This window comes from Ruditapes philippinarum, unplaced genomic scaffold, assembly GCF_026571515.1.
Source record: "Ruditapes philippinarum isolate M1 unplaced genomic scaffold, ASM2657151v2 ctg5400_1_1_1_1, whole genome shotgun sequence".
NCBI classification, from domain to species: domain Eukaryota; kingdom Metazoa; phylum Mollusca; class Bivalvia; order Venerida; family Veneridae; genus Ruditapes; species Ruditapes philippinarum.
Window position 1 is genome coordinate 24 of NW_026865355.1, and position 60,098 is coordinate 60,121.

Below are 60,098 nucleotides of genomic sequence, written 5' to 3' on the forward strand. Positions count from 1 at the left end.
ATAAGTTTGTCCAAAATCATTGAACACGACCAAATTCAAACTTAAACTGCTTATTCCTAAGATGTATCTATATTATTTTCAAAGTGAAAGGGACATAACTCTGCCAAAAAATCATCAAAACCATGACCAAATTCCAACTTGACCTGCCCATTCCTTTGACATATCCATATGTCAAATTTGAGTTGAATATGTAACACTGTTGGGTAGATAATGAACAGAAACTGTAAATTTCATATTATTTTCAAAGTAAAAGGGGCATTACTCTGCCAAAAATCATTGAACCATGACCAAATTCAGACTTGGCCTGGGCATTCCTTTGATGTATCCATATGTCCAGTTTGAGTTGAATGTGTTGTACTGTTGGGGAGATAATAAACAGAAACTGAAAATTTCATATTATTTTCAAAGTGAAAGGGGCATAACTCTGCCAAAAATCATTGAACCAAGACCAAATTTGAACTTGACCTGCGCATTCCTTTGATGTATCCATATGTCCAGTTTGAGTTGAATGTGTTGTACCGTTGGGGAGATAATGAATGGAAACTGAAAATTTCATATTATTTTCAAAGTGAAAGGGGCATAACTCTGCCAAAAATCATCGAACCATGACCAAATTCGAACTTGACCTGTATTTTCTCAAGACATATCCATATGTCAAATTTAAGTTGAATGTGTTGTACCTTTGGGGAGATAATGAACGGAAACTGAAAATTTCATATTATTTTCAAAGTAAAAGGGGCATAACTCTGCCAAAAATCATCGAACCATGACCAAATTTGAACTTGACCTGTATTTTCTCATGACATATCCATATGTCAAGTTTGAGTTGAATGTGTTAAATCGTTGGGGAGATAATGACCGGAAACTGAAAATTTCATATTATTTTAAAGTAAAAGGGGCATAACTCTGCCAAAAATCATCGAACCATGACCAAATTCGAACTTGACCTGTATTTTCTCATGACATATCCATATGTCAAATTTGAGTTGAATGTGTGCAACCGTTACTAAGATAATGAACGGAAACTGATGATGACGGAATGACAGAATGACGGAATGACGGAAGGACGGAATGACGGAAGGACGGAATGACGGAAGGACGGAAGGACGGAACAGGGTAACACTATATGCCCCGGCCATTACATGGCGGGGGCATAATAATTAATTTCGTTTCTGATGTATGATATATACTCTTGGATAAACAAGAGCTGTCAGAAGGACAGCGCGCTCGACTTTTTTAGTGCTTGCCTATAAAACAAAACTTTGACAGTTAAGGGCACACAAGACTTTAACTAGGAATTTCTAAGTACAAATCAAGAAACATTATCTTCTCTTGCTTACAGATAGGTCTCATGATGGCACATAAGAACTCCAACTTCCAAAGTAATATCTCAAATGGTTAAGTCAACAAGTGGACAAGAATGAAAATCTTAACTGAGTTTCTAAGTCAAAAAGGGCCATAATTCAAATAAAATCCTTAACAGAATTACCTTCTCCTGCCCATGTTTTGGGACCATGATGGTAAACAAGTATTCCAACTTTCAAATTAATATCTCAAACAGTTCAGTCAAAAAGTGGACTGGTACTAAAAACTTAACCAAGATTCTAAGTCGATAAAAGGCCTTAATTTTTAAAACAAATCCTTGACAGAGTTACCTTCTCTTGCGTACAGATGGGGGTAATGATGTGAAATAGCATTAAAAGTTTCAAAGCAATATCTCAAAGGGTTAAGGCAATAAGTGGATTTTACCCATATTCAATGTATTTTCTAAGTCAAAAAGGGGCATAATTCTGTCAAAAACCTTGACAGAGTTATGTCCTCTTGTCTGTTGATGAAGGTCGTGATGGTAAACAAGTATGGTCAGTTTCAAAGCAATACCTCCAATGGTTTTGAAATAAAGTGAGGTGGTACAAAAAACTTAACCAAGCTCAATACACTTTCTAAGTCAAAAAAGGGCCATAATTCTGTCAAAAACCTTGACAGAGTTATGTACTCTTGTCTGTAGATGGAGGTTATGATGGTGAACAAGTATGGTAAGTTTCAAAGCCATACTTGTAATACTTCTGAAATAAAGTGGGGTGGTACGAAAAACTTAACCAAGGTGTGACGCCAACGCTAACGCCGACGCCGACGCCGGGGCGAGTAGGATAGCTCCCCTTTTCATAGAAAAGTCGAGCTAAAAAAACCCTAGTGTCTATTTCATTTGCCAACAATTTATAATTATACTTACTGGAGGATGTAGTCTGACTACCAAAGAGTCCTTCTGACCCACTTGTTGATGTCTGACCAAACAGTGATCCACCTGGTTGTCCAAATAAGCCTTAAATATTCAATTATATATTTTACATGTTTATAGGGTATAAAGATATAAAGTTGTTGTCAATTATTAGCAGAATGAATGTTTGTTTAATATATAAGAATCATACCAAAGCAGCTGACATTAATGAATAAGAAATCAAGCAAATTTACTTTAATACATTGCTAAGACAATTAGGGTTAGGACAGTTACAATCACTTTCATCATTTAAGGTTTAAGATTGATCTTTTTTTTAAGAGATAGGCGTGTAATTATAAATACTAACCAGTTCCAGAAGCTGGAGGCTGACCAAAGAGGCCTCCACTTCCAGACGTTGTTGTTGTTGTCTGCCCAAACAAGCCAGACGATGAAGAAGATGTTCCTGCCGTTTGCCCAAACAAACCAGATGCTGTTGAAGGTGTACCAGATGTCTGACCAAACAAACCAGTAGATGTTGTTGTAGTAGTTGCTTGACCAAATGTACTACTACTGCTTGCAGGAGCAGTGGACACACCAAATGGACTTGTTCCAGAAGTTGTTGATGTCTGACCGAACAGACCGGTTCCCGAAGATGTTGCTGTCTGACCAAACGGACTGGTTCCCATGATAGTTGTTGCAGTTTGACCAAATGGACTGGTTCCAGAAGTTGTTGCTGTCTGACCAAACAGATTGGTTCCCGTGGTAGTTGTTGCAGTTTGACCAAATAGACCGGTTCCCAAAGATGTTGCTGGCTGACCAAATAGACTGGGCCCAGTGGTGGTCGCAGTTTGCCCGAACAGACTAGTACCTGAAGATGAATTCTGACCTTCAGAGCTATTTGACGTCTGTCCGAATGGTGCTACAATTGCTGTTGTAGCAGTTGTACCTGAAGATGTTTGCCCATTTTCTCCTCGGTCACTAGATGTTGTTGATGTTACAGCTGATGACTGGTCATCTGACGTGGCAGTTACAGGTGTGCTTGTCTGTCCAACAAGACTTGTCGAACCTGCAGATGCAGTAACTGATTTTCCAAATAAACCTGAGCCAGAAGTCCCAGCTTGGCCAAATAAATTTTGCATAGGTTTACTTACTGATGTGGGCTGACCAAAACTACCAGTAGATGAAACTTGCGGAGTGTTTTCCTCCGATTCCTCAGTTGCCTCAACAGGCGATGTCACAACAGAATCTGACGGATGACCAATCACAGATGATCCCGAACTAGGTATTTTTCCAAAGATTCCTTCACTGGCTGCTTTAGTTGTAGAAGATTGTCCAAATGAAAGAGCAGGAGCTGGTGTTGTTTTGACTTGACCGAATATGCCCGAACTGGTACTGGCAGTAGTTGGCTGACCAAACTGCACAACCGGCTTCGTTGATGTGACAACAGTTTCTATAGAAAGTGTAAAAAGTAGCTTATAGCTTCCATTAACAAGTGATTTTTTACAGTCCATAATGCCCCGCAATTGCTTATATCTTTATTTCTTAAAAGCACTTTATGTTTGGTGCCTGCTTTAGTTTTTGAAATTATGAACAGAATAGGTGTATCACACTATAAATTGACTTAAAAAAAAAGAGAGACATATTGGTTTAAATATATTTAAAATTGATTGCAAAACAAGATCTTGCAACTTATATTAATCACTTTCGAGTCTGCTTCCTGGAACCAACCAGTACTGATGTCATATGAATAAACATGGTTGTGACCTAATTAGGGCTCAAACCCATGATCCCTAGGTTGACAGGCAGACACCTTTACCACTAAGCCATTGCTTCCCTTTGACATATTTGTAGACTGTATAAAACAAATAAATGGCATAAGAACACTAATTTAAACACAGTCATACCTGATTTTGTCTCGGCTTGGATTGTCGGTGGTTTAGTTTTACCAAACAAACCAGTTATCTGACCACTACCTGGTTTACCTGACAATAATAGTCACATTTTATTATAGTACACTACAAAAACTTCAAATTAAAACTATCATCTGAGCAGAAAACTTTTTAAAATATTTTTTTTACAAGTACATTACAAACTAATTAAATTTGACACATTTTCTATCTATTTGACACATTTTCTATCTGTGTAATATAAATATTAAAGAACCACCAAAAATACTCATTTTGTTCTTGTAAACAGTATATTGTATGCTGTATTGTTTTATTTTTCTTATTTAATTTTTTTTCAAATTTAAATTCTGAATTGTCACTGCATAAACTTGTGGGCCAGTTGCAAAGTAAAGTTTACTTTGGTTTGAAAGTACTAATGCAAGGGTTATAAGGAATATCTAAGGAGTATTTTGTTTAATGGTGAAAGTAATTTGTTCACAAAAGTGTAACAAACTATAAAATGTCAAATTTATGTTCTGTAGTACTTGAAACAACAAAATATTGCAAAAAAAACTTTGGATATCAACAATATGTCAAGATTAGAGAAGAAAAATATTAGCTTAAACATCTCATATTTTATATGTCCCTGCAAAATATTCTTCACTATAAACACTCACTTTCAGAGGAGCTTTTTGGCAAGGTCTGCTCTGTTTTATTTGCAGCAGACTCAGTCTCTGTTTTACTACCAAAACTTGGTGTCCCCGCAGTTGAAAAATTGAAACCAGTCTGTGGTTTACTGCTCTCTGACTGTCCACCAAATGTAGATGTTGAAGAACCACCTATAGTGTGTGAAAAGTTTTTTGTTATATTAAATACGAAGATAATTTACATCATATGTTTTTGTTTTAACAGTATAAATCCGATACATGTAACTTAAGAGTTTTGCAAACGAAATGTTAAAAAATACCTAAATGATGTTAAATGTGCATTTTCAAACTAATTCAAAGATTTTAAAACAAGCTTGACAAACATTAAAGGAATCAGGTTGAAACTGAAATAAGCTATTAAATATAAAGGTTGCTCAATTATAAATAATTTATAGACCAGCCTTCAAAATCACAACCATTTTTTCCAAATGCCAACATGACTTGCTGCTTAAATATAAAGATTAATATTTCATTTTGATTTTTCTAGCAGATTTAAACAAACTATCACTATTTTAGGTTTGAATCAAACCTACCTGCATTAAAGGTAAATCCAGCAGCTGGTGTGGTCTCCTCTGTTTCAAACAACTTCCTTCCAACAGGTGTGCTAGTTGCTGAAGCACCGGGGAATTTAAAACTGTCCTGGGCATTCTTGCCAGGGGCTTTAACTGTGACAGGTGTTGATGTAATGGCATCTCCTGGTATTAACGGATATATTTTCAACTTTAATTCATATCCAGGTATTTAAAAATTTTCTTTCCAAAGTATCAGAGCTCCTTGAAAATTGAATATAACACACTTGCCTTAGCTTATTCCTTGTTAAGTATATAGATTAATCATTCTGAACAGGAAAAAATAACACTGATTAAGTTAAAAGTAGACAAATTTACATTTAATAATCAAAATTAAGTATAATAAAGAGACTTTATTTAAAGAGGCAACATAGATAGGCAAGCCCAGTCTTCCCTATGAGCCTCTATCAAAATGTACATATATACCAAAAATTATAAAGTAAATGTTTAATGCCACATAGTTGAACAGTAAACTCTACTTATAACAATATGCCGCTGTCGCCACAGACCTGACTCTTTGTTTTTAAATGGTTGCCTCGTTGATATAACAATATAAATTTGGCGGGCACCTATATAAACTTATAAAAGGATTAACTGTATTTCCTTCACCAGACACAACTAAACGCATTTTGCCATAACCCCACAAAATTACTAACTACCTGGCACACTTGTTGATGTAAAATTGTACTGCGTGCCGAACCCTTGTTCGTTACTCTCGCTAGAATCTTCGTCATACTCATCGTCTTCCTCCGTATCCTCGATGTCATTCTCCGATCCACTCGGTGTTATATCTTCAAATTTTATCCCATTGATTTCCTTCACTTTTGTCACTATTCAATACAAAATAACATATTTAATCTACAATCAATTTCTGTAGATAATTTCCTATTTAAAACAAATCAAGCAATTTGTTTGGACAAATTAACTAAAAATAATATACAAATAATGTGTAAGAAACACTCAAATATCTGCCTCCATAATAATTAATATAATGACTAAAAGCATGGCTTTACTATGGGAAAATCTATTTTTAACCTCAGTGAACTTGACACTGACCCAATTGATCTTAAAATACTCAATTCAAAATCAGATGCTCATAGAAAGTAACACTACACAGAACATATAAGTAATCAGTCAATAAAACATGCTGTTATAAGAACTATGAAGAAGTGTGAGAGAACAAATAAAAGAAAATAAAACACCAAATAAAATAGGTCCTACACCAATATTAACATCATTGTTATGCCAAATTCAACAGTGTGGCACCAATGTGGAAATGGTTTCGTATATTGGAAGTAATAATACAAAGGCGTTGTGTAGGTTCGATCTGTATTGACTCTCGATTCAATGTGTACCAAATCTCAATAGTAATATATCAACAATAACAACATACGTCAGAAATGACGTTGACGTCAAATAGCGCGGTAACACTTAACATAGATAATAGCGTTAATATATGTAGTTATCTTGCGGACAGTATCATTATCTACGTCTTATATACATACTAACAAAACCTTTATGCTGCTAAAACTATACAATCTTTTTGCCTATTATAATGTTATAATATGACCTGGCTACCCACCTTGTGTGCTTTGAAATGGGGCAGCCTGTACTGTCCTTGGAATGCCAGTAGGTTCTTGTCCCCCAGCAGGTTTAGAAGTCATACCAAAACCTTGACCAAAACCTTGACTGGCAGGCACTGTAAAATGTTGTATCAAATACTTAAATATCTGTCATATATCATTGGCAAGTTTTATGAATTTCTATTTTCTTAACCCATAAATTTTAATGAATGAACTGTTCCAATTTCAAATTGGAAAAAAGTCAGTTGTACATTTTAGGGATGTTGAACAACCATTTAGCCTTATTTGCATTGATTTCTCATTTTCATCATTGAAGAAATAATCAAACAATAAATAAGTTTTTTTCAAATTTTTAAAAAGAGGAAATGATATGAGTAATAACGGGTATACTTAGATGCCACATAGCAAAATGAAAATAAAATGAGAAACAATTTCAGAGCAAAAGAGCATTTTGTAATCTAAATAACAAATCAACCAGCATTGCCTAAACTAGAAGCTATCACATCAAGCATTCTGATATGATAAGTTAATAACAGCACCTAAATTTGCTTTAATTATACTTCATATTGTCAACTGAATACTTTGTAGTCGCAAAGAAAGAATTACCTGTTGGCTTAGTCTGTGACTTTTGCTGCAGTACCTGGCCACCTTTCTCTGTACTCTTTTCAATAATCTGACTAAAGAACTGCGACCTTTGACCATCTTTCTCTGACTTATCTTTCACTTGATCCTGCTTGTTTTTCTCATTTAAGTTTCTCACAGTCTGGGCAGGTGCCATGGAATTATCATTCTTTTTTCCTTTATTCGGTGGGGCTGATGTCCGCCTGGTCATGCCGACAAAGTCTCCTAAAATTAACATACATGTCATGTTCATTACCTCAATAATAATTATTTACCTGTGTCATCTTTTCATAAATTTTCTAAGAAGATGGGAAACAGGCAGATAATTTCAAATCTCAAGTATAAGACTAATATTATTACATAGCTGAATTTATTCAGCACTAACAGTTACACAATAAACAAGATAGCTTTGATTATGATAAAACAAGAAGCCCATTATGGCCCTTTATGTACACACAGACACCTGAGTAAAAATTGACAAAGTTTCAAAGGACAACATAATGATATCAAACCATAGTCTTGATTTTAAAAACGATAATTTTATCACATTTGTCCCAGCAGTAAAGAAAATGACGATGTTTAGTAGAAAAGAAACGGACAAATTCTCCTCAAACCCTAAAACATTGACTTTGATAAAAACAGATAAAACTGACCTGCACTTGAGGAGCCATGGAGAATTGCAGGTTGTTGTTTAGGTTGTCTGGTACTAAATCTTCCAAGCTGATTGTCTGGTATCTTTAACACTGACAAGTTTTCTGAATAGGAAAAACACAAAATGTCACCAATTTCATATTTTTTCTTTGATTTCAGTATCAGTTTGTAGCTTGCTTGGTAACTTACTCAGTCTTGAATGTTTGACTTATAGATATATGCAATGTCGTGTCACTGGGAGCCATATGTGATTTGGTCCTAAAAGCAAATCAACTTCACAAATATATTGTGTTATCAAATTAAGATTAAAGAGGAGCAGTGGCATAGTGGTTAAGGTACCTGCCTATCATCTCAGGTATTGTGGGTCTGAGCAATATTTCCTGGTTAGTTCCAGGATGCAAACTCAAGGCAGATTCAAATAAATCATAATCTTTCTTCACAACTAAGCTTAAATGAATGTTCAAATCAAGATTGAATCAAAGTGGATATCTTCTAATGATGTTAATTAAACATATACCAAAGATGTAATACTTTTGCTAATATAACAACAATTTTATTCAGATTGTCTTCAAATCTAAGAACTGCCAAGTCTGTTTTGTTTGATTTCTTTGTCATTTTTTTGCCTTTTCCAGACTGTAACACCAAGGTCACAACTGGCATTTTCGTGTTTCTGATCAGCGCCCCATGTAGAGAAAATACCATATGGCACAAATCAGCCACCATAGTTTTGTGTGTAAATCATTTTTTTTTTCAAATCAAGAATTAAATTCATCTGAAAACCTAATTTGAGAGATATTCAGAATATTGAAAGTAGTGCATCTTTTCCAAACGTACCAGGTTTAGTTGAGCGTACCACTGATACATTACGTCTGCACAAATGATCTCTCAGTCTCTCTAACCTGTCTCTGTTCACCTTTTTCTCTCCTTCATTAGAATACTCTTTCTCAGACTTAACCGGATTCCCAGAAAGAAGAGAGTCTGCCAAGTTAGACAACTCTGCTGTTGTGCTAAAAATAGAAAATACTAAGTTTTTATTATAAAACATTAGAATTGTAGATAAAACAATATTTAAAATGCATCAGTGTTAACAGTTTTTAATAAAATTAGGATCTTGTAAGAATTTGTGAAATATCAGGGTCTTTACAACTCTATATAGCTGACACATTAGACAGGTATAAAATTTAATTTATACATTAAAAATAAAATGATGAATATAAATGGTACTCACTTATCCTTATGATTAAAAGAAAAGTAATTCACCCATATGATTAAAAGATTAAGAACACTTACTCTCCTCTTTTGAAGGTAGAAGAACTATTGCTCCAGGCTGAAGTTTTATTGTACAATTTAAGTTGTTTTAATCGTTCCTCTAGATCTCTCAGTTTGTTCTTCTGTGCTGTAATCAGATTACTGTTACTCTTCACTACTCTGTATACAGCATCATTTGTGGGATTTTGTACCCTGTAAATAAATATAACACATATGTTGACATTAATCTTAGCAAGAAGTGGTCCAATGGTATGAGTTATGACAGGGAGAGAAAATTCCTAAATTTCAACTTTAAATCCTATCATGCAGCCTGTAAATTTCCTTGACTGAGCAATTTGACTGCAATTGCTATACATTTGTGAATATGGGTATAAATAGACCCCATGATGTATAAACCTAAAAGTGCTGTAAATGAGCAAATAATTAAAAAAGAATGATGATAAGTGGATACTAGTAGCCATATCACCTGGCCCCGTGTTCACAAAGATTTAAAGGATCAAGATCAGGATCAAAATTAATTTAAAAACTCAAATATTCTCCATTATTTATCCTCATAGATTAAAAATTAATATTAACATGATAAAACTGGACTTGAAATAGCATGTTTATGAAATTATAGAATAAATTTATTGTTACTTTTGCAAGATATGGGCATTTTACAGTTGATCCAATTATTGATCTTGATCTTAAAATTGATCCTCATTTTGATCTGATTATTTTTGTATTTATTTTGTTATTCATTGATCTATCCCAAAATAGGTTTGTTTCTTTGCAAATCAGCATTTGTTTACATTTTGAATATGTACCATTTAATTCTAGCAAAATATGATCAATATGAGTTATATAAAACAATGGTGATCTCCTATTTTAATCTTATATAAGGGTATTAAGTTACAAGCAAATATCTTAGTGGTTGCGAGATATTATGTTGTACAAGAAATTGCATGTAAAACTTTGACCTGCGTTACACTGATGCAGAAGCCCAGGTGGGGTAAGATACCCCACTTTCCTTTGAATAGTCAAGCTAAAAAGGTGTTGGAGATAAATTCATCTGTAATTACCAGTTAGTAACCTACAGTATTTGGCTATTATCCATGTTATTACACATAGCAAATTATAATACCTATTTGTTCTGTTTTTCTTCCTGTTCTGATAATCTTCCCATTGTGTGTCTAGTATCAAGTCAACATCTCTCAAACCCTGGTCCAACACCTGAAACATTACAGAAATAACAAATAAATTAAGGCATCAACACTGGTGCATGTATAGATAATTGCACTTGTAGGTAATTTAACACCATACACATGGATAACACATATTCAGCCATGTGCACAAAGTTATTAAGTTTTTTGCACCACACTGTATGAACAATGATAATTTCTGTGAATTATTCTTTTACACATCATTATTTCAAACACAATCACCTGATATTGAAGCTGTAACTGTTGTAATTTCTCCGTGCTGCCGGGATCCAGTGCTCTTGTCTTCAGTAGGTGTAGATATTTCTGATCAGTGTTCATACGCTGCCTGGTTCTACATTCTTCCCCCATAGAAAACATGTCAATTACCAGCTTCTTCTGCTCCTGCACCTCTTTATTCTGTTCCTGAAGTAAATAGGTATAATATTTTCTTTTTATTCTGTTCCTGAAGTAAATAGGTATAATATATTCTTTTTATTCTGCTCCTGAAGTAAATAGGTATAATATTTTCTTTTTATTCAGTTCCTGAAGTAAATAGGTATAATATATTCTTTTTATTCTGCTCCTGAAGTAATTAGGTATCATATATTCTTTTTATTCAGTTCCTGAAGTAAATAGGTATAATATATTCTTTTTATTCAGTTCCTGAAGTAAATAGGTATAATATATTCTTTTTATTCTGCTCCTGAAGTAATTAGGTATAATATATTCTTTTTATTCAGTTCCTGAAGTAATTAGGTATAATATATTCTTTTTATTCAGTTCCTGAAGTAAATAGGTATAATATATTCTTTTTATTCAGTTCCTGAAGTAATTAGGTATAATATATTCTTTTAATTCAGTTCCTGAAGTAATTAGGTATAATATATTCTTTTAATTCAGTTCCTGAAGTAAATAGGTATAATATATTCTTTTTATTCTGCTCCTGAAGTAATTAGGTATAAACAGGTATAATATATTCTTTTTATTCAGTTCCTGAAGTAATTAGGTATAATATATTCTTTTAATTCAGTTCCTGAAGTAATTAGGTATAATATATTCTTTTAATTCAGTTCCTGAAGTAAATAGGTATAATACGAGGGGTGATCCAAAAATTCGTGGACAATGTGTTTATCTCCATAACGTGACGTCCTACTGAGGTGAACTCTTTGGATATTATTAATCAATGCTTATTAATAAATTGACCAAATTTTAAAACAACAATTGCATTTTTTATCTATATATGACAACATCAAAACATTAAGTATCAAAATCGCAGCGCAGCTTACTTTTTCTCTGTGATGTAAACTTTTTCATCTCATTTAAACACATGTAAAACCTGTGCAAACAAAGAAAATTGCGGGAAACGTTATAATAATGTTGTTTTGATGTGTATGACGCCATTCTGTCAGTATCAGAAGACATTTTGAAGTTGCGGTTATTTTACGCTCGTGCTTTAAAGAACAGGTGCTAAAAACAGCTTTATCAAAAATGGACATCACCGATCCAGCAAAACTTCGGACAGTTATACAGTTCTGTGTAAATCTTAAAAAGACGCCTGGCGAGACAAAAACAATGATCGAAAGTGTGACAAATAAACTGTCAGTGTGTCGTTCTCTAGTTTATAAGTGGCATCGCCGATTTACAGATGGAAGGGAAAGTGTTAGGGATGATTCCCGGACTAGTCGACCTGTCGAGGTAAGAGACAAAGATACTGTTGAAAGTGTACGTGCGAAGATTAATGAAGACAGAATCTATTTAAAATTTAATTCTTCACCAAGACAATGCACCTGCTCACCGTGCCCGGGACACACAGCTGACCATTCAAATCTAGCTTGGAACAGAGGTACTCAGTCATCCACCATATTCGCCTGATCTTTCTCCGTGTGACTTCGCCTTGTTTCCCAGGTTAAAGAAAGAGTTGAGAGGGAAACGTTTTGACAATTTGGATGAGTTGAGAGGAGCCACCCAATGCATACTGTCATCATTCAGCCAGGAATGGTATGCGAGTACATTTAGAGACTGGGTCCGCCGCCATGAAAAATGTGTGTGGGTTAAAGGGGAATACTTTGAAAAGTTATAAAGCAGAACGGTAACGTAGATAACTTCCTATGAAAGCATAACGTCGTTTGTGACGTCGTAAGCTGCGCCGCGTTTTTTCATGTCTATGTATATAAAGTGGTGCAGAATCGTTAATTCTTGTAAAATCGTTACAATATTTTGAGAATTAGCCAACATATGCTCACTTAATAAGATACTAGAATTTCATGTGATTTGCTTTATTCCTTTTTGTTTTATGCATGGTGTCCACGAATTTTTGGATCACCCCTCGTATATTCTTTTTATTCAGTTCCTGAAGTAAATAGGTATAATATATTCTTTTTATTCAGTTCCTGAAGTAAATAGGTATAATATATTCTTTTAATTCAGTTCCTGAAGTAAATAGGTATAATATATTCTTTTTATTCTGCTCCTGAAGTAATTAGGTATAATATATTCTTTTTATTCAGTTCCTGAAGTAAATAGGTATAATATATTCTTTTAATTCAGTTCCTGAAGTAAATAGGTATAATATATTCTTTTAATTCAGTTCCTGAAGTAAATAGGTATAATATTTTCTTATCAACAATCATATCATGTTTTAGAGGGAAAAATGAAGTGACATTATTCAGTTTATGAATTCCAAATTTTTCAATATGATAAAGCACATATTGCAGGCCTTCAATGCAATTCTCCATCCGTTTGATAAAATTATGGAGGGAATCATGAATCTTTACGTTTCCTACTAAGTTGTAGACCATTAAAATCTAAAATATGTACATTCATTAACACTCTGATTCTGATATATATAAATCATGCATACAGCAAATTATAAAGCTTTTGATCAATATATTACTTTGTTTCTTGTATACATGTACAATGTTTATTAAAGGAGCTCCTCAGAGGTACAAAAGATAAAATTTTAAATTCTGTGGCACTTCAAACAGGAAATTAACCAAAAAATGTTTTTAAAGAAATATTATCAGAATGAAACTGAAAATCTTTTTTTTTTTTGTGATTATAAGCCTGACTTATTTAAACAGTTTTCCAGCCCAGACACACCAAAACACCTCTGAAGAGTCCCTTTAATCATATAAAATATTTGTGTTTACTTTTCATCAATGAAATACAACCAGAATACCTGGCCACTATACAAGCCATTGATATATTACATACCTGTACAGTGGTTTTAATATCTATACAGAAGTTTTCCATTTCTTGTGTCTGCTGTTTCAACACCTTCATATCATCCTTAGTACCAACAACAAAGTGTGTCCGTTTAGCTTTATATCTGAAGTCTGCTAGCTCTTTCCCAAAATGTTCAATCTGAACAATAAAACATAACACAAATATACTCTATATATAGTGTAATCTCTGCAGAGTGGCCTTCTGTACCAGGTTAGTCTTCACAGAAATGTTAACCTCTCATGAGCACAGCCTCTTGGCAACAACTAAATTATTTGTCTCCTAAAGGGTGTTACTCTGTAGTATTAATTTTACCCAAACTAAGACTTCAAAATATACTTAATCTCTTGAGAGTAACATATTTAAGTAACAACAATAATCAATGTCACCCTAATGGTCTTGCTCTGAAAGGTTGTACTGTATAAGATTTAATGGCAATAATGGATTAAGATAAGTCCAAGCTTTAACTTATCAATCTCTACCCATAACCTATTAAATATACTTGTCCATCTTTTCAACTAGACAAAACCATTTATTATTTTTAGGGAATTTTTCAAATAAGTTTTGAATGAATAGCAAACAGTGTAGACCATGATCAGATGGCACAGATATACAAGCTGATCATGGTATGCACTGGTACAGTTTAATGACAGGCTAATGGTTCAGCTTCATTATAATACATGCAAAAAGATAATTTACATCACTGTTCAATCTGTTCCATAAATAAATATATGCAACTTTAGTTAGTTAAGGTTATACAAATTTATATAAGTTCCATTGTGTTGGAAGCTATAAGTTTATTGAAACACTCTCGAATCTGTTCCTGGAACCAACCAGTATTAAGCAATGAATGTAAAGTTTCTTGTTCAAGGAAACAATGGGTTGGCTCTGACAGGGTTTGAACCCATGCAGTAAACAATCCTTACATTACTAGTCTGACCCGTAAACCACTCGGTCGCACCGCCACCGTCAACTTTAGTTAACTAGCAGACATGTTAACAATTAGGGCAGCAAATCCTTATTGATTTGATTTATGCAGGGAAACAAGTAGTCTTGTTTCATACAAGCAATTTATCAAATTCATTTTAAAACATAATTTTAATTTTCTTTTTCATAACTTATCTAGGATTCAATAATGGTGTATTTTAACAAGTAATCTCTGTATTCCATTTATTTATGATCTTTTAAAAAAAAAAAGGATGTCATACAAAAAAGAAGCCAGATTAAAACTTGTTATACCTCATCTAAAATACTCTTTGAAAACTGTTTATCAACTTCATCAGTTGCCTCCCCTTGATCTTGCTGCTCATCTTGGGTGTTGCTGACATACTGAGGTGCATCACTAGGATACTGTGGGGGAGTTTCCTTGGGAGGCGGAGCATATTTTGGAGACTGAGGTACCGCCCCTGAGGCTGGATAAGCTGGAGGGGGAGGGGCTTCTGTTGGTGACTTTGGAGGAAAAAGTCCAGCTATAATGAAGAGAATAAAATTAAATGTTTGATCAGCCATTCTTGTAGTAAACTAATTTTTTGGACAATACATGGCAGTAGTTGTACTTCCAATACACTTTCAAACCTAAGTCCAGGTAATATCAAGTTTTTCTTTCATATATTAATATAAGCAATCTTTTATTTGAATTGCTAAAAGAAATGAAACAACCATAAAATCATTATTTCTTTACCTGTTTGGCCAAGACCAGATGATTGGCTGTCAGATTTTGGTAAAGGTCGCCCTGACGTGGCAGACGGCATTCCAATAAAAGCTGAACTTTGACCTGTAAAACTTGGAGCTGGTTTACTGGCAGCTACTGCTGCTGTAGTTGATGAACCAAATCCTGATGCTGGAACATAACACATATGAGCCGCGTCACGACAAAACCAACATAATGGGTTTGCGACAAGCATGGATCAAGACCAGCCTGCGCATCTGCGCAGTCTGATCAGGATCCATGCTGTTCGCTATCAGTTTCTTTACTTGTTATAGGGTCTGTAAGCGAACAGCATGGATCCTGATCAGACTGCGCGGACGCGCAGGCTGGTCTGGATCCATGCTGGTCGCAAACCCACTATGTTGGTTTTGTCATGATGTGGCTCATTTATATATATCGTTAGAATGAAAATATCCTCGCAGAAACAAGTTTTCTCCCATGATTATTTCTTTTAATTTTTTTACTCTTCAAATATTGATAATAACTAAAGCCAGCAAACTGACCCTAAAGCAAAGGTTCGGTCATTATTACAAAGTGTAACATAAGTACATAATCATTAATATTTTCACCACAAAAATTGATTAAAGTTTATTTATATAAGTGTATCAAGTACAACACTAAGCTATTTAAAGAGCAGGAAACTTTTTTCACTGTACCTTTAAAACAAACTCTTCAAATAGTCAAGCTGAAAACTGCTTAATATGACTGAAATACATTGATATTTTGACATCATTTGAAATGTTATGTAAATGTATTTAAACATCACTCACCACCCAATGTCGATTCTGTTGGTGGTTTTCCAAATAGTGATAAACTTGCAGCATTTGCTGTTGTCTGAGGTGTCGTCTTTTGTGCAGACACACCAAATGTGGGCGTAGGTGCCTGACCACTTTGACCTTGAGCAGACACACCAAATGTCGGCGTAGGTGCCTGACCACCTTGACCCTGAGCAGACACACCAAATGTCGGCGTAGGTGCCTGACCACCTTGACCTTGACCAGACACACCAAATGTCGGTGTAGGTGCCTGACCACCTTGACCTTGACCAGACACACCAAATGTCGGCGTAGGTGCCTGACCACCTTGACCTTGACCAGACACACCAAATGTCGGCGTAGGTGCCTGACCACCTTGACCAAACAGAGAGGTTGGTGCCTTACTTGCTGGAGCAGTAGGTTTGAAGCTGAAGCCCGAGTTCTGGGTAGCTGGGTCAGTGACCTTTGCTGCAAAGGCAAACCCTGTCCCACCAGTGCCCGCTGTGCTAGTTGTTGTATTAAATCCTACAGCATCTGATATTGGACAAAAAGACAAATGTGAAAAAAAAATCAAACATTTTTTTGTGCTCAATTATATTATATTTCTATACAAGAATCCCTACACTGCCTCTGAACTTGTAACATTGCTAATGACTATCACAGAGAAATTTTATCTTGCCAGAGGATATTTGCACCAGCTACCGCCTGGATTACAAATCCTATGCTGTCCTCTATGCTGTCCACATTGAGCTAAGAGGATCAGCATCTCTTCTTATAATAGCAATTACTCTTTATAATATAATATAATATAAAAGTTATAAAAAACTGTACCTGTAACGGTCAACAGTCCGAGCAAAAACAATATGTTCTCCTGATTTATCAATTCTCAGGCTTATAAATGAACCAAAACCTTTTTAAACCAAGTCAGAAAAGGGCACACACAAGAAAAGTGATTTCTGAATTTTTTTTTGAAATTCGGTAAGTGAAAAAGTACTTTTGGTAAAAGAGAAAATTAACAAATTTTTGAGAAACTATTTTAAACAACACCCATAAAGCAGTCCTGACAATGGCTCTATCTTTTTTCATAAATGAGAACTAAAATCATCTTTGGTTCAAAATTACCTGTTGCGACTGTTGCTGATGTCTTGGCTGGGAACCCTGACGATGCAGGTGTGCTGGTTGCAAAACTAAAACTTCCGCCTAGAGTGGTTGAAGCTCCAAATGTTGAAGTACTTGAGAAGCCAGCATTAGCTCCCGACTTGTTTGTGGAACTAGTCAGAGAAAACGTACCAAATCCTGCATTTGATTGTGTCTTTGCTTCCGATTGGTCAGTTTTAGCTGCTGGTACCCCAGTTCCTGATGCCAATGAAAAGGCAGCTGGAGTACCAGTCTGGGAAGAGGAACCAGTCAGGTTGAGACCAGCACCAAATTTTGGAATAGCTCCTACATTTGTTGAGGCTGGTGCCCCAAAACCTCCACCAAAAGAGAATGGAGAAGATGTTCCAGAAGAGGAACCAGCCAAGCTAGACGCAGCAGCAAAACTAGTTTCAGCTGGTTTTAAAGCTGGCTGGGTTGTTCCAGTCCCAAAAAGATTTTTGACTGCTCCTTGTGAAGATGTGCTGGAGGGAAATGCTGAAACTGACAAAAAGAAATAAAATAAATAAAATAAAATAAAATAAAGCCAAACAGACTTTACAAATTTTTCTCAGAATCAAAATATGACCTTTTTTCAAAGAATCCAAATATTTTTAATAATGTCCTGAAAGGTTAAATAACAGTTAATGATTTAACAATACTTTTAAATCTAAAAAAGCAGGTTTTGACTTAAAAGGGAAAAAAGCTACATTTGGATGTCTGTAATCAGTAAAATTTGTGTTTGTGTCTTCAGATTTATCATAACAAATATCCTAAATTAAAATAAAGTTTTTATAAAGTTAAAGCCATGATGGCCCTGAAATTGCTCACCTGTACATAGGCCCCCAGGGCGGGGCTAATTTTAACCCAGGGGCTTTTATTTAAACAAACTTGGTAGGCACCCATTTTAAAATGTTTCATGATAAATATCTAAGCTCTAGCTCTAAGAAGACTTTTTAAGTTTTAACAATACACATATAGGGAAAAACAATGACCCCCCTTCCTCTGGACGGGACCAATTTTGTCCCAAGGGCTTTTATTTGAACAAACTTGGTAGACACTCACTAGAAAATAGTTCATGCTTTATATCTAAACTCTAGCTCTTTGGGTTTTTTAAAAGAAGACTTTTTAAGGTTTTACTATATATATATATAAGGAAAATCAATGATCCCCATGGCTGGGCCAATTTTAACCCCAGGGCCCTTATTTGAACAAAAATGGTAGACACCCATTAGAAGATGTTTCATGCTTAATATCTTAGCTCTAGCTATTAGGGTTTTTTAAAAGAAGATTTTTTAAGTTTTTACTATATACAAAAAAGGAAAATCAATGAACCCCGGGGCAGGGCCAATTTTGACCCCAGGGCATTTATTTGAACAAACTTGGTAGACACTGACTAGATGATGTTTCATGCCAAATATTTTAGCTTTAGCTCTTTCGGTTTTCTAAAAGAAGATATTTTAATTTTTTCTTTCTTTTGGTTGCCATGGCAACCAGAGTTTTGCTTGGAATTAAATTCTTTGAACAATTTTAAAGTTGCCTACCAAAGGAACATTCCTATGAAGTTTGGATGAAATTGGCTTAGCAGTTTATGAGGAGATGTCGTTTAAAGTAAAAGTTTACGAACGGATGCCTGACGTACAAAAAAAGCAATCACAAAAGCTCACCATGTCACTTTGTGACAGGTGAGCTAAAAATGTGAGCGGAACATGCCTGAAATTATCAGTATGTTTACTACTATTAGAAACTGAACATTTTTTAAAAGCAATTTTTTCGTTAAATTATTCATTTTTTATTAAAATAAGTAACAATTTTTGTTTGTTTGTTTTGTTGAATATCAGTAGCTGAACAGTTTGTTAAAGAAATTTTTTCTTATACAATTCATGCATGTTATTTAAATTTTTTGCCGTTTTGTTGAATATTAAGTTGCACTGACACTGTAAAGGTTGCACTGTGACATTCAAGCTTTATTGGCCAAGGTAAATTCAGGCACAAGCTGGCACCCAGAGTATACCACATTTTTGTTAAAACTGTCTTCAAATATGTAACTGTCAACACAATTATCACCTACAATGTGACTGTACAGTTTTTGAATTTTTATTGTATATTTCACCATTTAAACTGTAGTATACAATAAATTATATAACAATAAAGAACAGTTTTGACTTCATAAACATCATAACTTTATTTATATCATTTGGGTAAGCTTTAATAACGGTCAAATGGCAAAACTGGTAAGAAAGTTCTCTGTTTATTATTTTTGTCACAAGTGGGTACATGAATAGAATCCTGCATAAGTTAGTTTCATATCTTCTTCATGTGAAAGACATCATAATCTATGATGCAGTCAGGGAAAAGTGACTTGAAGTCTGCGACCTTAACCACTCAGCTGGCCTTAATCATTTAGCCACGGAAGTGTGCACAACGACTTTCACTAGATAAAATGGATAGAAAATGGCTGACATACCTGTAGGTTGCCTTGTTCCTGTAGACTGAAGTGGCTGGGCTGGTACACATATAGCAGGGGCAGACGGGTGCATATACATCATATGGTAGGGTATCAGAAGTCCCTCAGTGGATAGTAACAACAACAGAGGCGAGGGTGGGTGGGTCTTCTCATCTCCTGAAAATTCAAAACCCAGAATTGAATATTTTGTCGATTAACAATACAAATGCATTTACCTCTGTACTTTTATCATATGAAATCTTCCTTAGCATAACTTTTTTTCTTGAATCATATACATAAAATCACATTTTTTACTTAAAGAGTAAATCCATTTAGTTTACAACAAATCAACTCAAACAAGGAATTCCTAAACAACTACAATTGCCACAAGAAAGACAAATACCCCTGGCATATTTGTTACACAAGTTTATATAGATCTATTCATTAAAAATTTTTTTTTTTTTTTTGGTTGGGTTTTAAGTCAAACAAATTCTACCAAGGTCTTATGGCATTGTTCCAACTTCATTGGTAGTCTACAACCCAAAACAACTGAATGCATGCTGAAAAGCATGTTAAGGTGTTTTATGTTGTTGGTTTCGGTCGATTTGTTTGGTTGGATATTTAGTCTCATCAATACTCTGAAGGACATGTACCAATTTTAAAGCTATACTGGTGAGGAAGACCTGAAGTACCCATTCAGTTTAATATTTCAGGCACAAGTGGGCACATGAGAAGAACCAACCATCTTTCACTAAACTTGCTGGGTTGATACCCTAAATAAACAAATCCAGTCCCTGACAGGATTTGAACTCATAACATTAAATGCTTGTCCAAAGATACTCAAGATAATGGTGAAAGAGAATTACCTAAAGGTATAGGACGTTCTGATGAAAAATCTACAGAGAGTCCCATAGGATATGTATCAGCATAACTATCAGTGAGTGGACACTCTGCCCTGGCTGAATCATCCAGATTCCATCTCTCCCATGTACTCTGAAATATGCAATATATAACAATTCAATGACTCAAAACTTACCAAAATTAAAAAGAAACACAAGGTAATTCTATCAGACTTTAAGACACCGAAATGTTTATATGTTCAGATATTATTCTTTTCCTTTAATGTCTAAATTCAATATTTGTCAAGGGTAAAATTTAAGCATATTTAACACATAACCCGAAGCACAGGAGTGTAATAAAGCCATTTAATAACAAGAGCGACCAGTGATCACGTGTCGCCTCATGATGGCCAATTTCATGTTGTGACAAGTTTTGTGACAGACGGACAGACAGACGGACAGTGCACAACTAGACTTGGTACTGATTATCCCTGAAAAGTTTGGATAAAATTGCACCAGTAGTTTATGAGGAGTAGTCCGGACAAGCTTTTGTGTATCTGGCAACACAAAGAAAAATACACCTTTTTCTCAAAGGGCCATAACTCGGCCAAAAATCATTCAACCAGAAAACTGGTGCAATATGCTCAAGGACTTGAGCTACAGATCAATCCTGTAAAGTTTCATTGAAATTGCATTAGTGCTATAACAGAAGTAGTCCAGACAAACTTTAAAAATAAAAATTATTAAAGGGCCATAACTCTGACAAAAATCATTGAACCGGAAAATGCTGACAATATGCACAACAAGACTTGGTACTGATCATTCCTGTAAAGTTTGGATGAAATTGCACCAGGAGTTTATGAAGAGTTTTCCGGACAAGCTTTTGTGTATCTGGCAACACACAGAAAAAAACACATTTTTATCAAAGGGCCATACATAACTCGGCCAAAAATCATTCAACCAGAAAATTCGTGCAATATGCGCAAGGACTTGAGCTACAGATCAATCCTGTAAAGTTTCATTGAAATTGCATAAGTGGTATAAGAGAAGTAGTCCGGACAAACTTTAAAAATAACAAGAGCGATCAGTAATCACATGTGTTGCCTTATGATGGCCAATTTCATGTTGGGACAAAGTTTGTGACAAACGGACAGACAGACGGACAGTGCACAACTGGACTTGGTACTGATCATTCCTGTAAAGTTTGGATAAAATTGCACCAGTAGTTTATGAGGAGTAGTCCAGACAAGCTTTTGCGTATCTGGCAACACACAGAAAAAAACACCTTTTTATCAAAGGGCCATAACTCGGCCAAAAATCATTCAACCGGAAAACACTTGCATTATGCGCAAGGACTTAAGCTACAGATCAATCCTGTAAAGTTTCATTGAAATTGCATTAGTGGTATAAGAAAAGTGGTCCGTACAAACTTTAAAAATAAAAATTATAAAAGGGCCATAACTCTGACAAAAATCATTGAACCGGAAAATGCTGATAATATGCACAACTAGACTTGGTACTGATCATTCCTGTAAAGTTTGGATGAAATTGCACCAGTAGTTTATGAGAAGTAGTCGGGACAAGCTTTTGTGTATCTGGCAACACACAGAAAAAAACACCTTTTTATCAAAGGGCCATAACTCGGCCAAAAATCATTCAACTGGAAAACCCTTGCAATATGCGCAAGGACTTGAGCTACAGATCAATCCTGTAAAGTTTCATTGAAATTGCATTAGTGGTATAAGAGAAGTAGTCCGGACAAACTTTAAAATTAAAAATTATTAAAGGGCCATTTCTCTGACAAAAATCATTGAACCGGAAAATGCTGACAATATGCACAACTAGACTTGGTACTGATCATTCCTGTAAAGTTTGGATGAAATTGCACCAGTAGTTTATGAGGAGTAGTCCGGACAAATTTTGTGACGGACGGACGGACAGACAGACGGACGGACAGACGACGGAGAAGTGATCCCTATATGTCGCCACTACTCCGTAGAGGCGACACAAAAATTATTAAAGGGCCATAACTCTGACAAAATTCATTGAACCGGAAAAAGCTGACAATATGCACAACTAAACTTGGTACTGATCGTTCCTGTAAAGTTTGGATGAAATTGCACTAGCAGTTAATGAGGAGTAGTCCGGACAAGTTTTGTGATGGACGGACAGACAGAAGACGGAGAAGTGATCCCTATATGTTGCCACTACTCCGTAGTGGTGACACAAAAATGATAATACTAGACGATATTACACTAGTGTTATAACACTTTGATGTGACGTCATTTGCTCTATAAACTCTATAAACATAGCGTTAAAGTGTGCTAAATAAAACAATAAAGTGCATTGAATAAAATAATATTATGCTTGCCAGAGGCTCACATAATATGATTTTATTCAACTTGTTCAATAAATTTAGTATTAAACCTACACTCATTCAATATCCTCTATTTCTACTAGAATTTTCAGTGAAGCAGCCATATTTGTTTTGTTACATTTTGAACTTGGCCAACAATTGAGAACATGTGCCACTAAAGATCTATTTTATTTGTAGCTTTGCAAATGGAAAAACAAGGCACTGTGGCATTAGCCATTTAAGAAAATGTTACCTTATTATCCAAATGTTTTCCGACAATGCCAACCTCAGCTGCATTACTCGATGCAGTCAGTACCATATCCCTGTAATACACAATAATATATTTTATTCATAATACATGTATCACTATGAACCTATAGCTACACACCTCTAAACGCTCGAAAAAAATTTAATGATAAATACACAAACACATAGAATCGTGTAAATATTCATCATGTCAGACACAGTTATGCAAGTTTTACAATGCATGTATTGTTCGTGGATATGAAGGTTAATTTTTCATACATTATTACATATTTTATGAAACATACATCATTCCTTTAAGATATGAACAAATATTTACAATCTAACTTACAGTTTTGCATACTTTAAGTAAAATGTGACAGTATTTAGTGTTTTTTATCACACAATTATTGTTTGATATATTAAGTGCCCTACAAAAGATTAATTCACGATTATTTTCATACATCATTTTAACATTATTTATATTATAAAAATTTACAGATGAATGCAGAAAATTATCATAATTGTTGTTTTATTCTATCAACAACTCACCATTTCTGTACAAAACTAAACAGATACTTTCTCTCTCTATCCTCCCCAGTGCCAAAACATAGGTCCTCAAAATTTACATAAGTTGCTGGTCCATCTTTCTGTAATAATATATATTAAATATAATCAGTTCTGTAATAATGTGTTGTAACAATAATGCAGTATCCCCTTACACTACTTAATTTTAATAATGGGCTTGTCTTGCTTTAGAAATAGAAACAGTCCATTACTATTTTAAGGGATTTTAATGTAGGAAGCACTAAATTTGAGACTTTAACAATAACATACAAGATCGGACTGAATCAGATTTTCAAGCCAGTCTGGTTCTAAAGTAGTGGTATAGGCATGTCACTATGGCAAACAAGCATTTTTCTAAGCTTTTCTGTTACAGAGTGTTACAAGATTTAAGAAAAATTCCTCCTTGATGTTCCAAGTGTGAAAAGCTCATTGTAGGGAAAATAATTCAAAGGTTTAATCGATGATTAAACTGTTGCTGCTTAAAAATTTTGAGTCAAAAAAATATAAAATTGTCAGTGTTTGACTTCAAATTAAATAGATTTAATTGAAAATTAACGCTTGCTTTTTTTAATAATCTTTAAATTCAAGCTTATTTCCAAACTTAAATGTCATTTCAGTGTCATTTCGAACCTATACCTTTTATTTCAATACCAATTTAAGCAATAACTCAGTTCATGATCATTATCTATAACAAAACATTGCTTGAACAATTGGCAGCAAACTGGATTTCACACTTAATGACATTTAATATATTTTCTTGGTACAGATGAAAAAAAGTTTACCGCTCCATTTATCATGACTGTTGTAGGTTGATCCTCGTTCTGGGCTCCCAGCGCGACGTATGCTACCAGAAATGTATATGTAGACAGCCACACAATGTCAATAGCTAAAATAAAACAGATATACATATAAAATTATATAGCTGACAAAAAAAAATTGTTAGATTTTTTAAAAATACCTGTAATTTTATAACTAACAATGTAATCCTAAACTGAATTTATTAATAAAATCAAAGCTATGCTTACAAATTAATCAAAGACCCAATGTGTATATTTATTTGTGAATATTATATATAGATTGATTTCTTTATATACTTGCAAATATTTTAAATACACTTGAAATGCAAGAAAGCACAATGAGCCGCGCCATGACAAAACCAACATAGTGCGCTTGCGACCAGCATGGATCCAGACCAGCCTGCGCATCCGCGCAGTCTCATCAGGATCCATGCTGTTAACTTACAAATCCTATAACAAGAAGAGAAACTGACAGCGAACAGCATGGATCCTGATCAGACCGCGCAGATGCCCATGCTGGTCTGGATCCATGCTGGTCGCAAACCCATTTTGTTGGTTTTGTCATGGCGCGGCTCATATTATATTACAAAAGTTTACAACTGAAAAGTAACTCCTGTTGTCATTATCTATGCAATTAATATTGTAGCTAATTTTTTTTTCTGGAAAACTTGATTTATCAGCCAGGAATAGAAATAAACAAAGAATATAACAAAACTTTCAGCATACTGTATAGGAGACATTACAGCAGATATAGGAAAATCTGACTGACTGTAGTAAACAATATCAAAAACAAGAAAGTTCTCATATACAACAAACCTTCAGAAGCTGCTGATGTGAGTATATTAGGAGAATCCCATTTTCTTTTCTCATTTAAATCTGGGTCATACTGTACTAACTGACCGTCTTCTCGTCCAACAACTAACTGCTTTCCTTTTGGACTCCAACAAACTAAAAGTTTAAATTTATATTAATTTTACCATATGTTATGAGAACATACACCAGTCAGTGCCTGTTACTAATCAATCCTTGATATTTCACCATTCAATTCATTAGGGACCACAATGAAAATAAGGGTTTACCCTTAATTGTTAAAGGTTTACCCTTTAACTGTAAGGGGTTTACCCTTAATTTTTTATGCTTTTGTTGGGTGCTGTTTATTTTTCCTGTGCTAGTTTTGTATGTTAAGTCTCACTGCCTGGATCAAATTTAAACCCAGTATGTACTTTTATGCAAAATGAAATCTTGCCGAATCTTAAATTTCAATTATAACACACAGCAAATTTTTACAACATTGCTGCAAATTTACAGAAATAAAATTATTATACAGAAACTAAAAAGCTGCCTTTTGTATCATACAAACATTTCTAAAACATTTAAATAAATTTAACACATTTATTCGAGTAACAAGTGATCTCATTTATTTTTGCCTAATTCACAAGTCTTCCTGTGCAATAACAAATCACTAGCAACTTTGTATCGACAGGATTCCAGGCTAGATCATTAACACGCTGATTTCCTTCGCCAACTATCATATGTGATGCTTGCACGGTTCCCGACACCTGTAATACACAACTAGCTTTAGTAATATACTTAATTTTAGGTTTCTTTTATGCCAAAAAAACCAATGAAGAATGGTGCCCTGTATTTGGCTAGAATTAAACCTCATTAAAATATCTTACAGCAAAACTTTCTAAATATGTTTACAGTGTGTGATATTTTTTTTCATTTTATTTTTTACGTTTTTAGTTGGGTAGCGTTGATTTTCACTCCGAATCAGTAAGCCACACTGAACTTACCACAGCACAGTTTATAGCGACTGCATCATTCCTTGGCAGGCTGTCAAACAGTTTACCAGTACTAATTGCATTCTTTTTCGCAAGGAACAGATAACTTCTGTACATACCAGAGTAGTGGTACGGTGCAAATAACCATAAAAAGATTTCATGATCAATCACAATGAAAGTGACTTTCACCCTACGGGAATCAAACCTAATTGACCGATTCACAATCCAACACTCTACCTATTGAGCTAACCAGACAGCTACTTTTTGAGTTGGGTTTGACACCTACACTATTTAAAGTTCATATAGTGACTTTCAAGTAATACGGATGGAAAAATATCTCACAGTATGAAATGGTTATGAGTATTTTCATGTACAGTATAAAAAAACAAAATAAGAAATCAGTATTACAGAATACCGATACTGTACATCAGTTCTGTTAAATAGCCTAAAGCTTTGAAACCAAAATGGATCCGAATAAACATGATAACTTCTACAGGTGCTTCTTTCATCGACAACAATAATACAAACATATGTATAACAAATTAAAATGTGAGCAAACCTGTCCACCAAAGCTGGTTACATCATAGAGGTAAACAACAACATGTTCTGGTCGGGTAATGGCCACTGCCAGGGTACTTTCATCAGCATTAAGCTGTATATGGGTCACTTCGTAGCCTATATTCACGTCGGCTAACAAGGGGAAGTCTGTAATAATGTGCTTCAACCGGTCAGATGCGTGCTTCTCATCTTGGACATAAAACTCTGATGTCTTCAAAACTTTAAACCCTGCGAAATATTAAAAAATATTATTACCAATAAATTAAAACAATTGTTTCAATAGCATTGAATACAAGATCTCAAGCATGACAACTTTTTTTAGTAGGCTGCAAGTCTAAAAACATAAAATTTAAAAAATTTACTTAGATCTACATCATCAGCTGGAGCACTTAAAATTAATATTTAGTATTTAAAATGCTTCTTATTTTCTTCTTAACACAAAGTAACTGGGATCTCAAATTTTGCTTGCAAGCTATTGGCAACAACCTGCATCAAATGGTATGAAAATCTTGAAAAAAAATTCAAGTCTCATTCATATTAAAAAAAACAACTTAGATTCTCTTTTATTCAAACATAGTTCATGTAATCTTAATTATCATCAATGAAATATTGAATACCAGTATTATTCTTACAACTGAACATTTTAGCTTTCTTTGTAAAGCCGCATTATATAGTGTGCGTAAAGAAGAAGTTCAAGAACACTGGACATTCCTTTTCAATCAATGTCAACTCTATTTTTTACCATTTTGTACTCCAACAAATGTAAGCCCATATTTTGAAGATGCTGCAAGTAGGTCAGATCTTCTAGGAGGAAGTGATTGAGGAGTATCTGTAACACGGACTTTGCACAACTGTTGGAATTTAAAATCCTGAAAAACAAGCCATGATATATACATAAGTTATTGTACAAGTATGTGTAAACAGAATTTTCTACTTACTTTAACATACCAAGCAGTTACACAGACATCTGGCCAAAATGGAATAAGGAGCCAACTATTTGTTATTTTCTTTTGTTAAATAGGGGCCCTTGGTCCCATACTCTACCTTGTCAAATTGAACTTAATTGTTCTCGTTTACAGTAAGATGGCCCCCTATGGTCTATTCTTATTCGGTAGTGCCTCTTAACATTTTACCTAGTTGGAAATAATTCTCACAAAAGTGTCAGTTACCAAATATTTTTCTTTCTGTTTATGTTATACATTATGCTCAATAAACAAACAAAGTTTAAAGGAATTCTTCATTATTTTACTAGAAATATGATTTTTAATGTCATAAGCCCGATCGGGCATTTTCACAGGCCTGTAAAATGTTATTGCAAACAAAAACATGTTAAAAATTCTCCCCCCCCCAAATTTTCGATGACAGGGGGTACATGTACCCCTACATTTGAAATTGAGTGGGCATACTGCTGAATAGATACAGAAAAAAATTACCAGTCGCGAAATTACATGTCATTAAAATTTTTTCCCTTTGTTTTCCGTTCAGGGGGGTTGGTTTCCCAAGTTTAATCATACAAAATTTAATTTCATACAAAAAAATATAAAAAAAGTTTTTTTGTATAATTAAAACTTTCCCCGTTTAGTAACTACCTTTTTCGTTTTTTTTTTTTCTGAAATGCTAGACTAAATGAAAAAATTTGAAATAGGTTTCAACACACCATATGATTTCAGGGAAATTTGCAGGCCAGTCCCCAAATTTTAAATTTATTTAAAATTTTTTAGTATAAATAACACCAAATAATTAAATTTTTACAGACATAATCAATGACAAAAAAAAAGGGGGAGCCAAAAGTCTAAAACATTATCGGGGCCCTTCCCTGGGTAGTCAAAAAAGTTTTTACTATTTAAAAAAGTTGGAATTAAAAAAATTTTATAAATTTTCTTTTTAAGTTTTTTTCGGGAAAATTTTTTCATGAACTAATTTTAATAAATGTTTTATATGTAAATATTGAATTAATCAAATGAACATTTAACAGATATATATATATAAAATAGAAATATAGATAAGCATTATAATAAAATTATGATACTAAGAGTGATTAGATTAAGTTATTTAAATATTTTAAATGTATAAAGTATAAGTTTTCAAAAGTCAATAGTGTTCCATTTAAAGTTATTTATAGCTTTTGAATTACGTGTTCTAAGTATCAAATTTTGAGAAAAAGGAATAAATAATAGAATGAAATAACAAAATTATTGTATTTGTTACCAAAATTGAAAACAAAAATAAAAATAATACTATTAATAAATAAATAAATACAAAAATATTCACCGCACAAAACTCTGCTTAATCTTAAAGTACTGTTTCAGCAGTAAAATATTTGATTTTATTCAATTAAATCTCTTGCTTGATTTAATAAAAGTCTGTACTTCTTTAAAAAGAATTTCATTTTCGGATTCAGATCGCCCTTCTATTCCAAACAAACGTTTCCGTACACTAAGAGGATGAAAAGATCTTGTATTTAAAAACAATGTTCTTCTTTGTTCATTGTATAAATTGCATTTAAAAAATAGTGTTCTGAATTTTCAATAAGTGCTCCACATATACAAGATGGACTTGAAACAATGTGATTATCATATAAATCCGAATTAAGGTTACTGCAATTATTTCTTAAACGAGTATGATGTACAGTAGAGAAGCGTTCACCTTTAATGAAAAATGAAGGGACCGATGGGGATTTAAATATTTTTTTAATATTTGCTTTAAAGGAATGGCGGGATTCTGATTCACGTATATTAATTGGAAGATGAGAGCATTTAAGCTATGATTTGTGTAATTATGTAACGACCTTTGGTTATAATTCCTGCATTAATTTTGTTTAGTTCAAAGGGTTATTATTAAATACCCCAAGGTACCACATATAAATGAAATAAATTTGAAAACGACAATTTCACATGACATGTCTCACAACTTGCAAATGAATAGTTCATGAACAATCGGCAGAAGTGCTTTTTCAGTAAAGTAGTATTCTCAAAATTGAGGTTTCCGAGAATTGATTATTATAATTTACACAAACTTGAACAATCATCTGGAATTTTTTATTGATCATTTTTATAAATTAATGTTTCATGTTACCAAACTATATAAGTACAAGTATATTTTTATTATACTTGTCCCGTCAGTGTTTGGTTTTTGCAAAAATGCTAGAACGCGACATGTAAAGATGATTCCAATATTTTGCAAAAGCAATTAATTAAAAAAATCCTATTTAAAATATACATTAAGTGGGTATCACTGCATTAAAATAGTATAACACTCAACCACAGAATATGTATGTTTAATATTTTTGAAAATCAAATATGTCAAATATTTGACATGGTAAAACTGAATTCTTTGTACATGTGTTTAGAAGAAAAATCAAAGCACTGAAAGTACTGAAGTATACATTGCTTGATAATATAATCCATTTTTGTCATCAAAGCCATGTTGATTTTAACCTACTGACCTCGAAAACAATAGGGGTCATCTTCTGACCAAGATCAATGTCCCTAACAAGTGATTCACATGCACCAAGGCTTTTTTCTTCAAAAGTTATTTATGAGTCAAGGAAGATGTAATGTTCCATCTGTGTATTGCTAGGGCAAGCTGATAGATGAGCAATAAAGAAATCAACACCCGTTAAATGGACTGCAGTATAGAATATTGAAACAGTCATATTGAGTTTCCAGTGATGCTATCTGATAAAATACATGATCTGGCTTGAACTCTATACATAGTCAATTAATTGAATCATCCTACAAGACTTAATTACCAAATTATAGTACACCAATGTACTGTACTTTGATGCATTAATAAATATATTCCGGTTAGTTGTATTAATCTCTACACATTAATTTTCAAATGCATTACTTTATCGTTAATTAATAAAAATGAAATCTATAATCACAACAATTCAAATGTACTGTAATATTTTCATTATTCAATAATTGTTACATAATTATAGTCTTCATGAACAACCTTTCCAAGAAATCCGTTTATATTGGACAGCAAGTTAACAAGGGTTTTTCCATAATTAGGTTGTGTTACCAACTTCTTAACTTTAGATGAACCATTGAGCTATAACATTTTTTTCTATTTTTTGGCTACTGTGACATACTTCTGATTTTCAACCAAGGTGATCCATGTTCAAACTCGAGCAAAACCTGTCACACACATTCTTACGATGTTGTGTGACAATTGGGACAAAAGTGTGACCAGTAGAGTGTTAACAAACTAAATGACCAGCAGAATGTTAACAACTGTAATGTCAGCGTCGGATACACATGGTTGATTAACATTTAACATGACATAACTGATAAATGTAAATGGTTCGGCCGTGGGTATCCGACGATGCTAAATGTGGATATACCAGAGTTGACATAAGATGGATGGCCGACATTCAACAATCTAAAACCTCACCCTGAGCCAACCTATAAGTTTCACCACTGACTTTTTCATACTGTACTTATTACAAAAAATAACTGACATTTTACAAAGGTAATAAATTCTATGTCATAGTTATTCATTTAAACGGTTGAAAAATGTATTTAGCAGCATTTTTTTAAAAATATATTTAGTATTTTATTGCAAGTAAAATGTGTTGTTTGTTTATTTTTTTTTCTATGTTTTTGACGCTAGGCAGTATCATAGCCGATAAACAGTTTCATACAATGTTTATTACAAAAATATTACTGATATTTTACATTGCTTACACATATAATGTTATAATCATTCATTTAGACGGTTGAAAATTTTATTTAATAGTTCTTATTTTTGAAATGTCCATTTCATCGCAAGTAAAATGTGTTGTTGTTTATTTTATTATTATTATTTTGGGCTTTTCCATGTTTTTGACGCTAGACCGTTACGTAGCCGAAAAACACTTTCATGCTGTATTTATAAAAATAACATCACTGACATTTTACATTGGTAACAAAAGAAAGTAATAGTTATTCATTTAAAAGGTTGAAAACAAATAGCGGCTCTTGTTTTAACTACGACTATTTTAATGCCCGTAAAAATGTGTTTTCCGGCTTTTCCATGTTTTTTTGACGCTAGACTGTTACTTTGCCGAAAAACACTTTTATATCGCATTTATACAGAATAGAATCATTCTCCTATTTACACTGGTTGCAAAAAGAAAGTAAATTTTAATCATTTAAAGGATAGAAAAAAGTAGATAAAACTTATTTTGTTGGAATTATACCAATTGTATATATCATCGATTTAAAACTGATATTATTGAACCCATTTCATCAAATAACCGACAAAAACCAATTTCATCAAATAACCATCAAAAATTGTTTATATTACTGAATTAATATTTCTTTGTATTTTAAGTGTTTTTCGGTATTTTTTTGTGTTTTTCGGCAATTAATAATATAAGCAGATTAAAATAACATAATGTATTTATTTCTTAATGCTTACACTGATTTACAGTTTCAAATGATTATTTCTTCTCGTCGAATCTTGCCACATATGCCTATATTTAGCTCCATACTCTGGCTTAATCGTCAATATCCCAAGTTCGACGAATTGTTATGGGTCGAACGGCCGAATCTTTATTTTTACCCGTACTGAATCAGACAATCTTCGCTGAATTTCGAAACATATTTCTTTTCAAAAATCTAAGGCATACAAAAGTGAAAGGAAAATCATGTGTAAAAAAGGTATTCAAAAGAATAGCTTACGAAATTTCTATTTTTCGAAGCTGGTCCCAGTTCGAAGTCACGTTAATTGCCAGTTTAAAAAAACAAAAACAAAAAAACATTTTCCGGTATACGCTGGTAAATTTTGTTACGGAGCTCCATACTCATTTTGTAAAACATTTTAGGGCAATTTTATTGCATAAATGTAAATCAGGAATTTTATTTGATTTAATATCTATCTGAGATGTTTCGTCCCATTTATATAATACACCGATATACACTTTCAGAACTAGCAGACGACAGGCTATTCTTATCATTGCGTATCTCACTGTATAAATCGCATGTAAAATGGTCTGACGTATGGTAGGTTTAACAGTTAATTTAAATACTTTGGAGTCAAAAGATGTATTGAAGTTTATACTGTGATGAAGCTAAGATTCAAAGCTTTCTATTGGTGTAATACATTTTAAAATCGGACATTTAATCACAACAAACTAGCGGTTTAAAAAAAGCTTATTTTGTATTGTTTTAGCATAAGCGGTATCGATTTTACTCTGACGACTTGATGTATTCATTCATGCTAGCAAGCGCATGCGTATATGCGAAGTTTAACGCGTAGGTATAAACTACGATTTTATCAATGAACTGTTATTTTTTGTTTTCTTTAAAGGAATGTAGAGTCTATTACTTCATGAAAATAAACGATTTGGAACTTTCAAAGCATTTAAACAACTTTGCAAACACTATTTTAATGATGTGTAGTCGGAATACTGCAGAATGAAGAACTAGTTTCTGTTGTTCGGTAAAACATAAACCTGTAACGATTTCTGAGATATAGCTTATAACTCTGTATACATTGCAAGCAATGTATACAAAAATCATAAATCGATAATCGTCATTCTTAAAACACTTTCAAACTAATGAGAACTGGGTGCATTAATGCGTCAATTGATTGAATTAAAACGAACAACTTACAGCACAGTAACATTTTGCAGACATATCTTTCAAGAAATGATGTTTGCCAATTCTAAAAGTACCTTTAACATGGTATACAATTGTATTATTATAGACGATGAAATATGATTTTTAAGGGTTTTTATATATATGATCAGTACATGTGCTGGGATTGACAAATATACATTTTTTTTTTATTTTAAAGGCGTTTTGAGCTCCATACCCAAGTGTCTGTACTGGTACGAAGATCTTTCTTTCCAAGATCTGTATAAGAAGAAAACCAGATTAATCCACATTTGCACATTGTAAAGACCTTGCTTGGACTGACTGTAATTAGATCTAATAATGTACTTTTTTAGTATCAAGTGTTTATCTTTGCACATGTTCTAAATATGCTTACGTTGTGCATGTATTTTGTCTCGTCAGAGCCATGTTTAATGAAGGTCAGGATATGAAAATTGTGGTATGCGACCTATTGATGACAGCGACATTAATCAGAATTCAACTTCCGGTCTGACTAAAATTACAACAACAACAACAACTGTTATTGAGAAATAATAAAGTCACCTAAAAAGGGTTTTTATTGTGAAAATTAATGTTTTAAATCTGGTAATTGCATTTTGATATAGCTTCCATATATATTTGGATCTAAATTATATGAATATCTTTTAAAGTTATCTGTCAGTGTGATAACGTAACTTTTATAGGGTTTTCACTTTGGAAGTGGCTAGCCGTACGGGCCCGTACGGCTAGCCAAAAGTTCTAGCCGTACGTGAGTCACGTACGACTAGCCAGGACACACTGTATTGGCTAGCCGTACGGCACTTTTCAAAATTATATGGAAGTCGAAAATGCATATGTTATTTTATGACTTTAAGCGAGGATTTTAACCAAGAAACAGCAATTGTCTTCGTATGTTTACTTTTTAAGAGATTAATCGCCTTGTTGGCTACAGTAAAGAAAGTACGAATATATATTTTTGTCATCTCAAGACGTCGAGAAAAAATAGCTTTTGGTTGCAGATTTAAAATAACACCAATTGAAATAGTTTACAAAATTTTGATGATAATCCTTTTTGTCTCATTATGTTTAATTTTCAAATTGAAAATAAATAAATAATTGTTGTCAACTGGGATTGCGTCAAATACCGACGGTAAAGAAGTTTGTCCATCATTAAGGAAAGTTTGCATGTTCCGTGAAACGCATTCTAAAATTCTATTGTCAGTCCCTAGGTAGGCTTTAATTAAGGCTAATTAATTGATTGTGTTATGTTCGATATTTATCTACTGTATTTGAAAATTATTAAATTATTTTTGCTTTTCGTTGTTATTTTCAGTATTCTTTGTATTTATTTCTTTCTTTCCCTCCGATCATTATTTATTCGATTCATGTGCTTAATTAACAAAAATGATTTAACAATTCATCTTTCATACAAATAAAACAACAAATCATAAGCATGAAAATCAAGTACCTTATAACTTATAACATGCAACTTTGACACTTTTATCAAAATAGATTATAAAAGGCTTGTTCGTATTCATTTTTTTACAAAATGGCGGAGCATCTTTATTAAAGAGAATACGCTGGGACAAATGCGAGATTTGATTAAAATCCTAGTTTAAAGACACAAAATAACATATGCATTTTTGACTTCCATATAATTTTTAAAAGTGCCGTACGGCTAGCCAATACAGTGTGTCCTGGCTAGTCGTACGTGACTCACGTACGGCTAGAACTTTTGGCTAGCCGTACGGGCCCGTACGGCTAGCCACTTCCTTTCACTTTGTAAACACAGACACTTGGGGGCCAAGTTTAGGTTATGTGCGTGGACTGGCTCCCCATCTGGATCTGCACTTATATACGCCATGTTAATTTTTATTTTGCAAACCGTATGTCAAAATATTTTTGCATATTATTATGACCTGGTCACATGTCTTGAAGAATTACAGTCAACCCGGCCCCAAGTTAACCCGGCCCCAAGTCAACCCGGCCTCAAAATTGGTCAACCCGGCCCCAAAATTGGTCAATCCGGCCCCACAGAGTTTTTATTTGGTCAATGCGGCCCCAAAATTGGTCAGTGCGGCCCCAAAATCGGTCATTCCGGCCCCAATATATATATTTTCAAAGAAAACTATTCACGTCATTTTGTTGTATGATGGAATAAAAATAGTTTATTATTAATTGAATATTATAAACTAAAGAACAATTGTAAAAGAAACCAACATGAACTGGCATAAAAATGTCAGTAAATTTAATTGTGCCAGGGCTCTCGATTGACACGGGGATCCGGGTTTTGACTCGTGAAAATTGGGAAATGCACAAATTTGACACGTGATAAAATCTGCTTAAGAGTCAATTTGCCACATGGGATTTTCAGCTATGCAATAATAATTACCTTCAATCCACCCCTAATTACCTATCAAATCCTACATATGTTCAAATCACACTCATTAAAAATGTCAACAGGCAGCATAAGCCGTGTATAAAATGCTTTACACATACCCTGTGCACTGAAGCGCGACAATTCAGTGGCTGCAATTTGACAGTGCTAAAAATAGCTCTACACAACTGATAAGAATTACATACTTGAGGTGTCAATTATTGATTGCTTTTAAAGGTTTATAATACGTCTTTTATTTACTTGGAGTACCTGTGCATTTGTTATTTCTTTTTCCATTAAATATTCCAAGGTACATTTTGGTATTTAAAATTTATATGATAGAGCATATCAGTCAAGATAATTTTTTTATATTTTATACATTTAATCAGAAAAGCTGCTGCTTATTTTATTCTTTCACAGCAATTCATTTTTTTGTTTTATTTGTTTTTTTTTCAGGTGTGGAGGAGGGGGGGGGGTATAGACATTTATAATTATGGATTTTTTTTGTCAATTTAGACTTTGGAATCTCCAAAAATGACCTCCAATACAGTCATTTTTGTAACATAAAAATGATTCATGTAGTCAAATGACACTAAAAAAAAATTATTTGACTCATGAAAATTTTGGCCAAAGAGTCATTGACTCGTGAAATTCTGACCCTACTGAGAGCCCTGTGTGCTGATTAAGACTTTGACAGTTTAATACGCAATAGTGATAATGAATAATTATATAACATCAACAATTGTATGTACATAAAATTATTTCAGATGTGATAATCAAACAGTATAAAAAGGTATGAATAAGTTGGTAGTATCTTTAATGTAAATTAAAAAGATGGTTCGTGAAGTGTTAATTAATTAGGAAGAAATGCATTGAATTTCGAGTTAAAATGTTTTGTATAAATTAAGTTCCAACAATCTCTTTTTCAGTTCATTTTGAATGTTCTATTGAATACGTTCATCAGTATAATTAATATTTGTTTCGTTTTTTATTAACTTATTTTCAAAGAATATTTACTGTGTAAAAAAATATTGGAATATTACTAAGTGTTTGAAAATTTTAAAGTGTTTGTGGTTAAATCACTTTTTGTTCATCATGACTGATAACTGTATTGATTATGGATCTATTGTGCGTGACAGACAGGAGGCAGTGACCTGCGATACCTGTGATAGATGGCAGCATCTCTATAATTAATCTTATTTTAAAACTGTTCAGGAAAACACTTTAGTGGTGCTTTTGGTCATTCTTTCTTTCTTTTTTACATACAATAACATAGTAATGTTTGAACACATTAAGGTTTCTTTTCCATGGTATGTCAATAAAAAAGTTTAGTTTTTTTCTTAATACTTCTATCGTATTTCTCATCATTTCTTGATAAGTGTTTATATTTTAAAGCAAAATAAATAATAAAAAAACGGGGCAGGGTTGACCAGAAATAACATTGGTTTGGGGCCGGGTTGACCAATTTGGGGCCGGGCTGACTTGCGGCCGGGTTGACTAGGGGCCGGGTTGACTTGTACCGGTCTTGAACATAAAGCTTGTTTTCCGCAGTCCGCTATAATTTATGACAAAATTCAAAGAACTCCCTTAAATATCATAATTTCATAAAGATAATAATATACGCTTTACTTTGATGTGAGACAACTGGAATGAGCTTCGGAACTGTTTTGCACTTTCTTTTTATGCCGAGAACTGGACATAATTCTCTAATGAATATGTATATTTTTTCACGGAATCATTACATCCAGAAGAATTTCATCCAGCCAGTTTGATAACCACGTGAATACCGTGAAAATATAAAGAAACATAATTTAAGTAAAAATGATACTTAAACACTAAATGTAGAGGTAAAGTAGTGTGTAAAGAAAAAAATTCATATATATACCAGGAAATTAAAGGGTGGTAAAAAATTGACACTAACTGTGTCATACTAATATAATCAAAAATTAAGACTAGTCCTTAAACAAAATAATGGTTTTAGTTTTTATTATTCAGGGGCGGAGAAGGGCAGGGTCTACCGTCTACACTCCCAAGTGTCTGTATTTGTAAACACATAAAATTCTATTCTGCAGTGAAATGAGTATATCTGCGAGATAACTTGAGGATGATTCTGGGCACTAATGGAAGGCTAAGCCCTTTTTAAGCCTTCTTTCTCCACAGACATTTCTTCATGTTTATCTCAACAAGTGCTATATATTATAATTTACAATCCTATAAATTACATTATTTAGATCTACATGCTCTCATCAAGCTGTATAATTGTTGACAGCATCATGCTTCACTTAATATTTTAATATGAAAGTAGACAAAGCCTATGAAAGGGGTAGTCAGATAAAAACATTTCGTTCATTTTTATTTTACAATTTTCATTTTTAAGGTGTCATTCGGTATTACATGCACCGCTTCCATTTTTAATCGGAACACCTCAACTATTTTTCTTAAGCCAAACAGTTGCAATTGTTCCGTTATCGGAATACTGCGGCAATTATCATTGAGTTATTTTGAAAATGGTGGCGCCATAGTAGATCTGACACTGAAAATTTCATTGATATGTATACAATTATATATTTTTTTATTGTTTTTATTTGATTTCCTTTTAAATATACACATGTAGTCTATAGCCAGTAAGCCAAAGCCCGGGCGACCTCCCCATATAATGGTACTTTAATGGTCAAGTGTTGATCCAGTTTGATTTTAAATTCATGAAAACTTTTATGTCTACTACATTTTTAGCAAAATTTAGGCAAATTTTTCCTTGTTTTAATAACACGATGTGAAGACTGATTCAAGCAATGAGCTGTTCTACAGCAAAGGATTTCTTGTTTTGAATTATGACCTCATCGTTAATTTGTGCGGAATAACCAAAAACAATTTTAAAAGGGCAGTCAACTAAACCTTGAACAATTTTGAATGTTTTAATCATATCCCCTCAGTATCTGAGATGAGTTAAACTTTGCAGTGTATTCAATTTTGTATCATCTGCAAATATTACACAGTAGTACATTTGTATTATTACCTTGTAGTCCTCGGTTATATAGATAATGCCTCTGGTGTCAAAATTGACCCAGCCCTGGAGGTCACATATTTTATGTAGAGTCAGTGTACCCGGAGTCGTACACTTTTTTAAGTAAAAATAAGAAAATTATCTTATAGTTAAAAATTCTTCTTATAATAGATATTATTTTGAAAATTACATCCTTTGCCCATAAAAACTGATTACCGAAACATTTTTATCTTATGTTGGTCATACTTCTAGGCGCACTTGATTTTAAGCAACAGGAATGGGCCAAATATGATAAATAGTGGACTCGGTTCCGCACACAAGGCCATTTTTATACTGAAAGGTTATTTTACATCTTAAACATGTTTTATAAATTATTTAACATCTGTAAGTCCAGATAAGTTATATTTCTTTGCAAATTTTCAGGACTTCAAATAAATTTAATGCACATTCTTACTACAGTATACAAACATTTATTTCCAAGCATAGTAGCACACAGGAAACATGTAACAGCAATTAAAATATACTGTTTTACCACTTGTAGGTAGTAAACACAGACATAAAACATTATTATTGAAGGTTTTTTCATCTGTTTAGTTATGATTTGTTCGATTAAGAGTTTGGTATCATTTTAAACAAAAGAATCAAGGTGAAATGACTTGACATTTGGTAGTTGGGAGAAGTTAATTCATGTGCATATATTTTATAAGTAACAGCAAATTTGCCATAACAAAAACATACATTTCTTTTCAAATATATATTTTATAATGATCTTAACATTAAAATAGAAATTAGCATGGTTTAATTGCTGAATAAGTTGTTTTTATGTGTGACCTACATAGCCATGTACATGTATTTACATTTTCGTCTGCACTGTCTAGGGAGAGGCTGGGGTGCAAGATCCCAGATTATGTCATATCCTGTTGAAAACATGTCAGTTCAGTGAAACACAAATGAAAATTAAATGAATTCATTTGATTTTTTTAAGAAAAAAATGAAAAATGGGAAAGTGCGCGGGACCGGGTCCTGTGCGGAACCGGGTACACTGACTCTAAAGTTGAATAGGAAAATACATTTATATCTTCTTTTGTGAAACTGCAATTCCTAGAGCTTTGATGTTTGTCATGAAGTATAAATAGTAGTAGACATCATCAAACTTTTTAAAAATGACAAACCAAATGTGACCAGACCTCATTACTTAAATTGTGACCTTTTCTAGCAATGCATCGCAGGTGAACGATCCAGGGTCATCATGTTAGTAAACTTATTTAAACTTGCTGCTGTCACACCAGATGTTTCAGGAATCTGACTGTCCTTATGGTTAATGTTCTAACTTCTATCGCAATATCACTATACATTCACAACCCCTTATAATTTCAAAGGTTAATCAAACCAAGTTTATATTTTATTGTAAAGGTAAATCATAAGATCTTTGGCAGATTAATATCAAAGTCATTTGTTTTATTTCAGATGAATTACTAAAGTAAGTGATGACGGACAATGAGGATTGGCCAATCACAGGAGTTGTTGTTGTAGCAGATATAACAAAATGTCCTGCAGGATATACCACAGTATGTCACCCTAGAATGATAGATTTATATAATACCCTCACAATTAAATAAATGTGAATCTTAACATAAATAACATAAATTAAACCAATGTTAAATAGACTTTGGTAACAGTTATCAGCTTATGGCTTTTAATCTTTTACATAGATAACATTTTTTTCAAGTTGAACCATTTTACTGAAGTAAGGATTAATAAAAAAATTGATTAGTTGCTTGTCACCTTAATGTTAAATGCATTTGTAAAATAATTATTATTTACATACATGTATATTTTTCTTACGTAGATTGACAGAACATATGATCGTGCGGAGGAGGCAGATTTATGGAGAGATGGTATATTTGGACGCAGAGTCACAAGATATTTGTGTGTTCAAAGAACAGCTCCACAACCGGTAAGTTATTAACCCTAACTACCCTATATATCTTATATGGACTTGTCCGTCTTTCAATCTGGACAAACCATTCATCAGTTTTTTAGAAAATTTCAAAATATGTACTGACTGAATATCAAACAGTGCAGACCATGATAAGATATTATAGATGTATTGGCTGATCTTGGTTGACACAGGACACATTTGTAAAATCTGTTGCCATCAGCAGATTAAGAATGACATTGAAAAGTTAAGTTGATCTTTGATTTATTACAAATTCCATCTGTATACTTTTCCATGCTAAGAATGTGCCTTTTGTCCTTCACAACAATTATTTATCATCCCAGAGTCAACCTTGAGTACTAGATTTAATAGATCTTCGAATGAATGTATATTTCAAATTTCATAAGAGAATCTGAAATGATTCACATAAAATTTTTCATTTATGTTCATATGTGTTTTATTGAGTTTTGACTATTTACAATTCAGAAAGAGTCAAGAAAAAATTATATCAACAGCTAAACATTGAAATGCTTTGCAAGTTTTTAAACAAAACTTACATTAATTACATATGCATGAGGACATATTGAAACTTAAATACCATAATCATAATTTACAGCTGTGCTACCGAGTTATTGCCCTTTGTGGACAGTTTTTAAAATAGTGTAGGATTAAAAACTCTAAGAAAGTCTTAATGTAATCATTAATGAGTTATTTGTATAAATTTTCAGGGTAAAGATGTTCTAGTTGATGTTTCAATCATAAATGACAGGGATCCCGTCCCTGCTGGATTTACTGTCTTAGACTACACGGCTGACACTCGTAAGTGTAAATGTTTTGTTTTAATTGACTCGTTCACATATTTATAAATTTGTGTATTGATGTTACTACATATTCATTCCTCCCTTTTCTTCGTACACACGAGAGACAGAAATAGGCACAGAGCTCAGAGCTACATAAATAATACATGTAGATATACTGTTATCTTTTGTCTCTAAAGTGACACAAATATTATTATAGGTATGTATGTACTTGACCACTGACAAATAATATTTTTGATCATTTTTCATAGAAGGATAATTAAATTTAAAAAAAAAATTTTTTTTTACAGTGATCCATGTAAAAGTAAACAAATCAGTGCTTATTTTACTTTATTTACTTTATGGTACTTGATGTTCACCAGTGAGTGATATAAAATGAGTGATTTACAGCGAACATTAAATAGTGAGAGATATATACATGAAGCAGAGTAATATACAGTAAATAGAATACTAAGAGCAATATACAATGAGTGATATATATACAGTCGGCTCTCGTTATCTCGAAGTCATCGGGACCGTTCAAAAAATATCGAGATAACGAAATGTCAAGATAAACATTTTAGGAACAAAGCAGAAACTGATTTTTACAAAAGACATGTCCATACCTTATGTCAAATAAACCATGATATCCCCATGTCTTGTTTTCATAAGCCTAGTCAATATTTAACAAAGTAACATTAGCGGATGTTTACCAGCGGAAATACGGGTGTCTGTGATAAAAACACATAGTGAGGTTAACCCAGTAATACACCAATATAGTGAAAATATTGTTTTCAGGGTGGTTGATCCGGATATCCCCCAGGGTTAGTTATCGGGTCTTTCTCGAGATTGTTCGACCGCTGATTGATTTGTTGATGTTGCGAAACAATATTGCAAAGATAACGTTTCTATACTTTCACTATTTCATTTACATTTAAAGTCATAATGAATTGATACAGTGTTCGAACATTTATAAAGGACGTAAAATTCACTCATTTTGGACATAAGTCAATCAACACACTAATTAGATTAACTTTTATAATAACAGCTAAACTTGTTACAAACATAATCATCATTATGACACGTGCTAATGAGCAATTATCGTCTGGTTTGTGTTTTCCACATGTCTGAAGATAACAGACGAAAGAAAACTATTAGTGGAGATAAACAAAGGATAATAGTGTGAAAATAACTGTTGGGACTGAAATTTTACATCGAGATACTGAAAATATAGAAATGAAAATATCGAGATAAACACATATTTCCAATATAGATACAGAAGGAAGAAAATCGGGTCTTTCAATATTTTATCGAGATAACGAAATATTGAGAAAAGCGATGTCGAGATTACGATAGTTGACTGTAGTAAGTGATATAGATTATATCTCATTACATTTTATAGGTGAGAAGGCAACAAAGAAGAAAGTGATATGTGTAAGATGGATGAGTGTCAACCTTACAAACAGTGCTCTATCAGAACTTATTATATTACCTAAAGGTACCAGGAGACCTCCAAATGGATATACTCTAGTGGGGTATGTTTTTCTTCAGGTTTTCCCATTAGCTGGTTGGATAGAAATTGAGCTTACCTGATACTGATATTTGTTGATTTTATTTAGTAAAATTTGAATGTTTATGTTATTGCTGAGAAATTTCCCAGATGATTGAATGTGTTATTTTATCTTACATATTGTTAAATATTGTTGTAAATTTCTTCTAAACACTGAAAGATAAGGTAACCTTTCAAAATTCTAGCAGTGGCAATGCTTGTCTATGTTACCAACATACAGCCAGGCCAGCTTGTACATCTGTTCAGTCTGGACAGACTTTATAGTATTGGCTGCTGACAAACTTTATTATCCTCCATTTTAGAGAGTTAAACTATTTGATGCTTATTGTTACCTGTCACAAACTTTATTATCCTCCAACAACTTAATGCTTGTTGAAACCTCTCACAAGCTTTATTATCCTCCATTATAGAGAGGTAAATATCTTGATGCTTGTTGATACCTCTCACAAACTTTATTATCCTCCATTATAGAGAGTTAAACAACTTGATGCTTGTTGATACCTCTCACAAACTTTATTATCCTCCATTATAGAGAGTTAAACAACTTGATGCTTGTTGATACCTTTCACAAGCTTTATTATCCTCCATTATAGAGAGTTAAACAACTTGATGCTTGTTGATACCTTTCACAAGCTTTATTATCCTCCATTTTAGAGAGTTAAACAACTTGATGCTTGTTGATACCTTTCACAAGCTTTATTATCCTCCATTTTAGAGAGTTGAACAACTTGATGCTTGTTGATACCTCACACAAGCTTTATTATCTTCCATTTTAGAGAGTTGAACAACTTGATGCTGTGTTACAAGATGGCTAATATACAGACACAATCTAAAATTTCACACACCAACTCCGACCCATCTATAAACATGTAAGTTTTCATAATATTTTATAATTATATTGATATATAGTGTAAAATTAGTGGTTCAATCCTCGGACAAGGCAAAAATGATCATTGGTCTGTCACCCTGATTCAGAAATCACATGGGATAAATAGCCAGTCAATTGTGGAGAAATAGGTAATTACTGATTAGATTATCAGGGAAGTCGGATAGGTGGATAGATCTAAAAACTAAATAAACAAACAGCTATAAAATTTCTCCTGAATTAGCTTTTACATTGTCTTCTGGTGAAGAAGAGGGTATAGTTATAAGCAATATAGATATTTTGACATAATTGCTCAACCTCAGTTCATTTATTGATTATATAATTTATATATTACAGGACAGACATGGCCAATAACCTACCATATACACTGCATCCTGGTAAAGAGAATGCATACAGACAAGGGATGTCATCTAGTTATACACCTGGTACCAATGTGGCCGGGTACAATCAAAACCGCCCTGCTCCACCTCAACGCCAAATGACCATAGGTGGTACAGTGTCAGGTAAATATTCTTTCTTGTAAATTTTGATCAAGTTACTTAGAAGTAAAATCATGAAAGGTATTTGTGCTTACAACATGTATGTTTATTATGGACTTTAAAGCTGAAGTAAGCTGTCACTGCTATGAGTATTTGTATACAGAATTGAAGTGAATACTTTTAGATGTGTAAATCATGCAGCTGTCATAATACATGGTTAAAACAAATTACTTAGATGTGCTTGACAATTATTACTTGAATGACACTAACATTTCTTCTACCAGTAAGTTTCTTGATTATAACGCTATAACCAATTATACAATTGTTTTAAGACAGTCTAGATGTTGATTGTAATAGGAATGTATTTTTTCTGTTACAGCATTGTCTGGGGTACCATGGCAACTTAGTCCTAAACTTACAGATCTGGAAAATTTAAAAAATGTGAGTGAATATTTTAAGTTAAATTATTATAACATATCAAGTGACATTCCTATGTATTATGATATATTTTAAAGTTTCATGTATGTTGACATGGGATTTAGCAGGTGAGTGAGCAGGTGAAGTCAAGTGGTTATGCTGTAAAGCTCTTTTTCTATGCTACTCTATCTAAATTTCTATTTTCTACAAGTCTTTTTTGATGAGACTGTTTACATGGACATTCTGTTTTGGCATTTCACATATCAACACATACCCTGCTAAGTTTGTATAATGAACTTTCCATGCTTTGAATTTGGAATAGTCCAATAGTACTTTTAGGGATGTCAGTTTCAAAGAAGTGAAAATTGAGCTGCCAACAGTATACAGTCTGATATGTAGGCTTTTCAGATATTTATTTTCATGTTTTTATTATTTTTATGAAATCAGAAAGTTTCGAACTGAAAGCAGGGCAAATGCATTTCACAAATTTAACAGTGTCACACTCACAGTTCGTTTTAAAATCTGTCTTGTTTTTTTGTTTGTCAGATTCACATACCAGAAATCAGATACAAAACCATTTTGGATATTGAAAATCAGGTAGGTTACACTTTTTCTTGTAACTACAGAACTTCATTATGCGAAAAGTATACTTTGTTTTTCTTAAGTTGTGCTGTTTTATCTTACATAATACAATACATTGTAAATATTATTTATCATATTTGTTTAAGAATGCAAAATCATAAAAAATTGATTGTTATTTACACAATGATTGATTAAATTTGAAATATGACAGCAAAAACAACTTTTTGTGATAATACAGATGTTTACTAATGATGGTTTAATTACAAACTGATAAACATGTCAACAATTATGAATTCACATACCAAACCCTTTTGTTGCCAGACCTGGATGAGGCGGGCTGCGGGTTTGATCCCTGGTGTTGTTTAAAGTTTGTAACACCCAAGGTTAGCCGAAATCATCATTCCTGTTTCAGCACCATATGACCTAAATTGTGATCCAAACTAAACATATTAACAAAAGCTGGAAAACTTAGTCTGATATGCAAGAAATGGTAGTATAGTATATGCTTATTCTTATGATTTGTTATTCTTCTATTGCAGTACCAGTATCACTTTGATGTTGAAAGATCTACCAGTGCAAACAGTGGTTAAAATATTCAAATTGTCCTCATTGTGACTGTAATACTGTGACTTGTTTCCCTCTTTTGGTATAATATCATAAGAGAGATTCTATGTTTTGCAATATATAATTTAGTATTTGTCTATTGTGATAAAATCAGTGCTTGTAAGCTGCACTTATTGAAATTTTGCAACAGGGAATGGTAAAGTTTTTGTTATTTGAATATCATTGTTTTGTTTTCATAAAAAAAAGTATCTTAAACAATATTTTTGGAAAAAAATATGAAAGGGTTTTCATACATTGATTACATACAAATTGTTTTTTTTTAATGCAAGCTACATCTAAATTTTTGGATGTTGATTATTTTTTTTGCTTACAAAAATTTGTGTCAAAAAGTTTAAATGCAAGCCATGATAGGTATTTAGTGTTTCAAGCAATATTCTATCATGCTGATGTTTAGAGAGAAAAACACATTATAACCCTCTTGTTTAATAAGGACCATAAATTTAAAATTATGTATTTGATTGAACTTTTAAGTAATGAATTAAACTTGAAATGAAGAAAACAAGCTAAAAAAACAACAAGAAACACTTAAATTTTAAAATGGATTCTTGCAAAGTTTATACACTTGAAAGCATTATACTTTGTGCATTAATCACTTCCCACTATATTTGTGTAATGTACTTCAATAATATTGATACTGTCTATAGTACTTAATCTATTCAGACTTAATGTTTGTGGCGAAGGTCTATGACACTCATCTGCTCATCTGCTGTTATATATAGAGAATATTGAATGCGAGTGTATGTTTAATACTAAATTTTTTGATCAAGTTGAATAAAACCATACGAGAATATAAAATACTATATATCACATATTCAAAATCAGAAATGATCAGTTAAAAAAAGTTGTTTTTCGTTTAGGCGCCTAAAGTGTTATGCTAACATTACCACATTTTAACACCATATTTGTATGTATTGAAAATGATGTCATGTCATTCAAAGTGTTATTACACTAGTGTAATATCAATTTTATTAAATGGCTTTATTACACTCCTGCACCCTAGTTTATGTGATAATTACTTCTATTTTGTGGCAAGATGAATAGAAAATTGTAGTCTTCAGTATAATTTAGCAGTAATCTGTCCTCCAGGATGAGTGACTCTTGGAATAATTTTCAATCTCTGTCGATAATTATCCCAGCAAGCACTTGCTGTACAATATAAATGAAAGAAGTGTTTATGATTGTCACTTAGCTGATAGAAACAAAGACAGACTGATCAGGATCCATGCTGTTCGCTTACCAACTCTATTACAAGTAGAGAAACTGATAGCGAACAGCATGGATCCTGATCAGACTGCGCGGATGCGCAGGCTGGTATCCATGCTGTTCGCAAACCCACTATGTTGGTTTTGTCATGATGCGGCTCATTTATTGTTAATAGCCTTCAAGAGTGCAATCCCTTATTGTCAATTTGTAATTACTATGTGCCATTTGTGGTAGGAGCTCCACTGAGGTCTAAAGGCATAAAAAAACCATAGAATTTGAAATTTTTACAGAGATCAATCTGGGCACCTAAAACAGAAACAAATAAAAGGGATATATTAAAGAAATGTATTCAAATTCAATGAAAAAAATTTCAGGTGATTTTTGCTACGTAGAAAAAAAACGTGTGAGTGAATGATCTGAAAGTTTGACTAAAAGTTAAAGTAATGGTTTGATATAAAAATCTCAAAAAAAATCCAGTGCTGTTATGCCAAGAAACCTCAATGGAGTCCCTCCAGTGTGCTATCATTGTGCAAGAACAATTACCTTTTGGTTATAGTTAGTTAGTTACAGGAAACGATAGGAAACAGACAAATTTGATAAACTGTTATAATGAGTAGCTTTAAATGTTTTCTGTGTTTGGTCTCTATGTTGAACATATGATGTAAATTTGAAATTATTACATATTTCTACTATCAAATATAATGTATACATATATGTATAATGTATGACTGGCGAGTTGAGTAGTTAACACATCAGCCTAACTTTTGTACTTAACTTCTTATTATTGTAGACTTTATTGTTACATTTTGTTTTTTTTTACTTTCAATGCATGATTTGTATACATGTATTTGCCAATCGATTGGTGGTCAATGATTGAAAAATAAATTATACCTATACGAACTTGATGTTGCTTTAATTATCTACATGTATACAGGGATATGTAAATTAGTTGATGAAATGTTTTTATATGGATTATTATCATGGTTTCTAGATTGAACAAGGACGGAAAAGGGAACTTCGAAGATTGGACGTATTGGTAATCCAAAAATGTAACTGTAGTTGTCCCCCTTTGTTTTTAAGTAAGGACAAAGGCTCAGTTTTTCTCTGAAATGGGAGATTTAAATATTCCTCATTCCAACTAAACACAATTAGTTAATGGTGTTTCCAAGGAAAAAAATCTTAATTCATAATTAAAATGACTTCTAGATACGTAACTGTATTTCTTTGTAATTCATATCATTTGGCCATTTGTACACTAATTATTATTGAGTAAAGGAAAATTTTCAAAAATGTCCATTTTCGTGTAGAATTATAATTAAATAACAAATATGGAAATGTTTACTGAAAATGGTAAAATAAGACAAGCAGACATTCATACTCGGTGATCGGCTGTGATTTTTTATGAATTTTTTCTTTACTTAATTATAGTAAAATATGTATTTGTATATTTTAACGTTAGGACCTTTAAGATAAATCACATGTGTAATTCTTGTTTTCATAAACGATAAAAACTTGAGCAAAAGTTTATCATCTACCTTTCCTTTAATTTTTTTCTGAAAATGTTTACTTATTTCGCTTAAACACTATACATACCTACAAAAAATATGACAGTGTACAAATAAGGTCAATTAGTCAACTGAAGTTAGTTTTTCTGGTTTTAACTAAATGGACATGTCAAAATAATTGTCATATCAACATCTCGGTATTCACTGGACGCCAGTGAACAATGCTGATATATAAGACACCGTGATATAATATAAAATTAAAGTATTTGACTATATGAAGGAAAATATGGCAATTTGTAATATTAACTGTACCAAATTGTTATGCTTATTAGTTTTGATTCCTGTGCAAATTGATTTTGTCCAATCTCTAAGGAAATGTAAGTACCTTTTTTACATTTTAGATACAAATTACACAACATTGTAAAACGAAGGTATCAACTTTTAATTACATATAAATATAATCATCAGAATACATTTCTTTCGTAAACGGTTGTTGATTAATATAGGAATTTTCTATATCTTCTGTAACGGAAAGACCGCAGGTATCCAATGTGGATTGTTTTCACGTTATGTGTACCTTATTTGTACACTGTCATATTTTTTGTAGGTATGTATAGTGTTTAAGCGAAATAAGTAAACATTTTCAGAAAAAAATTAAAGGAAAGGTAGATGATAAACTTTTGCTCAAGTTTTTATCGTTTATGAAAACAGTTGGTAGCAAATTGATACATTATTGTTGTACATCAGCCGACATATATAACGAAATAAATATTGAAGTAGTTTAAATGTATTATAAATAAACGTACAAGATCACTGACATGCATATTTCTTTAAGAATTTATAAAGTTAAACTCACATACAAACAACATATATTTCACGCTGACTTACTAAATCTTATAAGACATTCATGATAAAGTGCAGCAATATTCAAGCTTGAATTAAGATTAATCAGATTGTTAACTTTGAATATTTTAGTTCGAATCTGCTTACGTTTCTGAAATATTGCCATATTGGAAGAAAACTTACAGAAAAAACAATAGAATTTTGTATGGGAAAAGGAATTTTGTATATGGGAAAAAAACGTTTCTCAAAATTAGGCGTAAAGCAAAGTAATTTCTATTGATTTTCTAACAATATATTCAAATTTCTCAAACATATGTCATATGAGGGACATTACATGTATGCCTCAGAAACGAATTCATTTATGTCCATACATAAATTTTATAAGGTTTAAATAATGGTTTATAGCCTGTTAGATGATTTTTTACGGGAAAATTAGTACTGAATGTGATAAATATTTGTCATAAAAGTACCAAAATGTAACTTAGATAGTTATGATAGTAGTGCTCCGATTTCTACACAACATACTAAATCATTATAACTGTACAGTACTAAATGCCAAAAAGTAACTGAGGCAAAAGATAGCTCATGTAAATGGCCAAGGTGTATCTTTTTGGGAACTGTAACAGAACAACAAAAATTAAAAGGTTTTTAGAAATAAAAATAAGCGTTTCTTGGGCATAATGGGTATTTTATGATACGGTTTATTTTTCCATTATTTTTGAAAATTTTGTCTTCAACAAATTTGGTATGGAATCGTCCTATTTTGTTAATTTCTATTTGATGTCTCTGAAAGAACACGATTTGTTTTTCCAGTTTACATGAAATGGTCCACCTTAACAAAAAAGATCTATTACAAAAACGTTGTTCTTTGACAAATATGGTGTTATTTTTCTACATTTTTAATGTCACTGTAAGAAATTGATATTGTTTCCAGTTTACATGGAAGATGACTGTACAGGTTACATTGACATGGAATCGGCTGCTATTCCTGCCGGGAGACTATCCGTCACGCGCCGGTCCAAATACCGTAGCAAATTAAAATGTCATGTAACGATTAAGGCCCCACTTGACAGGAGGATTGTTGTCGTTTTCAGGTTGGTTATCATTTTTTTTGCATTATTTTAGCATTACAATTCTAAGAATTTAATTAGGTTTAAGATCCGACCAATTCACGCATTTTCCACCTAGAAATGGGCCATGCATTTTGCAATTATGAAATACATTATGAGAATATATGATTTAAAAAAGTTTTTCTTGTCAGACACATAACATGAAATAGTTTCATATTGTGTTAATATAACAAAGGTGTGCAGCTTTAAAGTGAATCTTCTAATAGTACTGATTTGTTGTTTCGTTTTGCGCACGAAATTGTACTTGTGAATATTTCGAAGTTATAAAGTATATGTAGATAATGATACTGTAGGTATATAAGTACATGAGATGCCCACATCTACGGACGGAATGTCCCCTCTGTGCTGTTAAAATGTGTAAATTACAACAATATAAAAAGGATGACTTTCGTGTTACTCTAAAATAATTTTAAATTCGTTATTCCTTGAATAAGCACTGTTACTGTATATATTGCATACTTAATTAATTAAATTTTTCGCTGTAATTTAGTTTAGCTGTATACAAGTATATGTATTTCAGAGAAATGGACATTGAGTGGGAACCAAACTGTGGTGATGATTTTATGAGTTTACATGACGGTCATAATATGACAGCAAGGGTGTTACGAGGTCTGGTATTTGTAATAATTACAGATCTACCAAACAACTAAATAAAAAAGACAGAAAACTGTTGGAGAGATCGCGTTCTAAAGAAAATTAATATCCTGAACGAAATGTGTTTTTACTTTTTTTTTGCGCTCTGGAATGTAAAAAATAAAAATTCCTCAGCGACGCATTATTTTGCTTTGAAATGTCTAATATTGTCATATTTTTTGACATTTTTTTCTAATCGGCTGACAAAATTTCTCCTTAGCTGTCTCGCGAGGACCTTTCTTATTAAAAAAAATCATTTTTGATCTTTTTTATTCTAGTTTACTTTAAAATGTATACATGTACGGTCTGCTATATACGGTGGCACAAAGGGCCATCAAAAATGTTTTATCTACCGCGATTGCTACTATGTGCGCACGTGATAGCTACAAGCTATTGCGTGCGCACACGGTAGCTATTACGTGCACCAGTGATTGACCAACGTAGGGACTATCGCGTGCTCACGTATAGTAGCTATCGCGTGCGCACGTGATATATATCTATTTCTGATGTCCCCTCTATACTTCCTTAGCTTTTAGGCATTGCAAATTTTCTTCTTAAATTTGTTACATGTATTAAAATGGAACGAAAATAAACAGCATTAAAAATAGTCTAACATTTCTAGGAACACATCCTCAAATATGTGGTCATATAATACCTCCCGGAGACTACACCACCACTGGTAACCTCCTGACAGTGGGTTTCCAAAGTGATGGCTACAAACAAAACAATGGCTTCGAGATTGTGTTTACATCTTTTCACACAGGTACGAACAGACCAAGACTTCTTGCAACCTTTTAAAGATATTGGCACGTGTTTACAACGTGTTTTGTTTCCGTTTTAGCAGCATTATGAACAATCTTATTAAAATGCTTATTTTCCCACTTTACTTATTCTTTTTATTATTTCCAGTACCCGTTGTGTCCAACTATAAAATATCCATATCTTAAACGTGTTTTGATATCATTCCGTTGTGAATGTATTTACATATAGTCTTTATCTTACATAGCATGTTGTATTTTATCCTTTATTACTTAATTTCTTCTGTGTGCCAGTGCTTCGTTTTTCAGCTATTTCTTATCAATTTTTCTATTTACTAGTTGTTTCTTTCAATTTCATAGCTGAGTCTTGTTTCGTGGACGAATTACGGTGTAGCAATAAGCGGTGCGTAGCTTCCTCATTACATTGTAACAATTTCAACAACTGTGGCGATGATTCTGATGAGTGTGAGGTATTAATATCTTTATAATCCATAGTTCTGAACATGTCTAGTGATATGTCTAGTTGTGTGTCAATTTTTATGTCTAGTAATATGTCTAGTGATATGTCTAGTGATATGTCTAGTAATATGTCTAGTAATATGTCTAGTGATATGTCTAGTGATATGTCTAGTAATATGTCTAGTGATATGTCTAATTATATGTCTAGTTATATGTATAGTGATATGTCTAGTTATATGTCTAGTTATATGTCTAGTTATATGTCTAGTTATATGTCTAGTAATATGTCTAGTGATATGTCTAGTGATATGTCTAGTAATATGTCTAGTGATATGTCTAATTATATGTCTAGTTATATGTATAGTGATATGTCTAGTGATATGTCTAGTTAAATGTATAGTGATATGTCTAGTTATATGTATAGTGATATGTCTAGTTATATGTATAGTGATATGTCTAGTTAAATGTATAGTTGTATGTCTAGTTAAATGTATAGTGATATGTCTAGTTATATGCATAGTGATATGTCTAGTTATATGTCTAGTTAAATGTATAGTGATATGTCTAGTTATATGTATAGTGATATGTCTAGTTATATGTATAGTGATATGTCTAGTTATATGTCTAGTTATATGTATAGTGATATGTCTAGTTATATGTATAGTGATATGTCTAGTTATAAGTATAGTGATATGTCTAGTGATATGTCTAGTTATATGTATAGTGATATGTCTAGTTATATGTATAGTGATATGTCTAGTTATATGTATAGTGATATGTCTAGTTGTATGTCTAGTTAAATGTATAGTGATATGTCTAGTTGTATGTATAGTGATATGTCTAGTTATATGTCTAGTGATATGTCTAGTTAAATGTATAGTTATATGTCTAGTTAAATGTATAGTGATATGTCTAGTTATATGTATAGTGATATGTCTAGATATATGTATAGTGATATGTCTAGTTATATGTATAGTGATATGTCTAGTTGTATGTCTAGTTAAATGTATAGTGATATGTCTAGTTGTATGTCTAGTTAAATGTCAAGTTGTATGTCTAGTTGTATGTCAAGTTGTATGTCTAGTTATATGTCTAGTTAAATGTATAGTGATATGTCTAGTTATATGTATAGTGATATGTCTAGTTATATGTATAGTGATATGTCTAGTTATATGTATAGTGATATGTCTAGTTATATGTATAGTGATATGTCTAGTTATATGTCTAGTGATATGTCTAGTTAAATGTATAGTTATATGTCTAGTTAAATGTATAGTGATATGTCTAGTTAAATGTATAGTGATATGTCTAGTTATATGTATAGTGATATGTATAGTTATATGTATAGTGATATGTCTAGTTATATGTATAGTGATATGTCTAGTTAAATGTATAGTGATATGTCTAGTTATATGTCTAGTGATATATCTAGTTAAATGTATAGTGATATGTCTAGTTATATGTATAGTGATATGTCTAGTTATATGTATAGTGATATGTCTAGTTATATGTATAGTGATATGTCTAGTTATATGTATAGTGATATGTCTAGTTGTATGTCTAGTTAAATGTATAGTGATATGTCTAGTTATATGTCTAGTGATATGTCTAGTTAAATGTATAGTTATATGTCTAGTTAAATGTATAGTGATATGTCTAGTTATATGTCTAGTGATATGTCTAGTTAAATGTATAGTTATATGTATAGTGATATGTCTAGTTATATGTCAAGTTGTATGTCTAGTTGTATGTCAAGTTGTATGTCTAGTTGTATGTCAAGTTATATTTCTAGTTATATGTATAGTTGTACGTCTAATTATACGTCTTAAATATATGTATAATTATATGTCTAGCCAGGTACGTATATTTATATACGAGCCTGGTCTAGCTATATGTCTAGTTATATGTCTAGTAATATGTTTGGAAGTTCTCAACAACTCGAAAAGTGTCACCTAAAATCCATTTGTATTAACGGAGATAAGCTCAACTCCGAGGAGTCCATTAGATATTTAGGCGCATTTCTAGACCAAACACTTAATTTCAAGGAACATGTCAAACGAAAGTGCCGTACTGCAATGTTAAACTATCTTAGAATAAAACGTATCCGAAAATACCTCACCAAAGAAGCAGCTGAAATACTAGTTATAGCACTCGTAATGTCACACTTGGATTATTGCAATGTCATTCTTTATGGTGTATCCGATTTTGAATTGAAAAAAATGCAACGTATTCAAAACATGTGCGCTAAGTTAGTTCTGCAACGAAAGAAATTTGACAGTTCAAGGCAAGCACTGTTCGACCTTCACTGGCTGCCCATCAAATCTAAAATCGAATATAAAATTTTGACTTTTGTATACAATTGTTCAATCGGTCATGCTCCAAAATACCTTTCTGAACTCCTAACCAAACAAGTACCAAATACCCGACTACGTTCAGCTAAAACCTCTGAGAACTGCTACGTTATTCCATTCAATAAAAGAAAAACATTTAGTGACAGAAGTTTCGGAACTATTGGTCCAAAATTGTGGAATCCGCTGCCATTAGAGTTGAAACAATCTAAGAATATTGATGTATTTAAGAGAAATCTTAAAACACATTTTTTCAGAAAGTTTGAATCACTATTTTAAAATCTGAAATGAGATAAACATGAGTAACGTATAACTGATGACTGACAGTGTGATGAATGTGTAATGTAAATGAATGTTTTATTCTTTTTAATCTATTTGTAATCAAGTTACATGTATGTACATAATCTTATCTCATGCTACATGTATATCAATCAGTTTTATCATTTAATGGTCTCTGCAATTTTTTAAAAATATGTTAACTGGAATTGTATGTAAAAGCTTTAATTTCACTTGATGTTGATCCACATATTCTTATGCATTCACAATTTTATTCTTATTATTTATATGTACTGTACAACGCCGTTGAATATTGTTAAATAGAAACAGGCGTTTAATTAAATAAAAAGTTTCAAGTTTCAAGTATGTCTATATAAACTACTTATCCAGCGTTACACGCGAAATTATATCTCAGAATAGAAACTACAAAGTGTTGAACATTTGTTAATTTCACTTAAATCAATCAACAGCTGCTGATATATCATTCATTGACATATATAGCACGTTTTTCTCGTGTTTAACCAGGTAGATTCAGAGGTTGTTATAGCAATAACATTGAGCGTGTTTCTATTGACTGTTGTTGGTGTTGGTTCTATACTTTTATACAGAAAAAGGAAAAGACAACTCTCTCACAGAGTAAGTAAATATTGATAATGCAGCTTAAAAAATGTCAAATAAGAAGGTTTTCCAGGGGTCGTTACAGCTCTTGTCCGCGATTAAAATAGATGTACATTCAGCAAAGTTCTGAACTTTCTTGTAGCTCAGTCGTATCTATGATTTGGTCAAACATAGTTTCAATAAAACTTTTGTACATTGTATATAGATTCTAACCGATAGAAGGTAATTTTAATTTATCATAGTTCAAAGAAGCAGCATAATTGTATATAAGAATAATTTTGTTTGCAGAGGCAGCAAGACCTAAAAGCAGCGATTGTTAAGGCATCTCAGTTAAGCAAGGACCTTGAATCTGTGGAAATTCATCCTTGTGAGGCGTGTTCTCTAGAGATCGTTTCTAAAGAGAAGCAGAAGTTGTATGCCCGGAAGTTGCAAGAAAACGACAACGAGGCTTACCAGGAAAGCTATGATGCGAGAATGCACAAAGAAGTGCTTGGGACGCGATTGACTGACAATTTCTACAGGGCTTCCATATAGTCTTCTTGATCAAGAAATATGCCGACAAATTATACGATTTAATGATCTTATGTCTGTTGTATAGAATTTATATAGGTCCGCCACTTGAAATGTCATTGAAGCTGCATTGCTCTAGATTTTAAAATTAAACATATTTGAGAAATTAAAGGCCTCAGAATATTTTTTAAGGCACATATGCGTTATATAACGTTTAAATAATGATTTTAGAGCATATTAGACGATTTTCACATGTACAAATTAGCACTGAATGTGAAATTATTTGTCATTATAGTAGCAAAATGTAAACAAATTTAGAATTTGAGTTCCATACAAATTACTATTTCACTATAACTATACTATTTGCCAAAAGACAACAGAAGCAAAAGATGCTTCAGGTAATTAGCAGAAGACTAACTTTTTGAAAACTCTAACAGGACAAAAAAATAAAAAAGCTTTTAAAAAATGGAAAAAATAGCATTTCTAAGGCATAATTAATGAGCCTTTAAATAAGTATACATGTATATAACCACATTCACTACTGCTGTTTAACTAAAATAGAAATTGCTTTTTTTGTGATTTCTGACAGAGTTTATGTACATTATGCGAACGAAAAGCACCTAAATTCTAGCTTTTTTTTAAATTTTCACTTCATGTTATTTTCAATATTTTAAAAAAACAGTTTCTACATCTTCATAGAAATTAGAAAAAAATCTCTGGAGGCATCCGATGCTGCTTTAATAGATTCCGTTGTGGAAAAATATTCTTGCAAAAGCACAATGTGCATGTTTTTTAAGCAAATAAATAAAGTTAGTAGAAAAAAAATAAATATAGAGAAAAAGTTTCAACTTCAAAATTAAAATTAAGTCATTTCAATGTCATTAAGGTGAAAAGGACGTGGACCAGCCTATACACCCATGCAGTCCGATCAGGTGCAGTACTATTTCAGAATCACTGATTCCATTATACACATATAGCAGTGAGAGGAAATGGTAATTTGTAGTTCATTAAATTTACTGAAATAAAAAAAAAAAGACAGAAAGAAAAAAGCAAATGGAATGAACCACTTTTATACATCGATCATGTAAGTTCGATCCTTATCCAGTAGAATAGCTGCGATATCGTGGGAAATAAGCCATGTTTTTACCTCTTGTCTGTCGATGATTTTGTTATATTTTGCCGCCAAAATTGCCTGTAATATCATGTCTAACTTGCAATGCGTGGGCATGTAGTATGGATTTTACCACCAGAGTTGTAATTAGGGCAAAGCAAATTACAAGGGATTTTAAAATCTAAAGCCTAAAATCTAAGTCCCACTATTCCCAGGGGTAGAGAAGGGCTTTTATACTGACCGGTGTTGTTTTATCAAGTGTTAGAACGTTAAAAAATAAAAATAAATAAGAAAAATGCTTTTTCAGTAAAATAAAATAGTAAAAAAACTTATGAGATAATAGCAATTATACTCTATGTATATAGGAACACATGCACGTTTCTCCTGGGTAACACGATTCTTGTCAGTCACTACTTAGTAGATGTATCTCACCAGGATCTGATTGTAATGCGTTTTAATACGTATATCCAACAATTATTAGAATAATAGATGTCATACCGGTACATTTAGAATTGATATTACGAGAATACGAACTGAATTTAGATTTTCAGAGTATATTCAAGCATATTTTAGAATCATCGTCGTCATATACAAGTTGTATATCCTTGTAAAAGAATCCATATACATTGCGACTTTCTGATTTACTTTGAAGAATTACGGTTAATATCTGGTTGTCTATTTTTATATACATGACGTTTTTCCCTAAACAGTGGTTTATAAGTCCATGGGACAGGGGGATTTGTTTGTGCTGTATTTGTTTATTTGTTTGTATTGTATCAGAGACATATAATGGTTGAATGGTACATGTATATATTGTCTCTGACTATATACATGTACCGCAAGTCACTATAAATATTTTTTTCTTCTATCTAGTATTATGCCCCTTTAAACGGGAATTAAAATTATTTCTAAGTAATTTGTCATTTTTAGTTCAGTTTCAGTAATTTAAGTGTATAAAAAGTCACGAAATCAATTTAGAAACAAACCCATTGCTGTATATATAATAAGCTTCCTTATAAAAAGAAACACATATAGAAAGATTTGTCATCTGTTTGGGTCTTGTATATCAAGGACATGACTTATTAATTAAACACCGTCAAAGAACTGACATCTTATTTAGCCCTTACGCTGCGGGAAAGACACGTTACTTAAGACCAAGTCTTAGCCCCTTGTCTATGTTAGCAGTATAAGTGAGCAACCCTTGCAGTGTAATCATAACCTAAACTGTAGCCTTGTCAATATTGTGATGTGCCACTCCCCACCCCATTTTTATAACTAAGTTCAAAGTTTATCATAAAGTCAAAGAGATACATTAACTTTATAATTCACGAGTAATTTTACCGTTAGATTTATTAATTATCCCTCTATTCAAAGAAGAACATTCTAACTTGTAACCATTGTATTGATATTCCGCCATTTTGTTTGCTTACAAATATGACGTCACACATTAGTTGATTTATGACATCATCATCTTGTGAAAAACTTTTCTTTACCTGTGGGGTACAAAGTGGGGTTACATTTAATTTATTAATCTTAAAATTTCATATCTCTACACATAATAACGATATTTCATTTGTTTCATGTTTTATTAATTCCAATAATTAATAGCTTAATGTAATATGTGTTTAAATATATTGTTTTGTTGTTGTTTTTTATCTTTAATGTAAGTTGTGGGAGGTGTTGGATCTGTAGGAAATCCTTTAGGAGCCTTTCCTACACTTTTCTTAAAGTCTCCCACAGTGTGGGACAGTGTAGGAATCTTGACTATAAAAGAGCAGTTTTCCTGTCGGAAGTCACTCCGCTCAGATCAAAACATTAGAAGCAGAAGCTCATTCAGATATTATTAAGAAATTATTTACAAGTTATATCTTTGGTAATTTTGATAGCATATTTTCTTAAATACTTAAGCATTATTAATAAAGATTAAAGTAATAATTTTTGTTCTAAAAGAGTATTTTGTTGCATAAAGTTAAGCATAGAAACTTCAGAGTTCTTTGAAAGTTTAAACAGTTGTTATAGATTTATTTTACAAAGAGTACATGAGTATAGTATATTTAAGATGAAATTTCCATTATAAGTAATATTTTTATTGTGAATTTTATTGTATTAAGTTGCCGACACCTCCCAACGTACGCACACAGATCTATATTTATAAAGTTGTCGCGGTAAAGTCGATATTTGAAATATTAATTGATGCTATGTTAACAGCCGTCACTGGTAGAGATATACATCATTTTACCGAAGTAATATAAATTCGGATAATTATATTTAGATTGTTGATAATACTATATATAAGTAGCAGACTTTAATTATTTAATATAATTATACAGCATTTGTTCAAGATTAAATAATAT

At 32.5% G+C, this 60,098-nt stretch overlaps 4 protein-coding genes across 4 annotated transcripts; 2 read left to right on the forward strand and 2 right to left on the reverse strand.

The window, feature by feature from the left end:
- Positions 1-2,235: 2,235 nt before the first annotated feature.
- On the reverse strand, positions 2,236-25,692 carry LOC132728731 (nuclear pore complex protein Nup214-like; the record flags this gene model as incomplete). The annotated part of the gene is given in 24 exon segments (XM_060714401.1): positions 2,236-2,320; positions 2,583-3,665; positions 4,120-4,197; positions 4,779-4,940; positions 5,342-5,503; positions 6,037-6,207; positions 6,960-7,076; positions 7,567-7,806; positions 8,235-8,336; positions 9,067-9,239; positions 9,523-9,693; positions 10,625-10,713; positions 10,926-11,105; positions 13,896-14,045; positions 15,144-15,373; positions 15,586-15,738; positions 16,383-16,901; positions 17,490-18,005; positions 19,969-20,124; positions 20,814-20,940; positions 23,396-23,465; positions 23,938-24,035; positions 24,735-24,838; positions 25,566-25,692. Coding segments are annotated over 23 exon segments (4,847 nt in total), but the record flags the coding sequence as incomplete, so codon positions are not given.
- Positions 25,693-26,176: 484 nt separating this feature from the next.
- Positions 26,177-28,002, reverse strand: LOC132728730 (nuclear pore complex protein Nup214-like). Its single transcript, XM_060714399.1, has 3 exons — positions 27,834-28,002; positions 27,093-27,319; positions 26,177-26,308 (listed from the first exon to the last, which is right to left on the reverse strand). The coding sequence occupies exons 1-3, from the start codon at positions 27,985-27,987 to the stop codon at positions 26,177-26,179; spliced, it is 513 nt and encodes a 170-aa protein (XP_060570382.1). The 5' UTR covers positions 27,988-28,002.
- A 6,133-nt stretch (positions 28,003-34,135) lies between these two features.
- On the forward strand, positions 34,136-48,440 carry LOC132728728 (multivesicular body subunit 12B-like). Its single transcript, XM_060714397.1, has 10 exons — positions 34,136-34,281; positions 40,524-40,624; positions 40,906-41,013; positions 41,724-41,814; positions 43,195-43,327; positions 44,139-44,231; positions 44,585-44,751; positions 45,107-45,168; positions 45,691-45,741; positions 46,266-48,440. The coding sequence occupies exons 2-10, from the start codon at positions 40,544-40,546 to the stop codon at positions 46,314-46,316; spliced, it is 837 nt and encodes a 278-aa protein (XP_060570380.1). The 5' UTR covers positions 34,136-34,281; positions 40,524-40,543; the 3' UTR covers positions 46,317-48,440.
- A 2,398-nt stretch (positions 48,441-50,838) lies between these two features.
- On the forward strand, positions 50,839-56,790 carry LOC132728732 (uncharacterized). Its single transcript, XM_060714402.1, has 6 exons — positions 50,839-50,995; positions 51,552-51,640; positions 52,287-52,427; positions 52,783-52,892; positions 56,031-56,141; positions 56,412-56,790. The coding sequence occupies exons 1-6, from the start codon at positions 50,841-50,843 to the stop codon at positions 56,655-56,657; spliced, it is 852 nt and encodes a 283-aa protein (XP_060570385.1). The 5' UTR covers positions 50,839-50,840; the 3' UTR covers positions 56,658-56,790.
- The last annotated feature ends 3,308 nt before the right edge of the window (positions 56,791-60,098 follow it).

What these genes read in the sequence shown, in the direction of transcription:
- LOC132728732 (XM_060714402.1), top strand. Translation starts at nt 50,841, where the DNA reads ATGGAAGATGACTGTACAGGTTACATTGACATGGAATCGGCTGCTATT. An exon ending in GACAGCAAGGGTGTTACGAG is followed by an intron (nt 51,641 to 52,286) that starts GTCTGGTATTTG and finishes TAACATTTCTAG; the next exon opens with GAACACATCCTCAAATATGT. An exon ending in GTTTACATCTTTTCACACAG is followed by an intron (nt 52,428 to 52,782) that starts GTACGAACAGAC and finishes TCAATTTCATAG; the next exon opens with CTGAGTCTTGTTTCGTGGAC.
- LOC132728730 (XM_060714399.1), bottom strand. Translation starts at nt 27,987, where the DNA reads ATGTATATATCATGGCTTGTTTTTCAGGATTTTAAATTCCAACAGTTG. An exon ending in ATTTGTTGGAGTACAAAATG is followed by an intron (nt 27,320 to 27,833) that starts GTAAAAAATAGA and finishes AATATTTCGCAG; the next exon opens with GGTTTAAAGTTTTGAAGACA. An exon ending in TAACCAGCTTTGGTGGACAG is followed by an intron (nt 26,309 to 27,092) that starts GTTTGCTCACAT and finishes TGTGTATTACAG; the next exon opens with GTGTCGGGAACCGTGCAAGC.
- LOC132728728 (XM_060714397.1), top strand. Translation starts at nt 40,544, where the DNA reads ATGACGGACAATGAGGATTGGCCAATCACAGGAGTTGTTGTTGTAGCA. An exon ending in GTCCTGCAGGATATACCACA is followed by an intron (nt 40,625 to 40,905) that starts GTATGTCACCCT and finishes TTTCTTACGTAG; the next exon opens with ATTGACAGAACATATGATCG. An exon ending in TCCGACCCATCTATAAACAT is followed by an intron (nt 44,232 to 44,584) that starts GTAAGTTTTCAT and finishes TATATATTACAG; the next exon opens with GACAGACATGGCCAATAACC.